Raw genomic sequence first — 72,089 nt, forward strand, 5'->3', positions numbered from 1 at the left:
GAGAGAGAGAGAGAGAGAGAGAGAGAGAAGTTGCACTATATACCTGCCAATTTGGACTTCCGAGCATCTTCAAACTTTCCATAATATATAAGTTCTCTTTTTGATAACTTGAAAGCGAAGATTGCCTGGCCTGTGCTTTCATGTGGTTTAGATAAACCTACAAGAAAAGCTTGAAGGAAATCTTTACCATTCGGATGGGTGGTTGCGCTGTCCGCTTCAAGTTTTGAGTCAGATGCAAACATAAATTAAGTTCTAGAATTAATTTACTTTAGCTCATAGACTTAAACCCTTCCTTCATAGAATTTAATTATAATTCTATTAATTCAGGAGGGGTTTAAGCCTACACTAATTAAAAGAGTTCAATTTTGTAACATTCAAACTGCTCTTACATGGATAAGGATCCTCTCCATTTTAAATTGTCAAAATTTGAAGTTGGTGTGTCTAATGGCCGGTGTACATACATGATTTCATATTATTTAAATTTTTTAAACGACATGTCAACATTGGCTTTATATACAACGTTAGATGCACCAACTTTAAATCATGTTCATAAAATAGATACTACCCATTTTGTTTGAAATGGAGAGGATCCACAATTCCCTCTTATATGTATGCATTCCTGCATCAACATTGCTTTCGCACCAAAGCCTATATAGAAGATTAAGCCTAGCTAGTAATCAACAATTAAAGTCTTTTCTCAAATTTTAATTCTTCAAAAAAGTCCTCGACATAGATTATGAAGTTCACAAAGCTCTTCTAAACCCTTCCTCAATTTTACTCATCCATTCCAAACAGATTGCTTTTGCACCACTTTTTGTAACGACCCACCCCCAATGACACAATATTGTTCGCTTTTGACTTCCCAAACCAGACTTTCCAAGATGTCACCCATCCTGGGATTGCTCTCGTAGAAGCACGCTTAACTGCGGAGGTCTGATAGGTTCATGACCATCTGTTACGTACCTAGAATATGTGATAAGGGCATTATTGAAATTATGTTTATGCCCTCTTTAATAGAATAATTAGGTTAGGTTTTTAAATAAGGTAAAAGTCGTAGATTATTATTATTATTAAGTAAATAAGGAGTATTGCTCATAAAGCAATATCTCCAATAGGAAAATAAGGGATTTGTCTCCCTTTATAATTAATATTTATTATTTAGGATTTGTAATATTTATTTAATTATCGTCCTGTAATTCTAGCTTTGTAACCCTATTAATAAGGGTATTGAAGAATGAATAAAACAAGCAGAAAAATATTATTCAACTCTTGTGGTTGTTTAAGAGTTTTTAGAGTTTCTCGAATAACCCTAACCTTAGGAGGCCCAGGGTACCTCGAATACCCTACTATCCCAGGCACTTCCCCATCCAAATCACCATCTTCCATCCCTGTTACGGAAGACTGTAACACCATCACGGCTTTAAAACGCGTTGTGTCATAAATGATGCATTTATACATATAAGCATATCTCCATTTCCAGGCGATGTGGGATGTCACACTCTTCGAGAAGTCAACTCAACACAAATCCTTTATTTAAAATTTTTGAATCCTATGACACAATTGTAACCGTTTAAAATGTTGGATTCTGTGACTGTGAACTTGTGGGAGAATCTTCAGGCTACCTCACAGGTGAATGCAAGATAGGCTTTGGTGGAAATTATAAGGATTAGGCTACCTTCTAACATCTCGATCACCTTATCCATTGATGGACGATCTAAAGGACTAGTTTGAGTGCACCATAAACTGACCATTATCATCTTTTTTACTTTGTATTCTTCATCCTCTATTATATCCGCCAAAGTTACAAAAGTCCCACTCGATCTGTTCAAGTTCGTTATAAATTCCATGTGGAAAATATGTCTTGTTGGTTTGAGAGAGTTCACCATCAAATTCTTTTCTTGCTCCAACCATTTCCAAAGCCAACATTCCGTAGCTGTAAACATCAGACTTGTGGGAGACCCCACTAAAGTACCGACTAAAGACTTCTGGTACAATATATCCAGCAGTCCTTCTCATACTCGTCATTGACACTACTCTCTTTTGTTTTGCATAGTTTAGGAAGGCCAACATCAAATATTTTTGGGTGCAAATCCTCATCCAAAAGTATGTGGTTTTATGTCAAAATGTAGGATCCTTGTGTTACATCCACGGTGCAAGTATTCTAGTCCTCGAGCAATGCCAACTACAATTTGGAACATAGTGTTGTTGTCCAAGTGATGATTTGTAATTGGAGATCCTTTATCATATATGAACTTATTAAGAGATCCATAAGACATGAATTCATAGATTATAGCTCTTTCAGTCCTCTCGTAGCATAAGCCTAGAAGAGTGACTATATTAACATGGGATGTTCTACTAATGCTAGCCACTTCATTGATAAATTCTTCTTCATTACCTTTGGACGCGCTCATGATTTTCATTGCCACCATACGCCCTTCAGGTAGCTTCCCTTTGTATACAACACCATATCCTCCTTGTCCACCTTTTTCTTTGAATGAGTCGGTCAATTTCTTCACATCTGAATAAGTATATCGCTTTGGTGATATTGATATGTACTTCTGTTCGAATTCCTCATCAATGGTTTGAAAGTTTTTTGCACCACTTTTACTGCAGACCATTGCGTTACTTGAGAAGTACCTTCTCTTAACGCTGTAGATAATCACAAAAGAGATTACAAACAATCCCAGCCACAGCTCTAAAAATGCCTGCTTGCAAAGAATGGTCTTAATTAGTCATGTATTTCAATATTATAGCACAGGAAGAAGAATAGAAATAAAATAATGTATTGCAGAAATGGTACACGATCTCTTATGAAACATACAGAAAGATATATAATGCCTTTTCATTATCTGCATGTTAGAGCAAGAAAGAAAGAAAGAAGCTAGAATAACTTTTGTACAATATTGATCCTCATACCAAATGCAATTTTCAGCAACGGATTGCCATTCGATTCTGCAACAAGAACACAAAGTTAGAGAGTTCTTTTTTTTTTTTTTTTTTTTTTTTTTTTTTTTTCTGTAACTTGCATGATGATCACATTGTTACGACTAAAAATGAGTGTGGGAAGAGAAGTCAGGGAGGTATAAAAGAAAAAAAAATAGAAAAAAGTACACTTACCCTACAAACTACTATTCTATTATCAATGTGCCCCCAAAGTCCTAAACTACCAATGGTGTCAATGCCCTCCTCCCCCTCCCCCCCTCTCTTCCAAACTACTAAAAAATGTCAATTCCCCTTAGAGTCAACAAAAAGATAAAAGTAATCCTATAAAAGTTTCAATAAGACAAATATATCCTTATAAATTCGAGAAAAAAAAAAAAACACTAAAACTAAAAAATATATATCTATTTTTTTAATTTTTTTTTAATTTTTTTTTAAAAGATTGAAAGGTGCCCAAACTAAAATTATATAAAACAAAATCTAAAAAATAATTTTTTGGTTTTTTTTTTAATTTTAATTTTTTTTTAAAAAAGAATTATTTTTATATTTTTGTTTTGTTTTTAAAATTTTTTATAATTTTATGAAGACTATTTTTGTTATTGTAGGGCGCATTGACATTGTTTGGTAATTTAAGGGGCTACATTGATACAATTGGCAGTTTGAGAGACATATTGACAATTAGGTGATAGTTTAAGAGGAGTATGTGTACTTTTTCTCAAAAAATTATTTAGATTTTAGAATCCTCTAGAAGGATGTGCATGTAAACCTTTCTTATAGAATAGGAGTTTGAGTTCACCATTTTTTTATATATTTAAACTCTTTTTTGTTTGTTTGTTTTTGTTTTAGATGAATCAAAACTTTTATAAGCAAGAACACAAGATAACTACCCTTCAGTAAAAACTAGAACTAGTCCAAGAAACTAGGACACCACTTCTGCATCAACAAAGCAGAACACAAAAATACCTATAAAGTAGCAAATAGCAGCTACAAAACACAGAAACTAAAAAACTGCAGCAAACAATGAAGCAAGCTGCTACACAGAAACTACAATACAAAGTAGCTGCAAAAAACCCCCAGCCACCAAACACAACAAACACTTCAAACAACTGCAACAAGCAAAAATTACAACAAGAAATGCAAATTCCATCCATACACAAGACTTAAGTCTTTGGACAAGTTCTTAAATTTAAACTTTTGATATAAATAATGATTTAAAATGGTCAAAAAAAAAAAAAAAAAACTTTCAGTATAATTTATAATGTTTCTGGTTTGTATTTGTTATGGTAATATCTCATCTAAAAAAAACAAGACGACAACAAGAATTGCAACCCTGACCAACAAGTACAAACATTGATTCTTATATCCTGTTGAACAAACACTGTCTTTGCTGGGTATCTTCTGCTTGTTGTAGCTTATAATAGTATCAGGTGTAATATTAAGGTCAGATTGCAAAACCTCAGCTATGATTGTGAGATTTGAGCCCTGCCACACGTAGTATGAAGCTAAAGCTAAACCACATCCTTTGCTACATTTGAATTCGGCTATGGAATAGAAAACTGAGACCAATACCAGTATCCTGAAACCCCAACTTGGGTTTCATTGGATTGGGAAATTGGAAACTATTTTCTGATTTGTTAGCAAAATCAAGAACTGGGTATTTGGTGATTGGGGAATACAGAGAGGAATTAGATTGACTATACTCGATGGTACTGACCGTTGACTGGGTGAGTTTTGGGTTTGAAAACGCACATATACGGGTTGGCTAGAGATGAAGAGGAGGACTGTTGCTTCTGATAGCAGTCATGGTTAAGGTTAAACAGAGTTTATCCATGTGTTTATGTTTGATTGTCGTTTTCAGTGTCTGAGCCGACCAGAGAGAGTAATGCATGCACTTATTTCTCATTTTCATCAATATCCAAATGATTTGTCAAATTATTGTAAAAAAAAAAAGTTTCCATGCAAGGGATCGAATTAGTTGAGACACTTTATTTCAAAATAGAAAGAAATGGACATGAATCTTATAACATAACATAATGCACAAGTATCTTAATGTTATGAAGAATTTATTCATAACATGATAGATTGAGTAGGAGTGACAATTCGTGTTCGCATGACATCCTGTGTTAAGTTCAAGTTGTGTCAAAGTATGCGTATAAAACTATATACCTCAACTCTAACTCGACCCATTTAATTAAATGGGTAAGACTCTTCAGCCATAACTCTTTAATTTCGTGTGAGTTCATGGGTTGTATAAAAAATTGACAGCATTAAGATTGGATTGATTCTTAGAAAAAGTTTAGACATCTTTCAAACTCACATTTGAAAATAAATTTTTCTGGTTATTTTATTAACTTTCCAGTAACTTTAAATAGACACTTATAATAAGATAAAATAGAAAATACAATCTAATAAAACTAATCACATCCTAATTGATAACTAAAAATCCTTATTAACTAAAATTAAATTTTACTTCATTACAAATTCTAATCCCCTCCTAATTCATGTAACATTTCACCCCACTTTGAATAAACCTTGTCTCCAAGGTCCTAGAAAGACTCTTCATTCCTCGTGGCAGCTGAGGGTTGCTGCCTTCACAATTTTGATGAGTCACCGCTGAGACATGAAGAAATGATAAAATAAAAATGAACTAAACAAATCCCAACAATCTTATTCATGTACCCCAGTAGCTTTGGGTCTTGATAGGGTTGAAATTTGAAATAATATGCTTTTATGGGTGTTTTCATATGATTGTTGGTGTTTTAGATGATTGTTTTTCTGGAGGTGATTGGTGTGGGAATATGATTGTTTGTGGAAATGGTGCGTCAACTTGGTGGAATGAGTCGTGGGTGATTTTGATTGTGATGTGTGTAAGGGTCGTACCATCATATCTTGCTGTCTGGACCCTATTTTTATAGATGTACATCCGGATGCGAATACAGATGCAGTTATTTATAATATTTATATTCATATCACTTTAGAAATATTTACATTTGCATTGATGTCATTTTTTAAATCCAACATAACATATATATATGGGATTGGTCTGACCTTTCTTACCTTTATCTCTTTTTACAGCCTTGTGGAAGGACGAAAGAAGGGAAGTTACAGAACGGGGCAATGAAGGCTCGCGAGGTAGACAGCAAGCAACAGCTTCTCAGCCCCCTAACCTTTCTATTATATTATTAAAGCTAACGCTCGTCCCTATCTCTAAAGAGGCGTAAGCACTTCACTCGCTAAGGGATGGGATTCATTCACTTGCATTCCTGCTAGCACTACAAAAAGCTCTGGTCGTAACGCCCCTACTACTGCTGTGCAGCCTTTCCTCGGGTTCGTAGAGTCGAGTTTCTTGTTTACCCACAACGGAAGAGCCGCCCCCACTAGGAAAGCAGCCACAAGTCATAACGCGCTCTTCGCACAACAAATTCACTTTAAAGTTGACTTATTCGCTCGGCCAATCATCGGAATGTGTAGAAGATACTATAAGGGCCTAATATCTCAATAGCACATTTGTCTAAAGCTTCGAATGAGACTTCATATTTGAGTGCCGGAACGATCTGACTAGAAAGCCATTCAAAACTTGATTGAAGAACCATCATTTATTGAAGAAGCTATAGAGTTGATTACAAAAAGTACTAGTTTGAAAGGCTCGTTGGAATTGATCCGCTACGGGATTTGCATTATACGTACGTAATAGAAGCACTGAAAGTACTAAATAGAATATGTATTAGTTTGATAAGAGCATTCCTAGCACCTTTCCTTCCATTCCCATCTATTTTCCCTAAATATAGGGAACAAAACTACTTTTTACTTTTCTATAAAAAAAAAACACCACACAACAGCTTCCTTTCATTTTTTCCTATATTATTAAAATATTATTTTTTATTTTTCCTTTTTTTATTCATCTCTTTTCTTCTCTCTCTCCCTGTCTCGTCTTCTCTGTCCTCACACCCAAACTCCGTCACACCAAAACCACTACCAACCCACTCGCATCTCTGCCTTCCACGTAGCTGAGCCATCCACCAAGCCGTCCGCTGCGGGTATGGGTTTTGTACTTTCAGGTTTGGGTTTTTTGGCACCCAAAGCGTTGGGCTTCTCGTTTGCTCCTTTTCCGGCGTGCTTTTCTGCTTCGTCCAGTACGGCCGCTGTGGTTGATTCCAGGGGTTCCGCAGGTCAGGTGTTCAAGGCTGGTTTGATTTCGCAGGGTGTGGGATGGTTTTGGTGGAGGCTTCTCGTTCAGCTTCTTCTTCGGCTTTTTTCGGTGTCCTTCTAGGGGTGGCAGCGCTAGCTATGACCGGATGTCCCTACCTTGGTGAGAATAGCTCCGGGTGGGGATCCTCCTCTGTCTGAGGCTAGCTCCAGCTTGCTGAAGTTGGAGGCGGCCGAGCCGTGTTCAATGAAGGGAGAGCTTCTCGACGGAGATAAATCGAGAGCATTTCGCCGGAAGATCTCTAGCCTACGGTGAAGATCTATGTGGACAGGCTCTAATCTACATTTATCTGTGGCAGGGTTGAACAATTTTCATGGAAGAAGATGAAGCAAGTTAGCAGCCCTTGTTGAGGACTGTGGGAGGAGAGAGAATACTTTTTTATGAATATAATAAACCATGGGAATGCTACAGTGTTTCCCAATGCATTGGGAAGCACTGTAGCATTCCCAGGGAACAAAAAATTGTTGGGAAGCTGCTATGGATGGCTTTTATGATTTTCTTAAAATTTAGGGAACAGACCCCCTATAGAAAAGCTGTTGTGAATGCTTTAATGGTTGAGCATCAAGCCCTTTTTCCCTTCTTTCTTGTGTTTGGGTTGGTGTTAATCTTCTAATAGGTATGCTGGGCCTTTTGTTGAAATTTGTAAGATACGTGGGGTTGGTGTTTCGGTTTTCAGGGGGTATGTCTGGGGCAGTGATTCGAGGGGTATTAAGTGATGGGGCTAGCTTGGTATAACTTTGGAAATTGATTAGCCAAGACTGATACTTGTGACCTCTATTCCTCCGGTTAACTTCTTTCTCTTGCGACCTTACCAGCCCAAAAGTTGTTAGTGCATTTGGTTTCAACATGGTTACTGTGATCCTTACTTCTTCTTTCAACCCACTTAGAAATGTACTAACCTTAAACTCTTCACTCATGCCTTGGATCCTATTGGAAAGGATTTCAAACTGTGTTTGATATTCCTCCATAGTTGATGTCTGTTTGAGCTTAGTGAATGCCCCTACAAGATCATCAAAAGTTGAGGGAGCAAACCTTACCTTGAGGGCAATTACAAATTCCTCCCATTCCCCAATGTGACCTGAATCCATCAGCCAATAATACCAAGTAAGTGATCTTCCCTCCATGTGGAAGACAACTATTGGCACCTTTTGATTTCATGATGTTTGGCTATAAGAAAAAAAACTACTGGGCTATGAATCCCATGTGGAAAATATGTTTCACTTCTTTGAGAGAGTTCACTATCAAATTCTTTTCTTGCTCCAACCATCTCCAAAACCAACATTCCGTAGCTGTAGTCATCAGACATATGGGAGACCCCACCAAAGTACCGATCGATTAAAGACTTCTGGTGCAATATATCATGCAGTCCCTCTCATGCCCGTCATTGACACAATACTCTCTTTTGTTTTGCATAGTTTAGCAAGGCCAAAATTAGAGATTTTTGGGCGCAAATCCTCATCCAAAAGTATATTGTGTGGTTATATATCAAAATGTAGGATCCTTGTTGATGAGAATGTAAAATGTTATATTTTTTCCTTTTATATTTAATCTCTTATACTTATTTAATGCCTAAATGTACTCATTATTCTTATATTTTGATTTAGGATGCAAATTGAGGCATTAAATGCAAAACAAGCTAATTGGGCGATTTTGGACAGTTTCGACATCAGTTTGTAATCTGGGCATAACTATCTCATAAAAGCTCCGATTGAGATGATTCAAGATGCTGTGGAACACCAAGAAAACGATCTACAACTTTCTTGTTTGGAGTTTTGAGAGATACTGAATTTATCAAGGTCGAAATCGAGCTTGAAGTTGACGTTTTGATGTGGATCTGATGCGGTTTAATTGCGGAAGTTTTCAGATATGGAAATTTCTTTACTTTGAGACTTTTCATAATCATCCAATCAATTCCAGCCAAGCCAAGCAATAAATACAAAGTCAAGCAAAAGGAAGAAAAGGAAGGAAAAGATGTGTAGAGGATCAAGAAAATAAAGAAGAGATTTGTGGAGACTTAAACAAGGAAAGAATCGATAGAGCATGTGGCAACAAAAGTCCCCATTGAAAACATCACCTTCCTAGTTATCCTAGCCTTTATTTTATGTTTAATACTTTCCTTAATAAATTAGATTTGTGTATTGTTAATTTAGGATAGTATTTACAATATCTTTCTTTAGGAGATTTCCTAGGCTTCTAGCATATGGGATGAAACGTGTATAAAAGGGGGGAACCATGACACAGAAGACATCATCTATCTTCCATCTTCTCCCCTCTTCTCTAACTTCCTTGAGTTATTAGTCATGGCCTTGCGTGGCTAAACTTTCATAATTGGTCGAAGGAAACGGAAGCCTCGGAATCAATAAAACTGTGAGATCTAATTTGTTGTTCGATTTATGCTTTGAGTATCAGATGTTTTTCTATATTTATTTTTATGATTGTCTCGTTTGATTACTAGGAGGCCTACTAGTGTATTACTCGTTGCAATCTATTGCTAGGTTGGATATCAAATCCGTAATTGTTTGATCCCTCCAATCTATGAAGCAACTAAGATTTAATGATTTGCTACTTCTCAGCGATTATTAAATCTTAGGAAGAACATCCGACGAAATTAAATGCAACCGCTTGTGCTTGTGTTGTTTCGCTTCATCGATCTCTCTAATTTTTAAGGCTGCTACTAGATTAAACCTATAGCGCTTGTCTTAGGTTGTTTAGTAGTTAGGGTTAATTAGAGCGCTTGTCTTCTAATTAACTACGACTAAGGAGAGATAGGAAAACAGTTCCAACGGTGAATATTCAAAGCATGAATTGATATATATTTGCATCGATGATCAGTTGCCAGATTCCGATGGTGGAAGTTGACTTAGACCAATGTTTCTTTACTTGATTAATATTTTAATTTGAATTGTTTCTTAGCTATTTTTCTTTAAATTATTTTTATACTCAAAACCCCCCCCATCCTTGTTCACGTAGCATAAAACTCGGCTAATTACTCTCCGTGGGATCGACCCTTACTTTCACTACTACATATAATTTTAGAAGTAAGGTTTTATTTTTGGGTGCAGACGACAGCACACCACTTGTGTTACATCCACGGTGCAAGTATTCTAGTCCTCAAGCAACGCCAACCACAATTTGGAACATAGTGTTGCTGTCCAAGTGATGATTTGTAATTGGAGGTCCTTTATCATATATGAACTTATCAAGAGATCCATATGGCATGAATTCATAGATTATAGCACTTTTAGTCCTCTTGCAGTAGAAACCTAGAAGAGTGACTATATTAACATGGGATGTTCTACTAATGCTAGCCACTTCGTTGATAAATTCTTCTCCATTACCTTTGGACGCACTCAGGATTTCACCGTACTATTGCGAGTGGTTTAACTTATAAATTTAAAATCCACTTACGGAGTCGTCTAGACTCGATGTACCATAAATAATAATAAAAAACAAAGGTTGCTAACTTACTCTCCCGTACCCCACCGAAAACATGTATGTGCATTGTGCACCCAACACCAGCTTAAGATCAAGAAAATAAAAACATCTAATTAAATTAATAATGCTTTTCACCTATATGTCCGTCGTCATCGAGTGGCAACCAATATTAGTGTATTGTCCAAGGCCATTATTAATTTATTAGAAGGAAGGTGAAGTCTTTTACGGCCCTAGGTCAAGATTATTTATGGGATATTATTGGGTATTTTCAAAAGAAATCACCTACAATTGCCATATACAACCGATTGTTGCTTAATTTCAATGCTCAGTTAATTTGCTATGACTCAGAATTATATTGTGTAGCTTTGTGGGTCAACATTGATGAGTTAGGTCATTTTCTTTACTAAGGGACAAACGTCACAAACCAATACAAATCCTACGTACATATACAACGTCGGATTTTATTTTTAAAAAAGGTTAAATACATAAATGCTACATGTGTGATCTAATTTCCTCTCTAGCAAAAACAAATCTAGCCTTTAAAAAGTGACAAAATTAATGTGTATGTTACAAGTTTATCAATTTGATATTTCTAAGTACTCATCTACCGTCTAATATAAAAACTTAACGAAATTTTTGTCACATGTATAAAAAGTATTGTAAGACTAATAAAATGTTGTCACATGTACAAAATGATATCTCGACTTGATATTATAAAAAATAAATAAATGAAGCTGTGAAAGGGTGTGGCTCTCTCCTATCTAGGAGTAGCTGGACAAACTCTTCATCTGGGAGTGGGGTTGAGGCGGGGGAAGAGAGGTCACCCCTAAAGGACGTTACAAGAGTGACTAGACCATTCTTAGCATGGGGAAATGGCTTGCCCACCCCCTTATAAAGTTTTTAGGTTACCTAGGCGTGGTAACCTAAGAACTTTATAAGGGGGTGGATTCCTCTGGGTTCACATATGCTACTGACAATGAGGACCTTACCCTCTTCTACGGTTGCTCAATTGTACTATATATAGTAAGGGTTATCGAACTACAAGGATTATGGGGTTGTTTTGAGTAATGGGATATTCAAGGGAATGTATTTAACTTAACAATAAAAACAAAAGTAAAGTTGTAGAATTGAAGCTACAACGAATCAAGTGATAAAAACAAAGAAAATGGAAAATAACTTGAAAGAAACTTAAGGTAATGATCACATCTAATCCTAAACCAATGAAATGCTTAAAGTCTATATGGAACTTCTTAATATGCATGATATGAGCGTGTAATGGGTGTCAACCATTACGACGACCTCGACATGAAAACACTTTCGTTAAGACGTAATAATAAAGCACCTAGTTTCACATTAAACAACCCCACGTAAAGATTAATCTATAATTGAAAAACGGTTACACTACGAAAGGTGTGGGGTGATTAATGCTCCTTAGCTTACTACTCTATAAAACACCCTAATAAGCATACATAATACATGAAAACCCTAATTATGCCACAATGATACGGTATCTAGTTTCACACCGATCACATCACGTAAAAGTTACACTATAATTGAAAAACGGTTTAGACTACCAAAGGTGTGAAACGACCAGTGCTCCCTAGCATACCTTATAAGGTAATTCTAATAAGTGAACATGCATTATGTCAAATAGAACCATTGCACAAGACATCGTTCTCTTTCAAGAACGTTGGTTTTATTCAAGAAATCAAAAAAACTCATAGACAAGTGAATCCATTTTTCATGAGTAATTAGATTGAAATATTGATAACACAACCTTTTAGCATGAGTTTTGATATCCTCTAGTCTTACACAATCATCACACATAACAAGAAAATCTCAAGAACATCTAGAACACTTCATGGCTTTCGGAAAAGATTTAATCAAACCCTAAGAAAGGGTTTAGCTACACATGATTAAACTAATCTAAGGAAAATAGTAAAGGAAACAAGATTAAAATGAACTAAAAACAAATATATTAATCTATGAAATTCGGATTACACAAAAGAAATGAAAGGAAAAAGAAATTAAGTTAGAACATGAAGAACAAAGAAGAAAAAGTTGCTATTTGGATTTTGGCCCAGAAAATGTGCATCAAAGGAAATGAAAAGCACTAAAATTAACTAAGATACACCTAAGAAAATCAAAACCCCCAAAAGATGCATAAACTAAACCTAAATCCTAATTCCATATATATAGGAATTTGGATTTACAAAAGAAATCATCAAGAATCAATTTGGGCCACACAAACAGAGCTGGTCGGCATCCAAATTTGTCCATAAAACTCAACTTTTGATTTGGATCACACAAAGAATTGGAAACATCTGGACCTTCTGAGAATCGATCGATCGCATTTTAATTGATCGAAGTTGGGTCGACTGAACGTCGATCGATCGAATTATTGACTGTACAAATAATCGATCGATCGAAATGCCTTGGACAATTTTCATCATTTCAAGGTTAACCTTGAACTCTAGAATTGACCAAATTGCCCTTGATGTATTTTCAGGTCTAATTCAAGTGTTTTGAACTAGATTTCAACTAAGACCTGAAAATAAGACACAACACAAAACTACAACAAAACGTTATATATACAATACAAACTAGGTATAAAAACGTAAATTAAGGGGTCTTGAATCGAATAATTCAAAACTTATCAATTTACTTGTTGAAAAGATGTAATATCCTATTTATTATAACTAAAAGGGAAAATATTTTTGTACAACAACATTGCACAACTTGTGCACAACACAAGACACATAGGTAGGACCCATATGAGTGGGATCTACCACATCACATTTGTCTTGTGTTGTGCACAAGTTGTGCAATATTGTTGTACATCAATCACTTCTCTGACCGAGTGCTTAATTAAATACTAAAGTGATCAAAACACCCACAATTTCGTTCTCTAATTAAACATAAGGGAATCATTGATGGAAATAAACAATACGCAGATACAACCTATTCTAGAATTACGCTCACGCACGTGTATGGGCTTAAACTCTTCCTTAATATTGAGAGGAGAATACTGAAATTTAAACAAAGAATTAACCATGTAAGAGTATATCAGAAGTTCAAGAATCCAAGTTATAGTTGAAAACTATCACCTAGTTACAGTTGAAGGCTGTGACCTAACTACTGTTGAAGACTATCATCTAGTCACAGTTAAAAATAGTTGAAGTCTATCACTTAGTCACAGTTAAACAGGGGCGGAGCCACTAAGGAGCTTGGCGGGTCTAGCCCCCCCAAGCCTCAAGGTTCTCCCAAAAAAAAAAAAAAATCTAAAAAAAAAAATTAAAATTTTATCCCTAATTTTTTTATTTTTCTAATTTTGGCCCCCCAAATTCTTCTTCTTCTTTTTTTACTTTTCTTTATTTTTTTTTTCAATTTGGCCCCCCCAAGTTGCAGATGTTGGCTCCGTCCTTGTAGTTAAAGACTGTGACCTAACTATAATTGAAGTCTATCACCTAGTCAAAGTTGAAGATTATCATCTAACTGTAGTTGAAGTCATAGGAGCCTGTTATATTGTAAACAATATTACTCAAAGAAATAAGAGCAAAATCTATCCCTTTAAGTACATCTTGTGGACATAGGTCATAGACCGAATCACGTAAAACTCTTGTCTCTATTTTATTGTTCAACACTTTATCTTCAATTTCTTTTAGGTTTATGTTTTTCTTTCAAACCCCTCTTCCTAATCTTAAGCAGTGATTCTCTCAAGAGAAAGTATAGTTGTGCTTTAACATTGCCTTACGGCCCATTACGGGTAAGGGTCTGCAAAGTATTGAATCCATATATATAGAGAAGTTGCAATATTATATACCTGCCAACTAGGACTTCCGATCGAGCATCTTCAAACTTTCCATAATATATGTATATATATGCATGTTCTCTTTTTGATAACTTGAAAGCTAAGACTGCTTGCGCTTTCATGTGGTTTAGATAAATCTACAAGAAAAGCTTGAAGGAAATCTTTACCATTCGGATGGGAGGTTGCGCTGTCCGCATCAAGTTTTGAGTGACGATGCAAACATAAATTAAGTTCTAGAATTTACTTTAGCTCATGGACTTAAACCCTTCCTTCATAGAGTTTAATTATAATTTTATATATTAATTAAGGAGGGGTTTAAGCCTAGCTACACTTAAGACAGAGTTCAATTTTATAACATTCAACCTGTTCTTAGATGGATAAGGATCCTCTCCATTTGAAATGGTCAGGATTTAAAGTTGATGTATTTTCATGATGTATGTACATGATTTTATATTATTTAAATTTTTTAAAAGACGCACTAACAGTGACTTCATATACACGGTTACATGCACTAATTTTAAATTCTAACTATAAAATAAATATCACTACAAAAATATATATATATATATATATATATATATATATATATATATATATATATATATTTAGTCACATGCAGTTAGGGCTGAATAGGACCCACCCCAACCCAAGAAAACCACCTTGCCCCGCCCCATTTTTCTTACAAACTACGTTCAACACGCGGGTCACGGGCGTGTTTCTCGTTTCCCCGCACAGTGTGGTGCGGGGTGCAGGTGGAACGTTTGAAAATTAAAGGGTCCTCGCCCCACCCCGTGTGTGTGTATATATATATATGTTAAAAACTTAAAACTTAAAACTTAAAAACATGAAATCCGAAAATCCCTAACCCTAGCCCTGCACGCCCGCACCCCCCTCCCCCTGAGCCCCTCTTCATTTTTTCCTTTCTTTTCTTCCTACTTCCTTCCTTGCGCCGCACCCTACACCCCTTCGCCTCTTCTTCTTCTTCACGATTTCCTGCATTTGCTCCAATGGTGCTCCAGATTTGGTTGGTGTTTCATGTTGCTCTCCTAAAATCTCGCCCTTTTTATTTTTCCAAGGTTGAAATCCGAACCCAAAACTCTAAGTCTCTAACCCTAAAGGCCTCGTCGTCATCGATTCACAGCGCCCGCGTTGAATGCATAAGGAGATCAAAATGATGAAGTGATGAACCCCGCCGTTAAAAGGTTCAAAGAGTGGAAATCTTCCCGCACGCGCACACACACACACACACACACACACACACACACACACATATATATATATATATATATATATATATATATATATATATATATATGTATATATGTTCCATTGTTGGGTTTTTTTTATTTTTTATTTTTTATTTTATCTCTGTTTAGATAGTTCCATTGTTTCGGTTTCTCATGCTTCTACACTTCTAGGTATTGAATGAATCTGGCATTGGTTTGATTCGTTTAATGGTTTCTCAAGTTTTGGCCTGAATCAGGGATAACCCGCACAATCTGCCCCGCACCACCCCCGCACCGCATAGGTCTCATTGAGCTTTAGCGGGGCACAGGTGTGATTTTGTGAACCCGCAGGGGTGCAGGGTGGGGCCAAAAAAGGGGGAAAACCGCCCCCCCCCATGCTCACCCCTACATGCAGTTATCCATGTGGGTCCCGCGTTCCTAATTAGATTGTCGCTAAATGACAATTAGCGATGTGGCATTTTAAGTATGTGATTATTTAGCGACGTGGCACTTTTAGCCATGTGCCATGAACATGTGGCTAAATGCAATTATTATTTTTTTTATTTAAAAAAAAAAAAGAGAGAGAGAGGAAAATAGGCAGTTTTAGCCACCAACCCCTAACCCACGTTGCTAAAATCATATATATATATATATATATATATATATATATATATATATATATATATATATATATATATATATATATATTCCCAATATCATATATCTCTCTGGATCTCCGGCGAGATCCGTGCCAAATCTTTGTCCATCTTGTCGTAAAGATCCGGCAAGGGCTGACAAGATTTGGACTGAACCTTCGTCCACCTCCTCATTGACGACATCGTCGAGAACCGGCGAGGGCAGTCGAGCTCAAGGCCTGGATTTTCCTTCCCCGGCGACATTAAAAAAAAGCACTGGCCACTTTTCCTCATCATCAACGGCCACTTTTCCTTCCCCTTCCTCCCCCATGAAATCCAACCCAAAAAAGCACCAGCTCCCCGGCGAGACGACGACAACGAGTTTCTTCGTCACCAACGATGAAAACGAGCTTCTCCGGGTGGTGGCGATTGAGTCGTGCTGTCGGGTGGGGGTGAGTCGTCGTCTTCTGTATAAATAAAAAATATATATATAAAAAAAAAAAACCGAAAGATTAGCCAGCTTAAACACAGGAAAAAAGAACAAAGAATGAGAGAACTGTACAGTATTTGAACAAAAAAAGAAAAGAACAGAAAAGAAAGAGAGCACGTGTTCTGACAAAGAGAGAGAGAGAGAGAGAGAGAGAGAGAGAGAGAGAGAGAGAGAGAGAGAGATAAAGAGGAGGGAAATTAGAAACGGGTGGGAGGGAAAATTCCCTCCAACGTGTTTCAGCAATTAATGGTAATTAGTCACTTGGTTTATTTGCCACGTGGCTAATTGGCGACGCGGCCAATAAAGCACGTGGCTAAAATTTCAAATCCTAAAAAAAAATTGATTATTATTATTTTTTAAATAAATTAGCCACGTGGTTTATTTGCCATGTGGCTAATAAAGCACGTGGCTATAATTTCAAATCCTCAAAATAATTGATTTTTTTTATTTTTTAAATAGCCACGTGGTTTATTTGCCATGTGGCTAATTGGCGACATGGAAAATAAAGCACATGGCTAAAACTTCAAATCCTTAATTTTATTTTATTTTATTATTATTATTATTTAAAAAAAAAATAGCCACATGGTTTATTTGCCACGTCACTAATTGGTGACGTGGCAAATAAAGCATGAGGCTATATTTTCAAATCCTCAAAAAATTTGGATTTTTTTTTTATTTTTTAAATAAAATAAATTAGCCACGTGGCAAATTGGCGACGTGGCAAATTACCCACGCGGTACATTTCGCGACGTGGTAAATTACTCACGTGGTGAAATCATGACGTGGCTACAGTTTCAGTTACTGTAGCCACGTGGCGAAATGTCAAATTTTTTGTAGTGTATTATCTATTTCATTTGAAATTGATAGAATTATATCCCCTCTCACATGCATGCATGTATTCCTGCAACAACTTTTGCTTTTGCACCAAAGCATATATATGTTAGAAATAAAGAGAAGGAGAAGACAAAGAGGGGAAGAAGAGGAGAACACAAGGTAAACCAAAACGACTACATTTTGTTTGATTTTCATTACATGTTTTGGTTACAAGATAAGCTAATATATAGACTTAATAAAGGTTAAAGACCAGTGTACAAAGAGAGAAACTAAATGGCGATTACATGTAGGTATGGGTTGAAGATATGGTTCCTAATCATAAGAGATCAGAGGAGGAATGGCTTTGATCAGAGGGATGGCTTTGTTGTGACTTGTGGTGTTCTGCAATGGTGACTTGCGGCAGAGGAAATAACTTCTTGAAGTGGTGCTCATCTGATGGTGCTGGTCTAGCGTGGATGTAGTACAGATGTTTATCCTCTAATACCCCCTGCAAGGCCCGAGTTTGTAAACTATACTTCAAAAGCCAGAATTAGAGCCAACTATGAGCCAAGAAAAGAGCCATTAAAGGGCTTAAAATGGGCTTGGGTTTTTAAACATTAATTACCACAAGCAAGAGATTGGGCTAGCAATGGGCCAAGAGAAAAGAGCCAACAAATGGATTAAATGGGCTTGGGTTTTTAAACATTACCACAAGTAAGAGATTGGGTCAGCAATGGGCCAAGAGAAAAGAGGGCCAACTATGGGCAAAAGAGATTTTTTTTTTCTTTTCTTCTTCTTTCTTTATTTTCTTTTTCTTTCAACCGATTTTTTTTTTTTTTTTGAAATCTCAAAAGCATGGGCTGGAATTTTCAGCAAGTACTACACTAAGAGCATCCCTAGTGAGCTCTCCATTTCAAAATTTTCATCAAAATTTGGTGAAAAACTCAAAAAAGTCCGCTTCAACAAACTCCCTATAATTTTTCTATTTTGGCTTTTGTTATAATTTCACTTCAAATTTGGCTCACAAATTTCATGAGCTATTGAATATTTAATCATTTCTCTCTCATTTTACTTCACTTTTCACTTTTCACTTTTCACTTTTCTTCTCTCCTCATTTGTTAGGAGTGGTTGCTTAAAACCAATAAAAAATTTATATATAGTTGAAATAGAGAAATATTTGATGTAGGAAGTTTGTTAAAAGTAGTAGTTAAAATAATAAAAATAAATTTTTTAGCTAAAATTTAGAGAAAATTTGAAAAGCTAGTTAGGGATGCTCTAAACGTGATTCTTCCAACAACCAGCTTACTTACTTACTGACAGCACAACAACACATTGACAGCAATCACAGCATCACGTGGGAGACACTTTGTTCGAGGGGAGATCGTTGGTGGGAAGGATCGGAGCTTATGGGCGTCAGCCGCAAGCCGAACACGCTTTAGGCCAAGGAAGTGTCGTCGGAATTTTGCCAGAGTGAGATCGAAAAACTTGGTGACGCCGTGGACGATACTGGAGTCCAGCTTCTGGTGAAGCTTGGCTCAGTGCAGGTTGGCCTTGAAAGATCAGTGTACAAAGAGAGAAACTAAATGACGATTACATGTAGGTATGGGTTAAAGATATGGTTCCTGATCACAAAAGATCAGAGGAGGAATGGCTTTGATTAGAGGGATGACTTTGTTGTGACTTGTGGTGTTCTGCAATGGTGATTTGCAGCAGAGGAGATAACTTCTTGAAGTGGTGCTCATTTGACGGTGCTGATTTGGCGTGGATGTAGTGTAGAGGTTTATCCTCTAATATATATGTGAATGCATGACAAGCTTTGGTGGAAATTATAAGGATTGAAGGCTACCTTCTAACATCTCTATCACCTTACCCATTGATGGCCGATCTGAATTGAAGGACTGGTTTGAGTGCACCATAAACTCATCATTACCATCTTTTTTTACTGTGTCTTCTTCCTTGATAAGCGTTGAATGTTACACATTCAAGCCCCTTAACTTATATATGTTAATTCCTTAGCATTGTTATTTGTTTGATTTTGTGTTGTTTTATTGTTTTCAGGTTTTAAATAAAGACACAATTAATTCCATTAATTTTGGGGTTAAAGCACACTTTGAGAAGACCTAGAAGATATTGGTAAGCTTAACCAATCATAATAAAATACCTATATGATGTGGTTAAGTTTAATCAAATCAGGTGAAGGATTAAATCGGAATTTCTCCAACAAGAGTCAAAATCGGATTGGATTCAAATTTGGATTCTGCATATGTCTCAGTGTTTGAATCATAAATTTTGCGTTAGATATCGGATTGCAATGAAATTGGTGGCTTTGGAAAGCTAATAAAATATTAAACAAATATGTCAGAAATAGTTTTTCTCTAATTCGAACGTTTACTATGATAAAATTTCCTCGCAATAAAAGACCGTAATTCTAGCCGAATTTGGAATCCTTTTCCTACTTGGATTAAAGTTTCAATCTCCTACTTGGACAAGAAGACTCAAGAGCGATTTTTATGGAATTCCAGGGGCTTCTAGGACTTGTGTGCTCCCTATAAATAGACCCCTAAGCTTCAAGAGAAGGGTGCTTGGTGCTTGGTGCTTGGGCTTGTGCTTAGCTTTAAACAAAAATTCTTCTTGGAGGCCTAACAAGTTGAAGAGGAGAATATAATGGCAGGAGGCCATCCCAGCACCACGATGAGCGGTTAAATTCCTAATAGGGTGTTGATGTAGCTCTTTCCAAGTAACAATGGTTTAATTGTATTTTAGTTTGGGATTTTCTCTATGCATGATGGTTGTATAATTGTGAGAATTGATTTTGATGTTTATATTTAATCATTATGAATTTCTTATCTTGTCTTAGAAAGTCTTTTATATTGATAGAACTCAATCCTTCATATTTTCTGTGATTATGTGAATGATTGTTATACAACGGTTTTAATTGATATATGATCAAGAGGATTAGATAGACCATGCCTAGGAAAGACGGATTGTACTACACCCTAGTTTAGTGTAATTTAGGTAGATAGTCCGTGCCAACCGAAGATGGGTTATACTATTCCATTGATTGTGTGTATATCCTATTAAAGACGTAGCTAGTCCATGCCTAGGGAAGACGGGTCGTACCGCATCTTAGTGGTTAGGTGGACGGTCCATGCCAACCGAAGATGGATTATACTTATTCTTTAGAGGTAATTTCTTGACTACTCGAGTGAGACGAGCCCTTTATCATGCATAGTATGAATTTTCCTTATTAATTTATGATTGACCATTGTTATGCGGTGAGTGGTGAAATCAATCCCCTATTCTTTATCTCATCCATATTATCTTTAAATTTATGTCTTTTACTTTTATGTATTTATTTTAAGAAAACAAAAATCAATTATCTTTTAAATTAAGTTATTTTTAATCTTGAAAAACTTGATAGCAATTCCTACGCAGTCCTTGAGGTTCGACACCCTCTCTATAGCCTTATCCTACAAGGATTCGTCCTATTGCGAGTGGTTATTTATTATTGATATATTTTGGTAAACAAAAGACCACATCATTCCTCCTCTATTATATCTCCCAAAGTTACAAAATTCTTACCTTGTTCAAGTTTGCTATAACCTAGAAGAGTGACTATATTAACATGAGATGTTCTACTAATGCTAGCAACTTCGTTGATAAATTCTTCTCCATTACCTTTGGATACGCTCAGGATTTTCACTGCTGCCATACGCCCAATCAGGTACCTTCCCTTTGTATATAGCACTATATCCTCCTTGTCCTACTTTTTCTTTGAAAGAGTTGGTTAGTTTCTTCAAATTTGAATAAGTATATCGCTTTGGGGCTATCAATCCATATCTCTTTATGATTTATGGGTTAAAGGCGAGTGAAATTCATCATAGCCAAAGGCAGTGACAGAAAATAAAAATAAAAATGGTGTCACATTTTTTGTATAGGTCAACGATCCCACGCAAGAAAAAGAACAATTGCAATCAAGAGGAATGTTAGAGCTCATTTTAGTATTATTTTGTGGTCTTTCTATGCTGACATGGCACCTGGTATTTTTTAATAAAAATAGGAGAGAGAAATCAAGCTGTAGTTTTTCTTTATTAAAAACAATGTGTCATGTCAGTATAGAATGACTCCAAATAGACATTAGAAAGAGCTCTAACATTTTTCTTACAATCAATCTCTAAATATCCATGAGTTAGACTGCGGAATACAATAGTCTAACCCTATGCATGTAAGCCTAGAGAAATGTCTTTCACCGCATCGTATAGGATATGGTGTACATAACATTTTCATGGAAAGTTTGTCTCCGTTATTAAATTCATCTTTTTGTCTAATTCCATAAAAATCTATCTTTCTTTCTTTCTTTCTTTCTTTTTTTTTTTTTAAAAAAAAATTATGGAATTTATATGTAATTATAATTATATCGTTTTTAAAAATGAAAAAACAAAATAAAAAACAAAGAGTGACTTGGCCACTCCTTAACATAGGGTGGAGCCATCCCCAACTGCAGCCACCCCCACAAACAAAGGGGGCAGAGCCAACCTTGCTAATGCTGGCCACTCTCCCTTGCGCGCCTTTCATAACTGAACACAAAATTGAAATCTTCCCTCTACGTTCTGACCGATTTGTCTCAATGTTAAATTGTATGAGAAATACTCTACTTCCCAATTTTTTTTTTCTCCAAAATTTGTTCCCAAGTGATGTGTCATTATCTCATGAGATGGTAACAAATTTTTCAAAATAGTAAATCTTATCCATGATTGACACATCATTTAGAAATTAACTTTTGGAAAAATAAAAAAATAAATTGGTAAGTGTAACACTTCTCAAATTGTTTATATAAAATATTGTGTAAGCAAGCAAAACATGCACAACATTAAGATCATCTATTCTTCTTTGAATTTGAGATACAATTGAACCTATTTTAAATGATGGATTTTTATGACTATGAAGTCATGGTAGAATCTTGAGGTGACCTGATAGGTGAATCCCAGAAAGGCTTTGGTGGAAATGGTAAGGATTGAAGGGTTCTGTAACGACCCACCCCCAATGACACAATATTATCCGCTTTTGGCTCCCAAAACCAGACTTCTCAGGAGGTCACCCATCCTAGGATTATTCTCGCAGAAGCACGCTTAACTGCGGAGTTCTGATAGGTTCATGGCCATCACGGCTTTAAAACGCGTTGTGTCATAAATGGTGCATTTATGCTTTTGGCTCCCAAAACCAGACTTCCCAAGAGGTCACCCATCCTGGGATTACTCTCACAAAAGCACGCTTAACTGCGAAGTTCTGATAGGTTCATGGCCATCACGGCTTTAAAACGTGTTGTGTCATAAATGGTGCATTTATGCATATAAGCACATCCTCATTCCCAGGCGATGTGGAACGTCACAATCACTCCCTCTTTGGACCTAGCATCCCCGCTGGAGTCCCTCATTGGGCTTGTGCACGCTCCCACCATCTCAAGCTGGACAATGGCTCTAATACCATTTGTAACGACCCACCCCCAATGACACAATATTGTCCACTTTTGTAATGACCAAGAAAATATTTTATAGGTTTATTGGGATCAAATAAAAAAATAAGTTTATTTAGTGTGATAAAATAAAATAAAGTGTTTTATTTTTATCCTATGGACTTGTAAATAGAAGTCATGAAAAGAAAATATAAGTGATATGTTTAGGTCCAAAGAAAATATAAAAGAAAAGAAATAGAAATAATAGAAAATAAAAGAAAATGAAAAAGAAGAATCATTAAAAAGGAAAGTCAATATATATATATATATAAAACAAACCTGCGCCACACATGCAGCAAAATGAAGGGCCACACCTGGCCCTTCACAAATCAAAAAGAAAAAAAATATAAACGAAGGCCATTCGGCCTTTGTTCCAAAAAGAGTACAGCCTTTCAAAAAAAAAAAGGGGACCGGTGTGTTATTTTTAAGAGGCCCCCGAGAGCCTCTTTTTGTTATTTTTTCCAAAAGCAGGGAAGAGAGTTTTCCAAAAGTCCCTTTGATTTTTCACCTTGAAACGCCGATCTACAAAGATCCAACCGTCGAAACTCAAATTCGACTTCGAAAATGTGATCCACGCGTAAGGAGCTACGTTCCTACCGTTTGTTTTGAGGTTTTGTGCTATTTGGAGCTTGAAAAAAATCTCCCAATCTCCAGTGGCACATTGTGAGAGGTTGTCTAGTAATCTATAGTTGAGCTTGTTATCCGCACAGTCAAGGTGAGTATTCTACTCACTGAGAAACTATTATTTTCATATATTAATGAATTGCAAAATGTATATGATGTTTTATAAATTTGAACCGACTATTGTTGATAATATGTCTTGGATGTATTAAGTAATTTCAATTATGTTAAAATATATTATTGATGTTTATGAGAAATGATGTGTGATAGAAAAGTGTGATTTGAACTGATTTGAAGGATTTGATTGTGGGCTGTTGTTAGGATTTAAATTACGGAAATATTGATTGATGAAGTGATGTGTTAAATTGTTTATGGATTTATAAAGAAAGCATGTGTTAAAAGGCGTAGTTCTTGAAAAGTAAAGGTATATGGTTTTGAGCATAAAGCATTGGGCTGGGATTAAAGATCAATGGGCTAGCATCCCCTATGGCATATGATTAAAGACCAATGGGCTTGCATCCCCTATGGCATAGGATTGAAGACCAATAGGCTAGCATCCCCTATGTCATATGATTAAAGACCAATGGGCTTGCATCCCCTATGGCATAGGATTGAAGACCAATGGGCTAGCATCCCCTATGGCATATGATTAAAGACCAATGGGCTAGCATCCCCTATGGCATAGGATTAAAGACCAAATGGCTTGTATCCCCTATGGCTAGGTTAAAGACTAATGGGCTTGCATCCCCTATATCACAGCTTTAAAGACTAATGGGCTCGTATCCTCTATGGTATAGGATTAAATACCATATGGCCGGTATCCCCTTTGGAACTACATTGTTTTGTATTGGACTGGGTTGGTAATTGAGCATGCATAATGTTGTTTATGATATGTCGATATAGTTTGAATTGTTAATTGAGATATAATTAAGAATTGATGATTGAGATATAGTATGAATTTGTATGTGAGCATATTGGAATAAGAACAATATTGTTATGTTGTGTTTGCGTTTACTCCATCTGCTATGATGTGATTTTAAGAGACAAGTTTTCATAACCAAAACAATAATTGTGATTGTAAACAAGAGATTAAGTAAAATGTCGTTTTACGCGAAAACTTAGTGAGTCTTATACCACTAAGACCTCAGTAATTTATTACTGAGGTGGTGAACTCATACTTTCACCTGTACGGATGTGGTTAACCCCACAACTGTACAGATACTGATGTTTTGGCTGCAGGATCAGCGGATCTAGAGGATGATCCCGTAGCACGGTACTTGGGGTACTGCGACTGAGGCATATCGCTGGTGTCGTAGCTATGTGGACTTGGGCGTCCCATTTTGGTTGTCTTTTGTTGTTGGCTTGTGTCCTACGTGACACTTGTATTTTGTAGAGCCAGTCTTTTGGTATGTAATTAATGTTAAGTTTAAGCCTTAAACATATAGACTTATGTATGGCTCTTTATAATTAACAGCTATGTTATAGAAGTGTTTTACCGCTATTCTGACTATGTATAATTGAATGGTTCGCTGCTTAGATGTAACTCTGAATATCAGGAACATATTATGGGACGAGTATCGTATATTGGTTAAGTGACAAGTAGTCGTGCCACTGTGATGATCCATTCATGTATGTTTATAGAAAGAAAAAAAAAATGGGTCGTCACAGCTAATGATATCAAAGTAGTTAGATCTAGGGTTGATGAGGAAAAACGGAAGTTTAGGACTGTGTTAGAGTCTAAGGATAATAAAAGAGCCGTAGGATTCTAAAAACCTCCAACAAATATAGGAAAAGCTTAGATGAAATTATTGTGTGCATGGTACAGCTCATGTAATACATTTGATACAATCGGTGTTTGCTTAAGTGACATTTCTTTCACTTGCACATTGTAGAATAACTTCAATGTGATTGCGCAGAGTCATGCCGCCTAGACGACGTAGAGCTCCTCGACATAATGAGGAAGAGGGATACGAGAATGGATGTGGTGGTGATGCACCTCCACCGCCTCCGCCTCCTCCTCTTCCACCCATGCCTGATTTGGGGCAACTAGTGGCAGCCTTGCCTAGATAGGGCGAACCACCTGCTACTGTTGGTTGCTCATCGGTCGACTTCTTCAATCACAACTCACCAATGTTCGACGGAAGTGAGGGACCTATAGCAGCTGAAGATTGGATAACCTCCTTTGATGACCTCGCCGATGCACTAAGTTGCACCGATGAACAAAAGGTCAATTACGCAGGGTTGAAATTAGTAGGTGAAGCCAAATATTGTTGGAAGTCTGCAAAAGCCCTCATAGCTGAAGTGTTGGGTCCCAATGTTCCTATCACTTGGGAACGTTTCAAAAGGGAATTCGACGACCGATTCTTCCCTCGAGCATAACGACAACAATGTGCCCGAGACTTTCAAGAACTGAAACAGGGGAACATGTCAGTTGAAAAATATTCGACTGAGTTCCTTAAACTTTCGAGGTATGCTCCACGTCTCATCCCCGATGAAGAGACCAAGATTGAGAGGTTCCGTGATGGATTGTCACCACGAATCCTTGAGAAGATTATTTTCCTCAAAGTCACCGACTATGTCGATATGGTGCACACTGCCACCATGGCTGAGGAGGGAATTCGTGAAGCAACTGCTTACTATAACAATAGGAAGCGGTCACTTTCGTTGGGAGCCCCTTCATCTCCTTCGCCCCCTCCACCAAAGAAGCAGTCTTTTGGTAGCAGTTCGGGATCTATTGGGGGACAAAGTGCTCCTGCAAGTCAGGGCAGCGTCGATGTCACATCATGTGGTAGATGTGGGAAGACGCACCCAGGTGTGTGTCGATGGGGAACTTCTAGAACATGCTTCAAGTGTGGCCGAGTGGGCCATTGTGCCAAGGATTGTCAGCAAGTCACTGCTAGGATCCAAGCGTCTGAGGAGAGCAATAATCGGCCTATGCCAACGGCGCCAGCAAGGGTGTACAACATGCTTACACAGGAAAATGCCAAAGCCAATGGGAACGCAGCCAATGTCGCCAATGTTACTACAGGTACAATACCTTTTTTTCATAGCATTGCGTGCATTTGGCTTGATTTAATTGTTGTCTATCATTATCTCATTTACATTTGTATGATTATGAATGATGAGCGCTGAATCCTTAGAACCAATACGCGTGCGTGACCATTTCTATTTATTGACGCGTTTGCCCATAGCGAACATGTAGGTCGTTACTTTAGCGTTGTAAGGAAAGGACATTGTTAGCTCTAGTGTTTGACACGATAAGCTTCAGTGTTTAATATTTGGGGTTTGATGTCAATTCGAAATGGATTGACGATCAAAGTGTAGACTGAACATAGGTAAGCACGGTGGGAAGTTATATTCCTATTCCACGGTATGGAGAGTTTGAAACTCTACGGGTCTCGTTTGCGAGATTACTCCACTATTTTCTCTCTAACGTTCAATAGTAATGAATGTTTAATAGTTTACATTAGCTTGTTTGGTTTATTCCCAAGCCAAGCTCCAAGTCGAGTCTAAGCTGAAAACATTTCGGTGGTGTTCCGCTATCCGAATGTTTTCGCTATATTCACGAGTTTGTGTGGATGTGCATGGACCATCATGTACTAAACCAAGTGGTGATCTAGAATGAGAACTCCTTATTGAGAACTGGCTATGTTTTCAGTCAACTCTAAGGAGCTTCGGTATTCTCGGAGATGGCCTTCTCTAGAGATGCCATTGACTCTTGGTGCGTAAGAAAGTGTGCCAAAGTCTGCGATCCATATATGGTATGGCCAATATGAGTTTTGGTGATATCATTCGGATTGACAAATACACCGTTAGTATTTATGGACTTGTTAAATCAAGTATTTGATGAGTACTTAGATTTCGGTGTAGTAGCGTTTACCGATTACCGATTACCTGTTAGTTTATCCGACTAATCGTGTCGAGCATGAAATACACTTGATGAAAGTGTTGGGAGAGCTCGAGAAAATGAATTCTTTGCCAAGCTGATGAGATGTGAGTTTTGGTTTGAAGAAGTGTCATTCTTGGTTCATTTAATGAGCAAGAACGGACTTGTAACCAACTCGTTAAAGGTAGAACTTGCAAATGCGCCTGTGCTTAAACTACCCGTTGAGATTATTGGGTATGTGGCTTGTACAGATGAATTGTGATAGGGTGGGGATGCACCCTTGTGTAACAGCAAGGATGTAACCTAGGCTACTTGTCAACTGTGGATCATGAGTAGTGCCGTTCTCCTCATGGTTCGGAGTTGGTAGCTATTATCTATGCTCTGCCATTTTGTGGGCAATGCCTCTATGGTGAAGTGCGTGTGGAATACACACTTAATGTCCTAGTCTTGATGCACTCCGGTGTTAAGAGACAGAGACATGAGGTAACGTTGATGGCTTGTTGTACTAGGAGATCTTGATGGCAAGATGTCCTGTCGTCCGACTTAAGCCACTGTCACGACTAATGCACTGTGTATGAAATCTCGTGCTGGCGAGATTGACTCAAGTGTTTTTGGAGTATTAGCTCGACGTACCTTCGCAAGCGGACGACTGATCCGAGAGATCTATTTAGAAACTTGAGGATATGCCTAAGTTATGCGTGTGGGAATCCATGGAATTGGTTATGATACCCGCCATTGATTGTGACTATTAGATATGGTAGTTTACAACCACTGACGTTGTATCGCACGTAATGTTGTATGGACGCGAACGATGAACACCACTTCATTTGGTATGAAGTTGGTGTGAAACGATCGGCGAGTTTTGAAGTGGTGCATGATTCTATGGAAGTTTGCACTCGTTCAAGTGGACGTTCAAAGTGTAGTGATGACGGAAGCTATGCAAATAAATATCGCCGCAAACCTATGTTCAAATTGGTAATTTTGTATCACAAGTTGTCATCAATGCTAAACATGTAATGTTTTGGCAATTTGGACGTGCTCAATTTAGGATATATTGGGTTGTCTTTAGTGCTAAACAAAAATTCGTTGTGTAATTGGTCATGATGTCTTCTAATTTTAGCGGGCATCCATGACATTTTCTGTATTTCTCCTTTGCGAATGTGTTTGTGATCATTTACTTGTGATGCGCTTCTTCACACTCAATGGGAAATTGTCCTATGAAGGGGTGCAAAATGAGTGATGATTTGTAAGAAAACACTAAAATCATTCCGTTAGTGAAAATTCTGTGGTGAAATCACGATGTTGAGGAAGCGACATGAGTGCACGATCATAAATGCGGGAGCGATCCCCCATTTTAGTGAATAAATTCGGGTATGCTTGTTGTATCATACCACTTTCGCGTAAATATCCCATGTAAAATGCATACTTGCATAAGTGTCTCTAGTATAGAATGCATACTCGTATGTGCGTAAAATGATTTAATGTCCAAATTTCGAGGACGAAATTTTTATAAGGTAGGAGGGATGTAATGACCAAGAAAATATTTATAGGTTTACTAGGATCAAATAAATAAAAAAAAGTTTATTTAGTGTGATAAAATAAAATAAAGTGTTTTATTTTTATCCTATGGACTTGTAAATAGAAGTCATGAAAAGAAAATATAAGTGATATTTTTAGTTCCAAAGAAAATATAAAAGAAAAGAAATAGAAAAGAAAAAGAAAATAGAAAATAGAAACAATAGAAAATAAAAGAAAAAAGAAAAAGAAGAATCATTAAAAAGGAAAGTCATATATATATATATATAAAACAAAAAAAAAAAATGGTGTGGGGCGCAGGTGTGCGCCCCACATGTAGCAAAATGAAGGGCCACACCTGGCCCTTCACAAATCAAAAAGAAAAAAAATATAAACAAAGGCCATTCGGCCTTTGTTCCAAAAAGAGTACAGCCTTTTTTAAAAAAAAAAAAAAAAAGGGGGACCGGTGTGTTATTTTTAAGAGGCCCCCGAGAGCCTCTTTTTGTTATTTTTTCCGAAGCAGGGAAGAGAGTTTTCCAAAAGTCCCTTTGATTTTTCACCTTGAAACGCCGATCTACAAAGATCCAACCGTCGAAACTCAAATTCGACTTCGAAAATGTGATCCACGCGTAAGGAGCTACGTTCCTACTGTTTGTTTTGAGGTTTTGTGCTTTTTGGAGCTTGAAAAAAATCTCCCAATCTCCAGTGGCACATTGTGAGAGGTTGTCTAGTAATTTATAGTTGAGCTTGTTATCCGCACAGCCAAGGTGAGTATTCTACTCACAGAGAAACTATTATTTTCATATATTAATGAATTGCAAAATGTATATGATGTTTTATAAATTTGAACCGACTATTGTTGATAATATGTCTTGGATGTATTAAGTAATTTCAATTATGTTGAAATATATTAATGATGTTTATGAGAAATGATGTGTGATAGAAAAGTGTGATTTGAAGGATTTGATTGTGGCTGTTGTTAGGATTTAAATTACGGAAATATTGATTGATGAAGTGATGTGTCAAATTGTTTATGGATTTATAAAGAAAGCATGTGTTAAAAGGCGCAGTTCTTGAAAAGCAAAGGTATATGGTTTTGAGCATAAAGCATTGGGCTGGAAAAGACCTTAGGGCCGGTATCCTCTTTGGCATAGTGTGTAAAGACTAATGGGCTTGCATCCCCTATGGCATAAGATTGAAGACCAATGGGCTAGCATCCCCTATGGCATATGATTAAAGACCAATGGGCTTGCATCCCCTATGGCATAGGATTGAAGACCAATGGGCTAGCATCCCCTATGGCATATGATTAAAGACCAATGGGCTTGCATCCCCTATGGCATAGGATTGAAGACCAATGGGCTAGCATCCCCTATGGCATATGATTAAAGACCAATGGGCTAGCATCCCCTATGGCATAGGATTAAAGACCAAATGGCTTGTATCCCCTATGGCTAGGTTAAAGACTAATGGGCTTGCATCCCCTATATCACAGCTTTAAAGACTAATGGGCTCGTATCCTCTATGGTATAGGATTAAATACCATATGGCCGGTATCCCCTTTGGAACTACATTGTTTTGTATTGCACTGGGTTGGTAATTGAGCATGCATAATGTTGTTTATGATATGTCGATATAGTATGAATTGTTAATTGAGATATAATTAAGAATCGATGATTGAGATATAGTATGAATTTGTATGTGAGCATGTTGGAATAAGAACAATATTGTTATGTTGTGTTTGCGTTTACTCCATCTGCTATGATGTGATTTTAAGAGACAAGTTTTCATAACCAAAACAATAACTGTTATTGTAAACAAGAGATTAAGTAAAATGTCGATTTACGCGAAAACTTAGTGAGTCTTATACCACCGAGACCTCAGTAATTTATTACTGAGGTGGTGAACTCATACTTTCATCTGTACGGATGTGGTTAACCCCACAACTGTACAGATACTGATGTTTTGGCTGCAGGATCAGCGGATCTAGAGGATGATCCCGTAGCACGGTACTTGGGGTACTACGACTGAGGTATATCGCTGGTGTCGTAGCTATGTGGACTTGGGCGTCCCATTTTGGTTGTCTTTTGTTGTTGGCTTGTGTCCTACGTGACACTTGTATTTTGTAGAGCCAGCCTTTTGGTATGTAATTAATGTTAAGTTTAAGCCTTAAACATATAGACTTATGTATGGCTCTTTATAATTAACAGCTATGTTATAGAAGTGTTTTACCGCTATTCTGACTATGTATAATTGAATGTTTCGGTGCTTAGATGTAACTCTGAATATCAGGAACATATTATGGGACGAGTATCGTATATTGGCTGAGCGACAAGTAGTCGTGCCACTGTGATGATCCATTTATGTATGTTTATAAAAAGAAAAAAAAAATGGGTCGTCACACTTTTGGCTCCCCAAACCAGACTTCCCAGGAGGTCACCCATCCTGGGATTGCTCTCGCAGAAGTACGCTTAACTTCAGAGTTCTGATAGGTTCATGGCTATCACGGCTTTAAAACGCGTTGTGTCATAAAGGGTGCATTTATACATATAAGCACATCCTCATTCCCAGGCGATGTGGGACATCACAATGAAATGGTATCAGAGCCATTGCCCAGCCTGAGATGGTGGGAGTGTGCACAAGCCCATGAGGGTTGCTAGCGGGCAATTGCTGGGACGCCAAGAATGGGGTGATCCCATGAGGGTCGCCAGCGGGGACGGTAGGTCGCAAGAGGGGGTGATTGTGACGTCCTACATCGCCTGAGAATCGAGATGTGCTTATATGTATAAATGCACCATTTATGACACAACGCATTTTAAAGCCGTGTTGGTCTTGAACCTATCAAAACTCCGCAGTTAAGCGTGCTTCTGCGAGAGCAATCTCAGGATGGGTGACCTCCTGAGAAGTCTGGTTTGGGGAGCCAAAAGCGGACAATACTTCCCAGGAGGTCACCCATCCTGGGATTGCTCTCGCAGAAGCAAGCTTAACTGCAGAGTTCTGATAGGTTCATGGCCATCACGGCTTTAAAACACATTGTGTCATAAATGGTGTATTTATACATATAAGCACATTCTCATTCCCAGGCGATGTGGGACGTCACAATCACCCCCTCTTTGGACCCAGCGTCCCCGCTGGCATCCCTCATTGGGCTTGTGCACGCTCCCACCATCTCAGGCTGGGCAATGGCTTTGATATCATTTGTAACGACCCACCCCCAATGACACAATATTGTCCGCTTTTGGCTCCCCAAACCAGACTTCCCAGGAGGTCACCCATCCTGGGATTGCTCTCGCAGAAACACGCTTAACTGTGGAGTTCTGATAGGTTCATGGCCATCACGGCTTTAAAACGCGTTGTGTCATAAAGGGTGCATTTATACATATAAGCACATCCTCATTCCCAGGCGATGTAGGACGTCACAGGTTCCTTCTAACATCTCTATCACCTTACCCATTGATGGCCGATCTGAAGGACTGGTCTGAATACACCACAAACTAACTATAATCATCTTTTTTATTCTCTCTTCTTCTGCCTCTTCTGTTATTTCCTCAAAAGTGGTAGAATTTTTGCCCTGTTCAAGTTTCGTCTAAATCCAGTGTGGAAAATGTCTCACTGGTATAAGACAATCCACCATCAAAATTTTTCCTTCCTCCAAACATTTCAAGAACCAACATTTCGTAGCTGTAAACGTCAGACTTGTGAGAGACTCCACCAAAGTTCCGACTAAATACTTCGGGTGCAATGAAACCTACAATTCCTCTGATGCCTGTCATTGACACAATACTCTCTTTTGTTTTGCATAGTTTAGCAAGGCCAAAATCAGAGATTTTTGGGCGTAAATCCTCATCTAAAAGTATATTGTGTGGTTTTATCTCAAAATGTAGGATCCGTGTGTTACATCCACGATGCAAATATTCTAGTCCTTGAGCAATGCCAACCACAATTTGGAACATAGTGTTGCTGTCCAAGTGATGATTTGTAATTGAAGGTCCTTTATCATATATGAACTTATCAAGAGATCTATAAGGCATGGATTCATAGATTAGAGCTCTTTTAGTCCTCTCGTATTAGAAACCTAAAAGAGTGACTATATTAACATGGGATGTTCTACTAATGCTAGCCACTTCCTTGATAAATTCTTCTCCATTACCTTTGGATGCGCTCAGGATTTTCACTGCCACCATACGCCCATCAGGTAGCTTCCTTTTGTAGACAACACCATATCCTCATTGTCCTACTTTTTCTTTAAATGAGTTGGTCAATTTCTTCACATCTAAGTATATCGCTTTGGGGCTATTGATCCATACTTCTTTACGAATTCCTCATCAGTGGTTTGAAAGTTATTTGCACCTATTTTGTTTGAAAGTTATTTGCACCACAAATAGCCACGTTCTCATGTATACACGTGGCTATTTTGATGCGTGGCTACAGTGACCCCTACTATAGACACGTGGCAAATCGCAGTTATTTTTGTAGTGTTACATGATGATCACATTGTTATGACTAAAAATGAATTGCAACCTTGACCAACAAGTTCAAAAGTCAATATTACCAAGCTTACTTATAATTAACCCCTTACGGGGACATGCTCGCATATATACACCAACTATATATATCATTGGAAAGTTGAGTTCATTACGAGAAAATCAACAACAATACAAACAATTCAAGCACTAAAAAAATAACAAAAGAAATATTAGAAATTATAAAGCTAGAACAAAAGACCCAAACCTCGGAAATAATTACCATATGGCCCAAATTCTATGGGAAATGGTGCTGGCGCAATGAACTGAGTTGGAGACGGCGCTCAGGGCGCATTTGAAGGAGAGGGCGGAAAAGCTGAGACACAAATAACCAAAAAAAAAATCAATAAAAAAGAAAGATAAATAAATTGTATAATCTAGTTTTGAAAATAACAATTAAGATAACTGCTTGAAAGACTTGAAAGGCCCATAGTTGAAGGTCGGGGCGCATTTGAAAGAGAGGGCGGTGATGTCATTGGAAGGGAACGACGTCGTTGCATGTGACAGCGACGGAGAAGAGGAGAACAGAGACGAAGATCGCCAGATGGAAGGCAATTGGGGGCATCAGATAGGAGTGGAAGTGAGGGGTTGTAGGAGTGAGATGGCATGGATGAGGTAATACCGTAACAGTATTCCCAACGGGTTTTTTTATAGCTGTTAGAAATAAGGAGGGGCTGCTGTAGAGATGTTAAGGGAACTATATCCCATAAACATGGAATGAAATATGCTGGAAACATGGAGTGCGTGAATCAAGAGAGTTGGGCTGCTGTCAGGCGTGAAGCATGGAGCTGTTGCCTTGTGTCAGCTTGGAACATGGGTTAGAGCTGCTTAGCTTGAGACGGTCTAGGCTGCGTGTAGAGTGGAGTGAATCTTGGATTGAGGGGCTGCTGTAGGCTTATTTTCATGCCTGTCTTGGGAGTCCTTTGCAGAGGATATCTTATCCTCTAACACTCCTCCGCAAACTGATGAGAGGAACTTTCATGAGTTTGTCTTCTTCGGATTATAATCATCAACTTTTTTTTATTTTTTTTGTTTTTTATTTTTTATGTTTTTTATTTTACTCAAGTCTGCAAATTAGACCTCAAAAGCCAAAATTAAGGCCAGCTATGGGCCATGAAAAAGAGCCTACAAAGGGCTTTAGATGAGCTTGGGTCTTAAACATTGCCTCAAGCAAGAAATTGGGCCAACAATAGGCCAAGAGAAAGCCTAATGGCTATTTAAAAAGGCTTGGGACTTTGAACATTTTTTACAAGAAATTGGGCCAACAATAGGCCAAGAGAAAGCCTAATGGCTATTTAAAAAGGCTTGGGACTTTGAACATTTTTTACAAGCAATTTGGGTCATCAATGGGCCAAGAAAAAAGCCATTAAAGGGCTTAAATGGGCTTGGGTTTTAGACATTTTCTCGAGCAAGAAGTTGGGGCCAACAATGGGCCAAGAAAAGAGCCATCAAATGGCTAAAATAAGCTTGGGTTTTGGTTATTACCTCAAGCAAGAAATTTGGGCCAACAATGGGCCATTGAGAGATTTTCCTCTTAAATGAGTTTGGGCATTAAAACATTTGCCCCCAAGCTAGAAAGTGGGCCAACAATGGTCCAAAATGATACCTCGAGATGATTTTTATTTTATTTTTTTCTCAACTGAACATAAGAATTAAAGCTTACAAATAAGAAAAAAAAAGGTGAAACGTAAGCTTTCACATGAAGGAAACAAACAATAGAAACCAAAAGATAAGTGAAAGAGAAAGTGGAAGTCAGAAGGCTTCTCGAGCCTTCCGCTCACTTGGGAGTTGGGATATGCAGCAATTGTCATATCTTCTCACAGCACTGTCACGTTTGTTGTACAAGTTGTGGAGATGTGTTTCTGGGAGACATGTAGGTGCTTGAACGACTGGGAGACGTGGCAGAGGTGAGACCCAAAAAGGGAACTGTAGCTACTGATAAAGAAGAAAACAAGGGCAATTGAGACGGTCTAAGATTGGTAAGACTTGCACACCAAAAGAGATGGGTTTATTTTTGGCTCTGGGGGTGGAAGAGTGACTGTAGTGAGCAGAGCATCTCGTTGAAGAGAAGGGAGATTTTTGGAGAACTGGCTCTGTGGATATCATGTGAAGTTGAGGTGTTTGATAAAAGTTCTGAGAGAGAGCAAAGAGAAAGGGAAACAGAGGTGAAGATGAGGTGTTTGATAAAAGGTGCAGAGAAGCTTCAAGAAGAAAAGGAACTGACGTTTATGGAAGATTGAGATGAGTCGGACTGGGCATCATTTTTGCTATAGAAACTGGGAGATAGAGTTTAGGATGAAGACATAAGAGTTCGTGGGTGGATTTTTCTGGTTCTGGTTGTTGAAGTGTGGGTGTTTTTGGTGAAGATGAGGTGCTTGATAATAGTGCTGAAAGAGAGTAAAGAGTAAGGAAAACTCTTGTGGAGCTTCCTCAAGGCACTGCCCGTGTGAGCTGTGTGAGCTATGCTCACACGGGCTGTGCTGCAGCCAAAGGAAGAAGAGAAACAAGATCGTAAGGCGTTAGCCAACAAGCTCTGATATACCATTTTAGAAATAAGGAGGGGCTGTTGTAGGCTTATTTTCATGCCTGTCTTGAGAGTCTTTTGCAGAGGATATCTTATCCTCTAACAATAGCCAATTTCCTTCTTTACATATAGTGAAAATGTAAAAAAAACAAAAAACCACCCATAGGTATTAATCTATCGGTCGGGAGAAATGCTAGACATCCCAACACTTTTTTCCAGAATTTGGTTCCAAACTGATGTGTCACTATCCTATGAAATTGTGGCACACTTTCCAAAATGATAGATCTCATATGATTGTGACACATCAGTTTAGAACCAAATTCTGAAAAAAAGTGTTTGGATGTCTAGCATTCCTCTCAAAAGAAAACTATTATTGTGAATGTTCTAATAACGGTCGCGATAGTGAGTGAGGACTGCGTAGGCTGCTTCGAACAAGGCTGGCTTTGGTTCACTCTTGGACGGGAAATGCTAAAGATGAGTCTCTCATCCTCCCTTCATCACCCTCTTTTCTTTAAAAAAAATTGATTTTAAGGAAAAAGTTGTCTTTGATGTCACATCAGAGACAGTTTTTTAATAAAAATCAATTTTTTTATTATCAAAGGAGGATGAAGGGAGGATGAGAGACTCATGTGTAGAAGGACTCCTCTTGGACAGTTGGACTGTGTGAACCAGCTTTTGATATTGGAGGCCGTCTAGAAAGTAGAAAGTAGAATTGTAGAAACCTATAGTGGATTTTTCTTTCATTTTTTTTTAATCTCCATAAATCTTTCTCAAAATTTTAGGATATATATATATATATATATTAACTAGTATTTTTTAATTAAAAATAATTAATACTTTTTATATTAATATTTATCATTTCAAATGACATGTTAATGATATAGATTATAGATATACATATGTGGCCTGCAAAAAAAAAGGGGGGGGGGGGGGGGGGGGGGGGGGTAAATTTGTATGATAAATCTCTGCATAAATTATTTTTTAAATGCCTATATTTAAGGGTGTATATGTGAATATCCGCGTGGTTATTTGCGATATATGCACCTGCATCCGCAAAATGTGGATATCGCATTTTTATTATCCGTATCTGCGCGTCTATTGTGGTTATTAAGTGCAGTTATTATCCGCTATCTGCAAATAGATAATGAGCTTATTTTAAACGCTTTTAAAAATAATTTTGACCAATTTTTAGTCTTTTGGGCTTGTTTTGAAAATATATGCAACACAAAAACTATGTAAAACTGAGAAAAAAATGGGATGATGGATACAACTTCAAAATATTCATGGTAATTAATGCTCACAAGAAACCCCCTATGTTTTATTATTCATGATTCAATAAGCATAACAATAAAGCCTGCAAACATAAAAGAACATAAATTATCTAAATATTACATCTTTATATATATATATATATATATATATATATATATATATATAAAGGGTATTCGGATGCGGTTATTATCCGCATTCACATACCCTAAAACTATTATTTGCATCCGTACTTGCGGATAGTGATTTTTGCTATCCGCATTCACATGTGTGGATGCGGACGGTTAATATTCACCCACATGTACATGTATACCCTTGCGGCTATATCTCCTCAGGTTGGCAAAAGGAGATAAAGGTATCTCCAAAAATATAAAGTTATCTTTGTACAATATTAGACCACAACAAGAATTCTACAGAAAATAAAAATAGAAAATGCCTCTATCAAGAGTGAGAACATTCTAACAAAGTAGTGTAATATTGAAACAGAACAAGAGTTTTGCATAAAATAGAAAGTACAACCAAAGGATAACAATGCTTTATTGAATAAAAACAACAATTCTCTTTGTCCAACATTCGAGCGCATGGTCTTGCGTTTTTTCACTCTTTCGAACACCGTTGAAGAATTTATTCTTCATGTCATCCAAAAACTTAAAGAAAGCCCATCTCCAAGCCTTGTTGAATGCTAATGGACCAAATACACCCCAAAACCCCACTACAAATCCAAATGGCATGCTCATATAAAACCACTTCAAGTCGATCCAGCCACTGTCCTCTCTGCCTTCATCGTCAACATTTGGTGTTGTCTCAAGGGATGGGCCATCTCCAACGCAGCTAGAAGTAAGTGGAGGTCCACAAAGATCATGGTCGTTCCCAATGAAACAGAGTGCACTAAAGCTCTGAAGCTGTGTGCTGGAGGGAATTCTACCAGAGAAGTTGTTGTATGATAAGTTTAGATGATTCAAGCATGTTAAACTTGCCATACTTTGAGGTATTGCACCTGTGAGTTGATTCATCGAGACATCGAGAGACTCCAATGATATCATGGCATTGATCTTCTCAGGAATCTTTCCATGAAGTTGATTATTGGACAAGTTCAAAAATCGTAGGCCGGAAAGACTTGTGAGTTCATCGGGGATTTCTCCAATCAAATTGTTTCTCGAGAGGTCCATGCTTGTGACGAGAGCAAGTGTCTCTCTATACTCATACTCTATTCCCTTTGTTACCAACAATACTGGTTCTCCATATAGTGCCTCTTTTAAGGAAAAATTGCCCTTATCGATAATATCAGGGTTTTGTCCCACCATGGCGCTCAAATTACCAAAGCATCGCGGAATGGGTCCTGTGAATTTGTTTTGTGCCAGATCCATGATTTGAAGCGATTTAAGGTGACAGAACTCATGAGGGATACTGCCATAAAACTTGTTTGAGCGAAGCACGAGAACCCTCAGATTGGCTGAACTATTTCCCGACCAAATGGACAAGCTACCAGACAAATGATTCTCTCTTAGATCTACAATCTTTAGGAGTGTGCAATTTTGTAGGGACAATGGCAAATGTCCAAACAGATTGTTTTTGTTCAAGGTTAGAAACTCAAGCATAGAGAGAGAACCCAAGGAACTCGGTATATTTCCTGTTAGATTATTGCTCCCCAAGTTTAACACCATTAATAGAGAATAGTTCATCCAACAGTCAGGAACTTCTCCAGACAAAAGATTTTTTGAAAGATCAAGAAAATACAGATCTCTCATTATATCATTCTGTTCACAAACGAAGGGAGAAAGAGATCCACGAAATGAGTTATTGGAAAGATCTAAACCAAGAAAGATCCACGAAATGAGTTTACCAAAGCATCGCGGAATGGGTCCTGTGAACCAAGAAAGATTGATCCTCTACAAGATAAACTTGGAATACTGCCACGAATTTGGTTATGAGAAAGATCCAGAACAAGAAATTGGGAACAGAGGCTCCAAAACCAAGAAGGGATAACACCTGAAATGCTTGTATTAGACAAATTTAAAACTTGAAGATCTTTTTGTGATTGAAGCCATGCAGGAAATCGTGACCCTAGTGTCCATGATTCCATCTCTAAAATTTGAAGTTGAAAAGGAGGAACCCAATTAAAACTTACTTGCAAAGTCAACAAGTTTGAAGAGGCTTCAAGTATTTTCAAATTTGTTAGGTTGGAAAAATGCACGTCAGAAACAAAACTCTCTAAAAAATTGTCAGAGATGTATAACTCTTCAAGATTTGAAAGATGTCCAAGACTTACAGGAATTGTTCCATTTAATTTATTGTGAGAGACAGAAAGTATCCTCAATGAAGATAGATTTTCTATAGACACGGGAATCGGACCAGAAAGCATGCTGGAGTCAAGAAAAAGAAGAGACAGTTTTTTATTCTTTCCCAATTGATTAGGGAAAGTATCTAAAAGTCGATTCCAAGACAAATCTAAAAACTCCATATTTTTTACTGTGCATGCAGAAGAATTTCCCAAGAGTTCATACACACCTCCCCCAAGTTTGTTGTGAGATAAATCCAAATGTTGCAGATTACACAAATTTCCCAAGGATCTTGGCAATTTTCCTTCAAGGCCATTGTTTGACAGGTCAAGATATATCAGTTGGGAAAGGGAAGAATTTCCCAAGAGTTCATACACGCCTCCCCCAAGTTTGTTGTGAGATAAATCCAAATTTTGCAGATTACACAAATTTCCCAAGGATCTTGGTAATTTTCCTTCAAGGCCATTGTTTGACAGGTCAAGAGATATCAGTTGGGAAAGGGATCCAATGGCACTAGGAAGTACACCTTGAATGTTATTATATGCAAACTCAAGTCTTTCAAGAGTACTTATATTGCATAACAAGTTAAGTATTGTGGAAGAGAGGTTGTAATTGACTGAAAGATCAAGCACAGAGAGAGATGAAAAATTAACATAAGGAATAGGATCATACTTATCAAGTTCACAACTAGACAAGAGTAATTGTGATAGAGAAGGGAGCAAGTTCATCACCTGTAACCAGTTAGATGCTTTACTAAGATTGACGAAACTCATGTCGAGGAATTCCAACAAAGAAAGATGAGATAACCATTCAAGGTTATCAACGTGCAGGAGGGAACCTTGAATGCCAAGATAATGCAAGTTGGAGAGATTTGCCAGCTGATGAGGAATTGTACCCACGAAACCCGCACAAGATAAACTTAGATATCTTAAATTCCCAAGGTAACCAAAGAAGCTTGGAATATGGGAATCTGCAAAATGATTCTCACTTAGGTCCAGATAGCGAAGATGCTTTAATTCCAAGAGAGAATCACTTATCACCCCACCCAACTGTGACTGGCTAAAAGCTTCAGGTGCAGTACCACTATCATATGGATTTCTAAGATTTAGATGGATGACATGCCCAGTTATGTTGTCACAACCAATTCCTTTCCACACACAACACTCGTGGCCAATCCAAGATGAGAGCTGGTTCGAACGGTCTATGATACCTTGTTTGAAGGTGAGGAGGGCTTCTCTTTCTCTTTCTCTGCAAAGCACATTTGTATTTCCACGAGCATATGTAAACATGCATATGATAGTAGCGAAGGAAAGATAGCAATGCACAAGGACCACCACAAAATTGGTCTTCCTGTCCATAACTGTTGCCATTGTACAACGAAAAGAAAATATTGCGAAAATGAGTTGTTATCTTCAAAAGGTGAGAGCACCGTACATATATGAGACCCTTTTAAGTAATTGAGGTGAGGAATATTCCTCCTGACGTAGAAGACAGAAAAGTTTCTTCAAGTACGTCGATGTCTTGATGCTAAATAGAAAGACAAAAATACGAGACTCTGCAGTACTAAATGGTTCACCAATGAATCTGATATGACAAATTCCACGTGCCTTTGAATGCATGACTTGAACAAGTGAAGTCAATGCATAAAGGTCGAGTCGATAATAAATAGGAAGACAAGACAAATACGAGAGACTCTGCAGTCCATGCTTCAACCAATAATATATATCAAGGTATACAAGAGGTAGCCGCCTCTGTTGAAGTCTTTGGACTTGGAGGTCTCAATTTCCAAACAGACTGAACCAATCAATATCCATCATTAAACTTGGTGGGCTTGCCACTAGGAATCTCCACTGATTTAAGCAATGACGTACATGATGTTCATTGCATAAATGTTAAAAATAATAATAATAATAATAAAGAAGGGAAAATTGGAGAGGGGGTTAAGTGGATTTGAGGTCAATAAATGATGCTTCGATGAAGAAAGTGAAGTAGGTCCATCTAACACTACTTTTTTTTTATTATTTGCAGAAGAAACATTAAAAAAAAAAAAAAAAAAAAAAAAAAAAAAAAAAAAAAAAAAAAAAATTCAATAATGAGCAAATATTGATAAAATAAGAGTTAATTTGTATTCCTCGACCGGAGGAATAATTAAGAAAATTAGTTTAGGGGTTCCTAATTTAGCTTGTAAATAAAGAGTAGTTATATTCTATTGCTATGTACCTGAAAAACAATTTGAAAAGATACCTCTAATCTGAAGGCCCGAAGGGTACGTAGTACATGCTTCACCAATCATAATAACTTGGCCAGCTGTCCGCCACATGCATTCGTGTAACCGTAGCTTTGTAGAGTAATGATTCACCACCACCTAAAGATATCACTTTTCACCACATTGTATATGTGGCAATGTGGTCTTCTACTACCTTTTGAGTTTTATTTATTTATTTTTTAAGTAGAGAACCACCATGCCACATAAATAACATGATAAAAAGTGGTATCTTTGGATAATGATGAATCATTACTCGGCTTTGTAAGCATGACTTGGAAAAGTGAAGTCCAATGCAGTCGACTCGATGGTAAATAGTAAGACAACTTCAAGACTCTGCATTCTGCAGTCTTCAAGTGGTAGTCGCCTCTGTGTTGAATGGATCAGATTCAAAGTTGTCGATTTAACTTGTGCGTTCTGCGGCTTGAACACATCCCAATGTTTTCTTTAAATTTGCTGCTCTTAAATCTGGTCCCTTCATTTTTAACAGCATATATGCTGTGATTTTTTTAACAGCATACAAGCTGGATCCTTGTTTGAAAGCAGGTTCGACTCTACCAATTAAAAAGTTAAACGATTGGCCTTCAATTAAATAAGGCCCTAATTAATGAATATTAATAAGGATTTTTTTTTTTATAAAAAAAAATATTTGAAGGCTTAATTATAGTCATTATTTTTTAATTAAGGCCCCTAATTATATTAATAATCAATTAAAAATACATTAATATCATTTAATTCTCCAACATTCCATTATTGAAATAAGTCTTAAAAAATTGATAATATTAAATAAGAGAATCAAATAATATTAAAGACGTTCTTAAATAAAACCAATTTTCCAACTATAAATGTTCTATTATTGAAAATAATGGACAAAATGAAAATAGTAATAATATTCAATATGTTGTGGGTAGAGTTTTTTGGGAAATGTGATGAGCATTGAAAAACCAAAATTCCAATAAGAATTTAAATGACAACAATAAATTCTGATCTCAACTGTCAATTAGATCATTTGCAAAAGACATGAATTGCTTTACCATTTAATGCTAATAATATATAATTTATTCCAAACGTTAAAAAGATAGAAATTATGCTACACAAGTACTCCAACGTTCAAAATGAAATGAGGAAAAAAAAATGTTAAGAAAATGTAAAGTTTTCAAAATATTTTATTCAATTCAATTATAAACTCCTATCATCTTGAGAAATGCTACATGTACTTAAACTTTTATAAATGAAGCCTTCCTAATTGATGTATAGTTTATTCATTGGAGATGATCTAAACAATTAATATAAATAAATGCTACGGGTACCAATGAATAAGTTCCGCATCATCTTATTAAGGCTTTATTTGTAAAAATTTAAGTACATGTAGCATTTCTCATATTTATAAGTTTCCAGTGTTTTCTCTTTATTTACCTATTCAAGTCTTATTCAAATTTGAATTATTATATTCTTATACACTTTCATTATTTTCTAACCACTCACTATTCAAGGCATTAAAATCATTCATCTCACACGCATTTCAAGTGACTTTATGCATGAGAAATGCTATAGCATCTACTAGGTCCTCCAAACATCCTTATGTGCTGACATGACATTTTTAAAGCCAACTACACTTTAAACATTTAAAGTAAAGCTTGGATGTATGCACTTATGTCTATAATTTAGTACGATACGAAGCACCAGACGCCCACATGCGCGTGGTAGTAGGCTGTAAGGCCCTAGTGGCGCCTTAATTAGTGGCGCACTGGACATGAAGCATTGAAACTCGGAGCGATCTAATCATGAACATTAAATTTTAGACGGTTAGGATCATTCGATCTGGTGATTTGATCTAGACTGTAGGATGCTTCTTAGGTAGATTCAATAGTTGGATATACTGGACTATCACTAAAGTAAATTGTAAGGTCATATCAACTTTGATCTAATGGTTGAGATTAAATAATTATGATCTAATGATTATTATTAAATAATCATTGATAGTTATTTGATCTAATGGTCAGAATTAAGTATCAGTTAAAATAGCGATTTATGACTGTTAAATTAACAGTTTATGATGGTTGAATTAGAAGTTATTAAATAACTAATATTCAACACAATATAGAAGTAACTACAGTCCAGCTATTAAATATATAGAACAATTTTCTCTCATCTTCTATTATCGTTTCTGATATCATCTACACTTTAAATTTTGAGTCTTTGTCCATTGCTATAATAAAAAAATCTAAGGTTATTCGGGTTTAGTTTTCATTTGTGTAAAGCACAACTAAACAATAAAAGTTTTTTGGGTTCCATTGTATTTTGGAGAAATATTTACTGAAATTTTTTGCATACTATTTCTGGTAAAGACAAATAATTTATTAAAAAAAGCAAATTTGTCAAGCACCGTACGAAGATGAATCGTTATTCAGTTTTCTTTCTACTTCTATCTAACAGACTTTGTTATGCTTGACTTGGAAAAGTGAAGTCAATGGGTGTAAAGGTCTCGATGCATAAAAGCATGTCTTTAAGTGACCCTTGCCCCACTAACATCCGTTACCCAATAATATTGGTGTAAACCGTGACTTTCTTATGCATGACTTGGAAAAGTGAAGTCAATAAAATATTTGTTTTGAATTCCATGGGAGAAATAAGCACAAACGGCCAAGACTTGACCTCTTCTAAGTTCCCTTAATCAGTAGCCGCCTCTGTTGAAAGTGTTCGGAGTTGAGGCAAGAATCCTCTCCACCTCACATGGAGTTGCATGTATGTATGACTTGGAAAATGATTATCTTTTGAAACCATTTAAACTTAGGTCCAACTATTTAAGACGTTACAATTCCAGTAAATAACCACTTATTAGTTCACCCAATTTTGACCCTTCAAATTAAAATTTTCATGGATCTGGATAACATTTCACAGCCAATTTCATACCACATACAACACTCTTCAGTACCAGTCCAATAGGAGAGTTGATTTTATCTATGATGCCGTACGTGTTTGAAGGTCATGAGGGCTTCATCTCTTTTTCTTTTTCTGCGGATAAGGGTTTTTCGATTTCCATGAGAATGAGTGAACACTAATGGTAGTTGCTATGGATAAACAATATGTTCATGACCTGCAAAAATGAAGTCAATGCATAAATGGAAAAGTGGGGAGGGGGGTCAAGAAATTATGCTTCGATGAAGAAACTGAAGGCGGTCCAGCTAACACTACTTGTTTTTAGTTGAAGAAGAAACCTTTTTTTCTTCTTCTTCTAATTCGATGAGTAAAAACGATTCAGGACAGGAATAGGTCTACATCCATTAAAGTTGTGGCTGAAGAAGATATAGTAAAACATAAGACTAATCTATTAACACGTGTCAAAAGAGTAGGTCTCACATATATGTTTCACAAATAGCACAGTTTTGAATTTCTCACCAGCTGGTCTTCCTATCCATAACCGTTGCCATTTTACAACGAAAAGAAAATATTGCGAAAATGAGTTGTTAACTTCAAAAGGTGAGAGCACAGTCCATATATGAGACCCTTTTAAGTAATTGAGGTGAGGAATATTCCTCCTGACGTAGAAGACAGAAAAGTTTCTTCAAGTCGATGTCTCGATGCTAAATAGAAAGACAAAAATACGAGACTCTGCAGTACTAAATGGTTCACCAATGAATTTGATATGACAAATTCCACGTGCCTTTGAATGCATGACTTGAACTAGTAAAGTCAATGCATAAAGGTCGAGTCGATGATAAATAGGAAGACAAGACAAATACGAGAGACTCTGCAGTCCATGCTTCAACCAATAATATCAAGAGGTAGGCGTTGCCGCCTCTGTTGATCAAGTCGTTGGACTTGGACGTCCCAATTTCCAAACAGAGTGAACCAATCAATATCCATCATTAAAATTTGGCCGGCTTGCCACTAGGAATCTCTACTGATGTAAGCAATGTCTTGATGTTCATGACCTGCAAAAATGAAGTCAAAGCATAAAGGTCTTAAGAAAAAATGCGATAAAATCTCTTTCTTTTTTTTCTTCTTTTTTTTTAAAAAAAAAAACTAGGCAAATTCAATAAGAGAATAAGAACGAACAAGAAAAGAAATAAGGAAAAGTGGAGATCGAAGGGGGTTAACTGGATTTGAGGGCAAGAAATGATGCTTCGACGAAGAAAGTGAGGGTGGTCCATCTGGCACTACTTGTTTTCATTTGAAAAGAAGAAACCTTTTTTTTTTGTAAAAAAATAATAATAATAATCAATAATGAGCAAATATGAGTAAAATTAGAGTTGATTTTTATTCCTTGACGGGAAGAATAGTTAGAAAATTAGTTGAGACTTCCTGATTTAGCCAGCAAATAAAGAGAATTTATATTCTATTAATATGTACCTGGAAAACAATTAGGCGTAAGTTATAAGATACCTCTAATAAGGATGCTTCACCAATCCTAATAACGTGGCCAGTTATCTGCCACGTGTATTCGTGCAACTGTGGCTTTGTATGCACGACTTGAAAAAGTGAAGTTCATGCAGTCGACTCGATGAAAAATAGGAAGACAAATTGAATACTATGCAGTCTTCAAGTGGTAGCCGCCTCTGCTTGAAGTCTTTGGAGTTGAAGGTCTCAATTCCAAATTTAATTGGGTAATATCCATTACCCAATATGCACGGCAGTATCATTGCCAAATCCCTTACGGAATCATGTACTGCCCCCATGCAATTTGTACAGGAAAAAGGGTTCAGTCCTGAAGGACACCTACAGCCCCTTATATCATCGAATCTCCGGAACACTTTACACCAGCATCAGTACCAGATTCAATGCATACAAGTCTAAAGAAAATTTTCTTTCTCAATTTTCTACTTCGAAAATGAAGCAAAAAGATAAACACAAACACAAAAACAGTTTTCACCTTTATGTAATGCCATAATAATTTTTCAAACCGAAAACAAAAAATATTAGAGTACGCAGCAAGTTATCAGCAAAGCCCACACCATCCTCTGCAGCACAACAAGCACCTCTGCAACAAGTCATCAGCCACTCCACTGCAGCAACCATTCCTCTCCATGCTGCCCAGATCAGATCAGAAGACCACACCATACTCAACCCATAACTCCACTTGTTTAACCTTTAATTTATCTCTTTGTACTGTGGTCTTTACCCTTTTGTTAAGTCTATATATTAGACTATCTTGTAATCAGAAGATGTGTGAAATCAGTAAAACAATGTAGTCCTTTGTTTACCTTCGTGTTCTCTCCCTCTTCCATTACAGACATCCATCTCCTTCTCTTTATTTTCTAATAAAAAATACCCACCAAAACACTGATTACAAATCATGTTTTAATCTCCCTAACAGACATCCTAACATCGATTCTTTTTTGTTTTTATCTTTCACTTTCATTTAGTGAACAGCCAAACAGAGTCCTTTGTCATTTAGTGAACAGCCATGTATAATGAAAGAAAACTCTAAAAAAAGAAAAGAAAAAATCATATAAATACTATCATAGAAGACTGAATTTTGTCTAAATTAAATATTTATAAAAACTAAATAATATCATATTCTAGAAATTTCTCAAAATTATAAAATTAAATATAGAAGTCTTCCAAATTCCAATAAACAACTATGACATCCTAGCCTAGCTAGTCACCCTTGGATAAAATATAAAAGATTACATCTTCTAAAATCAAGAATGCTAGTATTAATTAATTCCCTTAATTAAAAATGACGTCCTTATTTATTATTTCCCTTGCTTGAAGATGATCGATAAGTATTCTTTGGTTGTGATTATATTTCGCAAACACATTGCTATTATATGTAATTACGAGGAAGGCACACATATATATACAGAACTGGCCGCCGGTGCCTTTGCAATGAAATTTCCTCTGTTTTTCAGCATCAAGGTGGGGTTTTGGCATATGATTTTTCTGTGTTCCTTTTCAATCATTTTGGCTTTTTCTCTGCTGACTGACTGACCCGACTCTATCGATCTTTTAACATGCATGTATAATGAAATGGTCAAATTAGAATCTCTAATTCCTCTCACGCTCGCATAAACAACACTGCTTGCGCGTGGACACGCCCCAAAATCGACTATAAATAAGCGCAGATGACAGAAGGTAAAGCTCACACATTTGCTGATCTATCTATCTCCAAATTATGAGGGCCTTCTTTGTAGTATGCCTTCTTTTGGCTTCCATGATTCTTCTTCCTTCCCCGACAAAAGCTCGAGAATTATCTGAAACTTCGGCAGGTCTACCCCCTGTTCGCAACTGTGGCAGCTATTCAAAACCTCCTAGGGCTTGCGTGCCTGTTAGTAAGCCAGGGCCGTCACCGGAAATCCCTGGTTATCCAGCTGCTCCTTTTAAGCCACCGCCGTTTCCATAATGAAGGTGTACGTACGTTGCTATCAGATGATATATTAATTAAGTTTCTTATGTGAAGAGGCCGTAATGGTGAAGAATAATGGCTTCGGGAATATCCTAGTGATGGCTTTTGCTGTTAATGTTGTGTGTTTTTCCTTTCCTAATTAAGTTTCCTTGCTGTGAAACTATCTACTTTGATGTCATATATTTGTAGAATAAGTGAGCCGACGAAAAGTCAGTCTACTCTTGCTTCATGTTCTGCATGTACTGATGCTTGGACAATAGTCATTATTCATTAAAGTATCAAACAATACAAATAAATTCTCTTTCAATATTGGTTAAGACAATCTTTCTCTTTCTTCAGCATTTTAATATTTTTCATATTCTATTTTATCGTACATCTTCCATCTAGCTAACTCAATTCATCTTCTTTTTTTTCTTTTTTTTTTAAATTACAAATTTAATGGTTGATTTGAACAAAAATAAAAAATAAAAAATGAATGAATGAGAGATGTACCGTAAAATATGAAAACTGATTTCTCTTTTTTATTACTTCTGAGTCGTTCTTTCCACAATCTAAACTTTTCCTAAGCATCTCTCCTTTCATCTCTGAGTGAAAAACAACTTTTAGATCCCAAACAATCACATGGAAGAGATGACTAGGTCGTGTGTAGCAATAATTAATAGCAAATTCCAAATATGCACCACAATATATCAAAATAACAAACCATAACAAATATAAAGATAAACATTCACTACATGCGCATCAACTCATAGATTTTGATGACAAAGTAGAAACTCTTTGAATAACACATCAAATGTAAAACTATTATGGGACAGTCAAACCCAAGAAACTAATAATAAGAAGAATTCGTAATACAGGGAGAACACATGCACTTACAACCAGCCTTGTAACGGTTTAGACATTTGTAGTTGACAAGCACTCCCACTTGCCTCCTACCACAGCAACTTTAGATGTTTTTTGGACAATTCTTCTCCTTGGTCACCTTATCGACCCATCGGTAGACTTCAAGTTGTTGTTGATGGCGAACTATGTGGTTTAAATGAAACAATTCAAGAGAATAGGCAATCAAAGCTCTTAAGATATAAATTTCTTTTGGCACATAGAGGAGAGGGTTAGACACTATTTAGGCTCAAAAACATAGAAAAAACTCTCCAAAACAAATATGAAATAGCCTCTCTAACTCCCTGAAGGTCATAGGTTATGATCCTTACATAGGCTATGGAAAGACAAAGCTATTTGTTTTAAGTCGACTAGAGTTAATTTGCACTACCGCAAAATTTGTTCAATTAAATTTAAATTCAATCAAATTAATTTCATTCGATCCAATACGACTTTGCTTTGTCTGAACACCTTTGCGAACGAAACATTATGCCTTGACAAAACGTCCGGACATGTAACTCCCCTGAAATTGATTAACTTGGTAATCGATCAATTCAAAGTATCACAGTAACTTTCCCAACCTTATTTATTAAGAAATAAGTTGAAAAGTTACAAGGACCCCTTGATCAAAGGGCAATGCAGCAGAATAAAGTGTCGTCAGTTACTAGTTCTCAACAATAAGTAAGATAGCCGGCCACACCTCTACAAAAGCTAAACACATGTTTTGTCAAAATATTCTTAAAACAATAATACTGATTTATAAAAAGAGTTGTGTATGAGAAGTGTTTTGAATTTTGAGTTGTTTATTAATGTATTTGCCTTAAGAGTTGAAAACAAAAGATAAAAAACGAAGGCATTAACCGACATGATCACGATTGTCGTAATTGAAAACCTATTAAAATCACGTGAAAATCTAGGAACTAAATATAATTTATTTCTAATATATATATATACATATAGCTTCTATTTTGTTCGTGAATTTTAATTTTTTTGGTTAATGATCTCAATTAGTTGGGCACGCATGCTCGAATCCAATAAAACGCAAGATTTCCAAAAGAGTAAATGCAATAAATGTTATATTAAAAAGAAAAAGAAGATAATAATATAAGAAGACTATAACAATTGACTTGGCGGGTCTTCGGACTTTTCCTTTGTCAATTAATGTTGTCTTTGACGTCATCATGATCATGTGTGCCCCCTTCCTTGATTTCTTCGTAAGAGCACTCTTAATGGATTATCTATTTGTAACTTTAAGTTAGAATAGATAACAAAAGTATTAAAAAGAGACTCAATCAGCTTATGTATTCCAACTCTAGAATAGATTTTTTTTAATTCCATAAATAGTGAAACTCTACGAGTAGAGTTATACTATTCACATATCTATTTTTTTTTATTCTTCATCTCCACTTTTTTAGCTTTGCTTTTTTCCTTTTTCCCTCCACCACTCCACGTTTTTCCTTTTTTTTTTTTTTTTTTTTTTTTTTCTTCCTTTATATATAGTGGAGATCTAAGAGAAAGTGTGTAAAATAGTGGAGTTATGAAGCGGGACCCACGCGGAAAAAAAATACTATAATGAAATAAATAAATTAAAAATAATAAAAAAATAATATAGAGTTAAGAATAGATAATCGGATGTATAGTGCATTTAAAATTCATTAGCTAAACTAGATAAAATAGATTTTGATTAACTATTCTAAATTGAAAAATACATAAGCCATTGAGAATGCTCTAAAAACAGTACTTTTGAGGACCCTAAACACGTACAACCTATTGCTTGACTTAGAACACATTGGCATGTACGAGTCAATGCTCAATGTCATTGACTTGAGAGTCAAATATCATCACTTTAATTAAAATTCACTTGGGCCCGTTTAGTAACTTCCCTTCCCTCCCCTTTTCTTATGGGCGATTTTTTTTTTTTTTTTTGAGTGTAAATAAAAAGTGATTGATGTGATATAAAATAAAAAGAATTTCTATAGAAAAGTAAAAAAAAAAATTGTATTGTAGTAGGTTTTTTTATTTAAATAATAATAAAAAATTGTTGATGTGATATAAAAAGTAAAAAAATAAAAAAGGTTAAGAATGTTTTGAGTTGATGTTTTTTTGGAAAAGGTAAAAATAAGAGGAAGAAGGAGGGGAGGGGGTATTAAACAGGGCCTTGATGTCCGATCCCACCGTTGTCAAATCATTCTATTTTTTTTAAAAAAAAAAAAATCACATTAAAAACATTTTTATTTTTTTATATAACATAAATCACATTTTAATATCATTTAAACAAAAATTCTACTAAAATTTTTTTTTTGTTATTTTTTTTTTTACTTTATATCACATCAATCACCTTTTATTATTCTTGAAATAAAAATTCAACTACAAAATTGTTTACCAAACATACCTAATGTCATATAAACGTTCAGCCCCCCAACTAACAAATTAAGGGGAGCTCTTCAAATTTGCAAGCCGGCCACCATATATAAGCATTCCTAGTAGCCTCATCAGAATAGCTTTTTAGCTGTTTTGGTGAGCTAATTTGATGAAAACACTAAAAAATACTCCCAGCAGCCATATCACTTTAACCAAAATGTTTTGATGAGTGGAATTACTCACAAACTTAGATGAGGCATTTTCACTCACTAACTCACTCACCAATTTTATTTCTCCTTTCTCTCTCACATGATCAGCACACTTTTTTTCTTTTTGCTCTCATTTTCTTTTCCCATCTCCCATCTCTCACATACGATGATGTCCTTATTTTATGGAATAATGATAGTGAATAGTTAAAATGGTGAGGCTGCTGGGAGAATTCTAAAAAAATGACTCACTAGAATAGAGAAAAGTAATTTTTAGCTACTTTGGTGAGTAAAATTTGATGAGGCTACTAGGAATGCTAACTCTTTAAAAAAAAAAAAAAAAAAAAAAATCATATAAGTAGTATCATAAAAGACTGAATTTTGCCTAAATTAAATATTTATAAAAACTAATTAAATAATATTATATTCTAGAAAATTTCTCATAATTATAAAAATTAAATGTAGAAGTCTTCCAAATTCCAATAAACAACCATGACATCCTAGCCTAGCTAGTCACACTTGGATAAAATATAAAAGATTACTTCTTCTAAAATCAAGAATGCTAGCCTTATAGCCTATAGGGAAACAAAAATGACGTCCTTAATTAATTCCCTTGCTTGAAGATGAGAAGATAAGTATTTTTTGGTGGTCAAAAAATTTGTTCATTTATCTATTTAAAAAAAAAAACATCTAACTTCTATAAATCGGGAAATGATTTTTACCGTCCTTCAATCGGTATTTTTAATAAAAAAAATGATTTTTTTTAAAAAAAATAATTTTTGATGTGATTGATAAAAAAAAATATTATCTTTTAATGAAAAGGGATGATAACGTGTCCTTGCCGATTACTGCTCCTATAAATCAGACGGAAGACTTTACAGTTGACTTGGCGGGAGAGACGCGTTCTTATCTTCGGACCTTTCCTTTGTCATTGTCCTTCCTAAAAGCTGTCACGTAGCTTTTTGAGTTTTTGGCATTGAGTTGAGTCAATACGCATGGACAAGCGTCAATGTCATGTACCTTAATTTTTGGCATTGAAATGGCCCCAACTAAATAAAACTAGGAGGGCAATTAGTGTTTTCTGTTTGCTTCGATTCGTGTTGAAGAAAGGATGTAGGATTATATAAATCAACTTTAATTTTATTAATTTAATTAAATATGTCAAATTTTTTTTCTCTTTTAAATAACAAGTTAGCTCTTAGGTGGTGGCAGAGTCAAAAATTTAATTTAGTATTGTAGGGGCCAATTAAAAATATGATAAACGTAATTTTTTAGTAAAAAAATAATGTTAATCAACTTTAACCATTGAGATTCCACAATTAGAGTTTTAAAATGATGTTCTTCAGCTTCAATCCTTAGAGATTTAAGTGGACGCTCTTTGAAATTTGAAGTTTCGTCATTAATATCCAACAATGTATTACTGGAAATAGTAATTTCCAGACAGTTTGTTTAAAACCGTCTATATATTTATAGACGGTTGTAAACAAACTGTCTGAAATTTTCTAATTCCAACCATCTGTATATTTATAGACGATTTTAAACAAATTGTCTGAAATTTTCTATATAGATGGTTTTAAACAAACCGTCTGAAATTTTCTAATTTCGGATGGTTTGCTTCAAACCATCTATATATTTATAGACGATTTTAAACAAATTGTCTAAAATTTTCTAATCCCGGACGGTTTACTTCAAACCGTTTGGTTTTTTAAGGATGGTTATAGTAAATTGTCCATATTTATTTCTTTATGGACAATTTTAAAAAAACTGTTCGTACAAGTTTAATTCTAGACAGTTTCTAAAACTGTCTATAATTAGTAGTTTTTTTGTAGTGGTTAGAGTATATGAGGAGTTCAAGAATCCAACTTACAGTTGAAGACTATCACTTAGTCACAGTTAAAGATTGTGACCGTACCTAAGTACAGTTGAAATCTATCACCTAATCATAATTTAAGACTGTGACTTAACTACAGTTGAAGTCGATCTATCACCTAGTCAGAGTTGAAGACTATCACCTAGTTGTAGTTGAAGTCTATTTATATTATATAATTGATCTGTTATTTATATTGTAAACATTACTCAAAGAAATAAAAGTAAAATGAAGTCCTTTGAGTTTTATCATGTGGCCAGGGGCGGAGCCAAGGGGGTCGAAAGGGGGCAAGTGTCACGCCCCCATTTTGGAATATAAGACAAACGCGAACTTGAGTGCTAAAAACATTTAAGTGGAAGCGTACATTTAAAACATATAGATTGTAACTTCCTATTTTATTATTTGTGCCTATTAATCAGTCTTTACAAAACCATGAATCCCAAACAGATACATACTTTACAACATAAAGGTTAGGTCGATCCTCAACGATCTATTGTTCTAAGCAAGGTCTACGCCATTACAAAGAAATGACTCCGTCTTATTGTTTTATTTGAAAAGATTTTAGGGAAAAAGATGTGAGTTTGACAACTCAGTAAAGTAAACACAACAAACAAGAGTATGATATTTTTTAGAAATTCTAAATAAAATTCAAATAAATTTAGCAGGTTGAATGGATTTCAAAAATTTTGGCTGGTACAGAAATGGATGGAAGTCCAAGAGATGTAATGCTTTTGTTTTGATGGCTGCCACTAGAAAAGTATAGGGTTGAGTTGTTGAACTTTGTTTCTGATTGCCAAAGTTGCATGTTTGCTGGCCGGCTATTGTTGGTATTCTCTTTATATTTAGCTCAAACTAAGAAACACATCTGGAAGAAGCATTGATGTTGGAACTTTAATAACATGCAAATAAATCAAATAAAGTATGGTGCTTGAATCATTTATACAGCGTGTCAGTTTTACCCTCCACCGGCCCACCTCCGCTATTTAACCGTGAGCGGCGCACATTACTTTTGGCACGTCCACGGGGACCGGTCCCGAAGGACCAAATCGCTCGTCCTGTCGTCACAGGGGAGAGCCAACGGATTAGGAACTTCCCTAGGTGAAGCCCTCCCGACCGATAACCTACACTTTTGGTGTGGTTGCCATGCTACCCATATGGATCCGGATCAAAACAAGATGCAGCCATGGGGTAAAACTATGTGTAAAATATGCACATATAATTATGATAATATCATCATTATCTGCTCACATGGAGCATATGCAACATATACGATATGATGCACAAATACAACTATACAGAATCTTATGAAATCATCATATAACACATATACATTTTGAGAACCATAGTTTCATTATCTTAATTCACAATTCATACTTTGAAAGCTATAATCATATAATCACATGATTTCTCAATCACATTTGATAATGAGAGTAATATCATGACAGAATTTAAAGTGACAATCAATATAGAGAAATGAGGGAGTTTTAGGAAAACCTCCGACTTTTTCTTTTGAAAAGTTTTATTAAAATTTCGCCGGGATTTTTAGGTTATGTTCCCTTACTTGGATTAGCCATTAGCGTCAGAGTCGACCTTCTACGGTGTGAGAGAGAGAGCAAGAGGTTTGATTTTCCTTTGAAGATTTTTCTGCAGCTTTAAGAAGGAAGGAGTTGTTGCTCTGTTTTGGGTGTAGACCGACTGAGAGAAAAGGAGAGAGGCTTCTATGGCTACTGGCCGTGGCAGAGAGAAGGGATCTTCTTCCCCTTTTCTGTTCTGTTTTTCTGTAGAAGAAGAAGAGACTGTGAGGAATAGGAAAGTTGTACTGCAGTTTTGCTGCTGTCCGAATGGGAAAGAAATGGTTTGAGTAATATCTTCTTCTTGCCTTTGCTGTTAGCCGAAAAAGAAAGAGGAAGAGGACTTCTATTTTTGTGGGTATTTTCAGTAGAGAAGATGATGCATGAAAGGATGGGAGTGCTCGCCTCCTTTTATACTGATTTGGACGATTGTTATAGCTTGGTGTTGATTTGATCCAACGGCTGGGAGAGGTTCTTGGGCAGCAAGTTTGCTAGAGGGGATGAATCATGTGGGTGGAAGAAGGTTCTCAGCTTTAACAAACTAATACTTAGTTTCTAACTTTATAGCTAACTTGACTGAACTGGCTGAGTTTTATCCTCATTATTTTTGAACATGTGGCTGGGCTAGGCTTATGTGTGAGAGCTGGGCTGCCACGTGGATTGGGTTTGTGGACAAAATAACAAATGGGCTGGGTTGAATTCAAAATGGGCCCATTAATTTTTCATGCTAAATTTTCGTCCAAAACAAAGGTAGTATTTTTCGTAGGTGTTTTCGCACCTCAAATAGAGTCCAAAAATTATGAAATTCGGAGGGTAGCTAAAGGACTTCGAGACAAACATTTTTGTTTTTCAATTGATCAAAACGGAGTTCGTTTGACCCTATTTTCGTTATTCCAAAGTTTAAGGTCCGTTTGAACTTTTATTAAACTAAAACTATAAACACTTAATAAATGATTATTTATATTCATATTTATTCTTTTGCCTTATTATTAGGTCTTATATCATATTTTAAGATATTTTATTTAATATCTTAAAATACGGGGTGTTACAGCAAGTGCCCCTCCTCACTTTCCAAAATTTTTCTTTACTCCCTATGATTTATTTTTAATATCCTTGTTCCCAACCCCCCCCCCCCCCCCCCCCCCCCCCCCCCCCCCCCCCCCCTCAACCATTCACTAAGGGGCAAATTATTTTTCAAAAGTATTAAAATTTTTGACTCAAGCCATTAAAGCCAATGATTTGTCGTGTTTTGTTAAATTAGGTCACTATGTACACGCGTTTTGAATCTTAAGAAGAAAGAACCAAGCTTGAAGATGAACAGTACATTTGTAAAACGCAGTGTTTCATGTGGAAAAATATGCAAAACAAAAGTTTTGATTCAAAACACAACATTTCATTTATTTGGAGTTACATTTCGTCAAACGCACCGTTTGACTTAATGACTTTTGTGTTTTTATCTTGAATCGGTGAGACTCATGAGAGGGGACGGGCCTGTGAAGGGTCGGAGTAAAAAAAAAAAAAAAATGAAGGGGGAGTGAGACGTGAGTCTCTTTAAATGTGAGAGGCCAATTTTTTCAAAAAAAATCTGAACATCAATTCTTAGTCCACGCAAGTAAACAGAATTTTTCCCTTAAAAAAAAAAAGGTACACGGACTATTTAAAACTTAATTATTTATAAATACATATGTTACATATTTTGAATAAATGAAATATATAATTGTAGTTACTTGCGATTATGGAGAACAATAATAATTTTATTAAACTCCAATCAAATTTTAAAGGAGGTCGTGTCGAGGTAAATATAGCAAATTTGCCAGCAAATCCTTGCTTAAAAAAAAAAAAAATGATTACTATCCTAGTGATAGAGATCAAATTTGAAGAACATATCTACAAAAAAGACCTTGTCGACCAATTAATCATGATTTTTCAAAAACACAATATGTAAAAACAATACGTCATTTTAATCTAATATGGTTCACAGAATATGCTGATTGGTTGGAATACAGGATTTTAGATGTTGTGTGTATTGTCTATATTGTTATCTTTTTAGACTAGACATTGAAAATTAAGTAGAAGGATACTCATTTGTTACAAAAGGGTTTAAAAATTGAAAAAAGAAAAGAAGTTATAGAACCATGTAGAGGCTCACAATATTGCGTTAGCTATATTTTTTTTTAATAATTTTTTATTAACTTTAATTTTTTTTTTCATTAAAAAAAAAAAATCTTGCTCCCCCTAAACCGAAATCCTGGCTCTGCCACTGCATGTGACCATAGGTCATAGACTGAACTACGTAAAACTCTTATCTCTATTTTATTATTCTGCACTTTATCTTTAATTTCTTTTAGGTTTATGTTTTCTTTCAAACCTCCTCTTCCTAATCTTGAGCAGTGATTCTCTCAAGAGAAAGTATATTTGTGCTTTAACGTTCCTTTACGGGTAAGGGTCTGCAAAGTATCAAATCCATATATATATATATATATAGAGAGAGAGAGAGAGAGAGAGAGAGAGAGAGAGAGAAGTTGCAATATATACCTGCCAACTTGGACTTCCGAGCATCTTCAAACTTTCCATAAGATATAAGCTCTCTTTTTGATAACTTGAAAGCTAAGACTGCCTGGCCTGTGCTTTCATGTGGTTTAGATAAACCAACAAGAAAAGCTTGAAGGAAATCTTTACCATTCGGATGGGTGGTTGCGCTGTCCGCTTCAAGTTTTGAGTCAGATGCAAACATAAATTAAGTTCTAGAATTAATTTACTTTAGCTCATAGACTTAAACCCTTCCTTCATAGAATTTAATTATCATTCTATTAATTCAGGAGGGGTTTAAGCCTACACTAATTAAGAGGGGGTTCAATTTTATAACATTCAACCTGCTCTTACATGGATAAGGATCCTCTACATTTTAAATTGTTAGGATTTGAAGTTGGTGTGTCTAATGGCCGGTGTACATACATGATTTCATATTATTTAAGTTTTTTAACCGACATGTCAACATTGACTTCATATACAACGTTAGATGCACCAACTTTAAATCATGTCCATAAAATAGATATTACCCATTTCGTTTGAAATGGAGAGGATCCACAATTCCCTCTTATATGTATGTATTCCTGCATCAACATTGCTTTTGCACCAAAGCCTATATAGAAGATTAAGTCTAGATAGCAATCAACAATTAAAGTCTTTTCTCAAATTTTAATTCTTCAAAAAAGTCCTCGACATAGATTATGAAGTTCACAAAGCTCTTCTAACCCTTTCTCAATTTTACTCATCCATTCCAAACAGATTGCTTTTGCACCACTCTTCGAGAAGTCAACTCAGCACAAATCCTTTATTTAAAATTTTTGAATCCTATGACACAATTGTAACGTTTAAAATGTTGGATTATGTGATTGTGAACTTGTGGGAGAATCTTCAGGCGCCCTCACAGGTGAATGCATGACAGGCTCTGGTGGAAATTGTAAGGATTGAAAGGCTACCTTCTAACATCTCGATCACCTTACCCATTGATGGCCGATCTAAAGGACTAGTTTGAGTGCACCATAAACTGACCATTATCATCTTTTTTACTTTGTATTTTTCCTCCTCTATTATATCTGCCAAAGTTACAAAAGTCCCACCCTGTTCAAGTTTGTTATAAATTCCATGTGGAAAACATGTCTCGCTGGTTTGAGATAGTTCACCATCAAATTCTTTTCTTGCTCCAACCGTTTCCAAAACCAACATTCTGTAGCTGTAAACATCAGACTTGTGGGAGACCCCACCAAAGTACCGACTAAAGACTTCTGGTGCTATATATTCAGCAGTCCCTCTCATACTCGTCATTGACACAATACTCTCTTTTGTTTTACATAGTTTAGCAAGGCCAAAATCAGATATTTTTGGGCGCAAATCCTCATCCAAAAGTATATTGTGTGGTTTTATGTCAAAATGTAGGATCCTTGAGTTACATCCACGGTGCAAGTATTCTAGTCCTCGAGCAATGCCAACTACAATTTGGAACATAGTGTTGCTGTCCAAGTGATGATTTGTAATTGGAGATCCTTTATCATATATGAACTTATCAAGAGATCCATAAGGCATGAATTCATAGATATACCTCTTTTAGTCCTCTCGTAGCTGAAACCTAGAAGAGTGACTACATTAACATGGGATGTTCTACTAATGCTAGCCACTTCGTTGATAAATTCTTCTCCATTACCTTTGGACGCGCTCAAGACTTTCACTGCCACTATACGCCCGTCAAGTAGCTTCCCTTTGTATACAATACCATATCCTCCTTGTCCTACTTTTTCTTTGAATGAGTTCGTCAATTTCTTCACATCTGAATAAGTATATCGCTTTGGTGATATTGGTCCGTACTTCTGTACGAATTCCTCATAAGTGGTTTGAAAAGTTTTTTGCACCACTTTTACTGCAGACCATTGCGTTACTTGAGAAGTGCCTTCTCTTAATGCTGTAGATAATCACAAAAGAGATTACTACAATCCCAGCCACAGCTCCAGAAATGCCTTCTTGCAAAAAATGGTCTTAATTAGTCATGTATTTCAATATTAGAGCACATAAAGAAGAATAGAAATAAAATAATGTATTGCAAAAATGGTACTCGATCTCTTTTAAAACATACAGAAAGATATATAATGCCTTTTCATTATATGCATGTTAGAGCAAGAAAGAAAGAAAAGAAGCTAGAATAACTTTTGTACAACATTGATCCTCATACCAAATGCAATTTTCAGCAACAGATTGCCCTTCGATTCTGCAACAAGAACACAAAGTTAGAGAGTGGTTTTTTTTTTTTTTTTTTTTTTTTTTTTTTTTGTACTTGCATGATGATCACATTGTTACGACTAAAAATGGGTGTGGGAAGAGAAGTCAGGGAGGTATAAAAGAAAGAAAAAGAAAAAAAGAAAAAGAAAAAGAAAAAGAAAAAGAAAAAAGTACACTTACCCTACAAACTACCAATCTATTATCAATGTGCGCGCCCCCAAAGTCCTAAACTAGTAAACTACAAATGGTGTCAATGTCCCCTCCTCCTCAACTACCAAAAAATGTCAATGCCTCCTAGAGTCAATAAAAAGATAAAAATAACCCCTATAAAAGTTTCAATAAGACAAATATATCCTTATAAATTCAAGAAAAAAAAACTAAAACTAAAAAATATATATCTATTTTTTTATTTTTTATTTTTTTTTTAAAAACGATTTTTTTTTTTTTTGAAAGATTGAAAGGTGGCCCAAACTGAAATTATATAAAACAAAATCTAAAATATAATTTTTCAGTTTTTTTTTTTTTTTAAAAAAAAAATTATTTTTGTATTTTTGTTTTGTTTTAAAGAATTTTTATAATTTTATGAAGACTATTTTTGTCATTGTAGGGCACATTGACATTGTTTGGTAGTTTAATGGGCTACATTGACACAATTAATAGTTTAAGAGACATATTAACAATTAGGTAATAGTTTAAGAGGAATATGTGTACTTTTCTCAAAAATTTATGTAGAAATTAGAATCCTTTATGAGGATGTGCATGTAAACCTTTCTAATAGAATAGGAGTTTGAGTTCACCCTTTTTTTTATATATTTAAACTCCCTTTTCTTTTTCTTTTTTCTTTCTTCTTCTTCTTCTTCTTCTTCTTCTTCCTTTTTTTTTTTTTTTTTTTTTTTTTTCTTTTTTTTTTGTGTGTGTGTGTGTTTTAGATGAATCAAAACGTTTATAAGCAAGAACACAACATAACTACCCTTCAGTAAAAACTAGAACTAGTCCAAGAAACTAGAACACCACTTCTGCATCAACAAAGCAGAACACAGAAACACCTAAAAAGTAGCAAATAGCAGCTACAAAACACAGAAACTAAAAAACTGCAGCAAACAATGAAGCAAGCTGCTACAGAGCAACTACAATACAAAGTAGCTGCAAAAAACCCCCAGCCACCAAACACAACAAACACTTCAAACAACTGCAACAAGCAAAAATTACAACAAGAAATGCAAATTCCATCTATACACAAAGACTTAAGTCTTTGGACAAGTTCTTAAATTTAAACTTTTGATATAAATAATGATTTAAAATGGTCAAAAAAAAAAAAAAACTTTCGGTATAATTTATAATGTTTCTGGTTTGTATTTGTTATGGTAATATCTCATCTAAAAAAAACAAGACGACAACAAGAATTGCAACCCTGACCAACAAGTACAAACATTGATTCTTATATCCTGTTGAACAAACACTGTCTTTGCTGGGTATCTTCTGCTTGTTGTAGCTTACAATAGTATCAGGTGTAATATTAAGGTCAGATTGCAAAACCTCAGCTATGATTGTGAGATTTGAGCCCTGCCACACGTAGTATGAAGCTAAAGCTAAACCACATCCTTTGCTACATTTGAATTCGGCTATGGAACAGAAAACTGAGACCAATACCAGAAACCTGAAACCCCAACTTGGGTTTCATTGGATTGGGAAATTGGAAACTGGTTTCTGATTTGTTAGCAAAATCAAGAACTGGGTATTTGGTGATTGGGGGAATACAGAGAGGAATTAGATTGACTATACTCGATGATGCTGACCGTTGACTGGGTGAGTTTTGTGTTTGAAAACGCACATATACGGGTTGGCTGGAGATGAAGTGGAGGACTGTTGCTTCTGATAGCAGACGTGGTTAAGGTTAAACAGAGTTTATCCATGTGTTTATGTTTGATTGTCGTTTACAGTGTCTGAGCCGACCAGAGAGAGTAATGCATGCACTTATTTCTCATTTTCATCAATATCCAAATGATTTGTCAAATTATTGTAAAAAAAAAAAGTTTCCATGCAAGGGATCGAATTAGTTGAGACACTTTATTTCAAAATAGAAAGAAAGGGACATGAATCTTGTAACATAACATAATATATACACAAGTATCTTAATGTTACGAAAATTTATCGAGAATTTATTCATAACATGATAGATTGGGTAGGAGTGACAATTCATGTTCGCATGACGTCGCGTGTCAAGTTCAAGTTGTGTCAAAATATGCGTATAAAACTATATAGCTCAACTCTAACCCAACCCATTTAATTAAATAGGTCAGACTCCTTAGCCATAAGCCTTTAATTTCGTGTGAGTTCATGGGTTGTATAAAAAATTGACAGAGTTAAGATTGGATTGATTCTTAGAAAAAGTTTAGACATCTTTCAAACTCACAATTGAAAATAAAATTTTCTGGTTATTTTATTAACTTTCCAGTAACTTTAAATAGACACTTATAATAAGATAAAATAGAAAATACAATCTAATAAAACTAATCACATCCTAATTGATAACTAAAAATCCTTATTAACTAAAATTTTACTTCATTACAAATTCTAATCCCCTCCTAATTCATGTAACATTTCACCCCACTTTGAATAAACCTTGTCTCCAAGGTCCTAGAAAGACTCTTCATTTCGAGAGCTTCTACACATGCGCCTTTTGTCCGTCCCTCTTCAGTCTTTTTTCCACGTGTCATTTTGTTTTCGTTTTTTTTTTTTTTTTAACAAAAAAAAAAGGGTTGAAAATGCAGGGGTTGACATTTGAGTTTTCAAAATTTCCCCCATTTCCCAAATCCTCCCCTCTCCACCGTCGCCTCCCCCACCGACCGGAAATCCGACGCCTTTGCCGACTCTGGCGCCGTTAAATCCGATGCAGACACCGACGACGCTCTCTCTCCCTCGGAGTACCTCGAAACCAGTAGGTCCGACGTCCAGCTCGACCGGCCGTCCCAGCTCTCTCTCTCTCTCTCTCTCTCTCTCTCTCTCACCCAGCACAGACCGGCTACCCAGATCCGACGCCGACGTCGCTCTCTCTGTCGAACCCAGCAGACCGGCCCACCGACCGACGCCTAGATCGACGCCCAGCTCTCTCACAGACGGGCACCGGATCTCCGACTCCGCCCAGATCGACTGGGTTTCTCTACGACCCACCCGCTCAGCTCTCTTGATCTCTCGAACCCAGCACAGACCAGCCAGAAAAGATGGAGATCGCCGAAAAATGGGGAAGGAGATTTGAGGGAAAGAGAAAGGGGAGAAAATTTGTAATGGCGATTCAGTATCCCGAGTGTTTCCAAATTATTTCATGTTTTTAATAAATTTGTCAGTGCTATGCTGGAAAGAGATGGACATGAGACGGACAAAAGGCTCACGTTTAGCATTTCTCCTTCATTCCTCGTGGCAGCTGAGGGTTGCAGCCTTCACAATTTTGATGAGTCACCGCTGAGACATGAAGAAATGATAAAATAAAAATGAACTAAACAAATCCCAACAATCTTATTCATGTACCCCAGTAGCTTTGGGTCTTGATAGGGTTGAAATTTGAAATAATATGCTTTTGTGGGTGTTTTCATATGATTATAGGTGTTTTAGATGATTGTTTTTCTTTGGATCTTGATAGGGTTGAAATTTGAAATAATATGCTTTTGTGGGTGTTTTCATATGATTATAGGTGTTTTAGATGATTGTTTTTCTGGTGGTGATTGGTGTGGGAATATGATTGCTTGTGGAAATGGTGCTTCAACGTGGTGGAATGAGTCGTGGGTAATTTTGATTGTGATGTGTGTAAGGGTCGTACCATCATATCTTGCTGTCTGAACTCTATTTTTATAGATGTACATCCGGATGCGAATACAGATGCAGTTATTTATAATATTTATATTCATATCACTTTTAGATATTTACATCCGCATTGACGTCATTTTTTAAATCCAACATAACATATATATATATGGGATTGGTCTGACCTTTCTTACCTTTATCTCTTTTTACAGCCTTGTGGAAGGACGAAAGAAGGGAAGTTACAGAACGGGGCAGTGAAGGCTCGTGAGGTAGACAACAAGCAATAGCTTCTCAGCCCCCTAACCTTTCTATTATTTTATTAAAGCTAACGCTCGCCCCTATGTCTAAAGAGGCGTAAGCACTTCATTCGCTAGGGGATGGGATTCATTCACTTGCATTCCTGCTAGCACTACAAAAAGCTCTGGTCTTAACGCCCCTACCACTGTTGTGCAGCCTTTCCTCGGGTTCGTAGAGTCAGGCTTCCTGTTTACCCACAACGGAAGAGCCGCCCCCACTAGGCAGGCGGCCACAAGTCATAACGCGCTCTTCGCACAACAAATCCACTTTAAAGTTGACTTATTCGCTCGGCCAATCGTCGGAATGTGTACAAGATACTATAAGGGCCCAATATCTCAATAGCACCTTTGTCTAAAGCTTTGAATGAGACTTCATATTCGAAGTGCAGGAACGATCTGACTAGAAAGTCATTCAAAACTTGATCGAAGAACCAGTATTTATTGAAGAAGCTATAGAGTCGATTACAAAAAGTACTAGTTTGAAAGGCTCGTTGGAATTGATTCGCTACGGGATTTACATTATACGTATGTAATAGAAGTACTGGAAGTACTAAATAGAATATGTATTAGTTTGGTAAGAGCATTCCTAGCAGCTTCCCTTTCATTCCCTTCCCATCTATTTTTCCTAAATATAGGGAACAAAACTACTTTTTACTTTCCTATAAAAAAAACACCACACAACAGCTTCCTTTCATTTTTCCCTATATCATTAAATTATTATTTTTTTTCCTTTTTTTTTTTTTTTTTTTTTATTCATCTCTTTTCTTCTCTCTCTCTCTCCCTGTCTTGTCTTCTCCTTCCTCACACCCAAACTCTGTCACACCAAAACCACCACCAACCCACTCGCATCTCTGCCTTCCACGTAACTGAGCCATCCACCAAGCCGTCCGCTGCAGGTATGGTTTTGTACTTTCAGGTTTGGGTTTTTCGATGCTGGAAGCATTGGGCTTCTCGTCTACTCCTTTTCTAGCATGCTTTTCTGCTCCGTCCAGTACGGCTGCTGCGGTTGATTCCGGGGGTTCCGCAGGTCAGGCGTTCAAGGCTGGTTTGATTTCTGCAGGGTGTGGGATGGTTTCGGTGGAGGCTTCTCGTTCAGCTTCTTCTTCGACTTTTTCTGGTGTCCTTCTAGGGGCGGCAGTGCTGGCTATGACCGGATGTCCCTGCCTTGGTGAGAAGTGAGAACAACTCCGAGTAGGGATCCTCCTCTATCTGAGGCTAGCTTTGGGTTGCTGGAGCTGGAGGCGGCCGAGCCGTGTTTGACGGAAGGAGTGCTTCTTGACGGAGATAAATCGAGAGCATTTCATTGGAAGATCTCCAACCTACGGTGAAGATCTGTGTGGACAGGCTCCAATCTACGCTTATGTGTGGCAGGGTTGAACAATTTTCATGGAAGAAGATGAAGGCGGAAGAAGATGAAGCAAGTCAGTAGCCCTTGTCGAGGACTATGGGAGGAGAGATAATATTTTTTTATGAATATAATAAACCATGGGAATGCTGCAGTGCTTCCCAATGCAGGAATAAAAAATTGTAGGGAAGTTGCTGTAGATGGCTTTTTATGACTTTCTTAAAATTTTTCCTAAAATTTAGGGAATAGACCCCTATAGAAAAGCTGCTGTGAATGCTCTAATATTTAGAGCATCAAGCCCTTTTTCCCTTCTTTCTTGCGTTTGGGTTGGTGTTAATCTTCTAATAGGTATGCTGGGCATTTTGTTGAAATTTGTAGGATATGTGGGGTTGGTGTTTCGGTTTTCAGGGGTATGTCTGGGTGTATCGGTTTTCAGGGGGTATGTCTGGGGCAGTAATTCGAGGGGTATTAAGTGATGGGGCTAGCTTGGTATAACTCTGGAAATTGATTAGCCAAGACTGATACTTGTGACCTCTATTCCTCCGGTTAACTTCTTTCTCTTGTGACCTTACCAGCCCAAAAGTTGTTAGTGCATTTGGTTTCAACATGGTTACTGTGATCTTTACTTCTTCCTTCAACCCAGTTAGAAATGTGTTAACCTTAAACTCTTCACTCATACCTTGGATCCTATTGGAAAGGATTTCAAACTGTGTTTGATATTCCTCCATAGTTGATTTCTGTTTGAGCTTAGTAAATGCCCCTACAGGATCATCAAAAGTTGAGGGAGCAAACCTTACCTTGAGGGCAATTACAAATTCCCCCCATCCCCCAATGTGACCTGAATCCATCATACCAAGTAAGTGATCTTTCCTCCCTGTGGAAGGCAGCTATTGGCACCTTTTGATTTCATGTTGTTTGGCTATAAGAAAAAAAACTACTGGGCTTACAAGATCCAATTGATTGGGTTAGTCCCATCAAGCTTGGGAAAGTCCAATTTAATGGTTCTTGTATGGTAGTAAGAACGCTGCTCAGATACCATTTGTTATGAGCCTACTTCTTAGAGATTGTATTTTGTGATTGAAAGTTCTGTTTTGACACTTCAAATGGTCAATTCCTCCTGATTTAAGATCCTGAGTAATTGGATACTCTGTTCAGCAATGTAACCTGGTTTAAATACAACTCTTACAAATAACTGCTTAACCCCAACAGCCCCCCATCTCCCCCCGCCTCCTCAGTCCACTACACATTCCACTACCTTAGCCCATGATAGGCTAGGCACGTACTGACCCATTACATTAGCCGGTATCCAGCCCACATTGCCTCTTCTTAGAAGAATCTGGAATTGGTACATGACGATGCATGCCGTTTTTGAAGGAATTGAAATAACTTGAAAATAACATAGATTCCAGCTGTGTCGAACAATTTAGATTGTCTCGGCCAACTGTGCGCATAACAAAATTGGTTGCTCACTTGCTCCTGTAGTCCTGTGTGAAAGCTTGATGAGTAGTCTCAAAACTTCTTACTGCAAAGAATTTCTAATTGCATTGAGTCTTTGACGAAAATGGATTGTTTGTGGGGCCCTAACTGGCTTCTGTCCCATGTGCATGTTTTTTTGTTTTATTTATTTTTTTAATAGGAAATGCTTTTCTGACTGTTAACGTATCCGATAGTAAAGACACAAACGGCGTTTGTCATTTGAGCAAAACTAGTCAAACTAAATCTTGGCTGCTCATTTTTTAACAGCATATCTGCTGTTAAAAAACATAACAGTATATAAGCGGAATCCTACTGATTTTGGATGGCCCAGATTTATCGAGAGGGTTTTAACCCAAAACCAAACCGCGTACTCCGAACAGTAAGACCAAAAAAACATTTTCGTCTATTTTCTTCCGTGAAAACATCCAGAAAGGACCAAAATAGACCTCTCTTTTTCCTCCTTTTTTTTTTTTTTTTTTTTTATCCTCCACTTTTTCAACTCTCCCAACTTTTCTTCCCCACGCCACCTCTCCCTACCCATCGCACCAACAATGGCCTTCTCCGACTGCGGGATGTAGGTCAACGACTTCGTCCCGGTGCTCCTGCACGCCGAGACGAGGATCTCGTAGGTGGTCTCTCGAAGCTCCGAGTCCGTGAGGCTCGAACCCAGGTCACCGAACTGGGAGGGCAGGTCTTCGACCGGGTGCACGAGCTGTTAGGGGTGCTGCATGGGTCTCTGGGACTCTTCGTGCTTGAGTTGGGTGGTGGGTAGGGAGAGGTGGCGTGGGGAAGAAAAGCAGGGAGAGAGTTGAAAAATTGGAGATAAAAAAAGAAAATAGACGGAAAATGTTTTTTCGTCTTTCTGTTTGGCGTGCGCCGTTTGGTACTTTTGGGTTAAAACCCTCTCGGTAAATCTGGGCCATCAAGCAAACTGCCGGATAGATGCCAAATCCAAAGTTAACGACAGTTTCAAGTCGCTGGTTATTTCGTGGCCGTGAAAACGATATTTCCCTAATGCTCAAAAAAAAAAAAAAAAAATCCCAAAATTTTTTAGTGCTTTGATGGTTTCCGCTGTGAAGATAAGGTGTGACGTTGTGAGGATGCACACAATACGTACCTGGTTTAGATGGGGAGAAATAGCATGTCGGTCGATTCAACTTGAGGTTATAACCACAGTCTGTCGTGCAGTCCCTACACGCTGCAGCATCCACCTTCCGTTATATTCCACATCGAATCCTTCTCTAATGACTCGCTCTAATTCCGACAAAAACAACAGATCTGTCAATGGATTACTGAGAAGAACTGGGACAACCACGCTTACATTACATTCCTCATGAGGCCCATGAGCTCCCACCTCCACCTGCACATCCCCACTTATGGTGCAACTGAATTGTCCAGGGAGAGGTAACGAAGAAGAAGCACAACCGTAGGCTAATGTAATATTCTGGTAACCTTGGGTGCCATAATCAAAAAGTGTGGGGTCGAGAGTGGTATTCACCAATTCTGGCGAACAAATTCCGGTCAAGTAGTCTTCTCTTGAAATTTTGAGTATTTGGGTTTTGGGATTGACATCTAGCACGCGGTATGTCGCGTTCATAATCTTTATGGTAGTAACACTTTCCTCGCAGTTGAGCTTCAGTCCAGGATGCCCACAACCACTGGGTCGGGTTTCTCCCCAGAAAGGAAACCCGATGTTGATCTCTCCGCAGTTGAACAAATTGCTACTGCTTGACAAGTGGGAATCGCCATGGCATAGAGATATAGGAATCTCGACGAAAGTCACCGACAACAAGAAATAAAAAGAAAGAATAAAAAGAAAAAAGAAAAGGAGACGGTGAGAGAAGCCAGGAATCCATTTCTGTAGAACTGATGGGTAATCGATGTATTAATTAAGGAAAATACAGAAAATGGATGAGTGGCCATCGAGCACTAGCAGAAAATGATCGATGACAATAAGGAAAGGGATAGACTTTGGTCTTTGGACGTCTAATTATATATTATAACGCCCAATTATTAAGGATAATATGTTGGTAGTCCCGCATTGCTAAGATAGAAGGCACATTCTTATTCTTCTCTCTATAAATAAGAAAGTACTCTTTGAAGCTGTTTGGTAAGTTGTGGAAAATGGAATATTTATTTGAATAGTAGTAATAAATGATTGATATGATATAGAATTTGAGAATGTTTTATAGAAAAGTAAAAAAGTTTTGTTTTGTAGTGAGTTTTTTTTATTTGAATAGTAATAAAAATTATTGATGTGATGTAAAAAGTATAAAAAAGTTAGAATGTTTTTGATTTGATTTTTTTGGAAGAAGTGAAATGGAAATTGAAATTGTTTGGTTTGGTTACCAAACGGGTCCTTTGTATTCAATCATTCAATAAAAACAATATGTAGCCTATAGGGCTTTCGTGTGTGGATGTAAGCATACTGTCGAATCACCTTAAGTTTGTGTCTTTTATTATTTTCGCAAGTCTCTATTTTCTATTATTTTGCTTTATTTTATTTTAGCTTTATGTTTTCTTTCATGGTATCAGAGCTAATAGGCTAACGCCAATTGTTAGATTTTGGGCTAAGTCTCTTTTTTTTTATATATATATATTGTAATATCCCAATTTTTATAATAATATATATATATATATATATATAATTTATTAATAATATATAAAAAAGTAAACAACTTGCAAGCAAGTTGATTACCTTTTTATTATTTTATTATTTTCTTTCTTTTCTTGTCTTCTTCCTTCTTTATTTTTGCATCTTCTTCCTTCTTCGATTACTTTTTCTTTCTTTCTTCTTACTTTCACCCAAGCATTTCCTTGACTCTCTCACTCTCTCAGTTGAGAACCACTGCAAGTAAGCTCCTTATACCTTCCTCCTCACTTTTCTTTCAATAATCTTGACTAGTTGTACATTTCCAGCATGTGATTTTAGTACTACTCACTGACTTGTCTTCTTGTTTCTACCTGTACCGGTACTCTTGTACTTTAATGGAGTTTTCTTATATTTTTACTTCTTGTACCTGTTATGGGCTGCTGTGTCCTTTGGTAGCTCTTCATTATTTTATCTGTTGTTGATGATGTTCTTCCTTCAAGAATCTGATCTCCAACCTGCTTTTTCCTTATTCTTCTTATCTATTATTTATGGGATTTTCTTGTCAGGTCATTCCCCTATTTGCATGTTGTGTATTCATTTCTTTTGTTTTTCCCCTTTCTTTCCTTCTGGTTCCAGCCGTTCACACTATCTCCATGGGTTTTATTTTCTTCAATTATTTCCCCATTTCCATGTCCAACATGGGACCCTTGGTCTTTTGTTGCTTGTTGATTTTTCTCTTCTCTTCTTGTTATACGAGAAAGGCTCACCCACCACCTTGACTTTTGCTTTTCATATGTTTTGTCTCCTTATTACCTCTCTCTTCACATGAGTACTTAATACCTTTATTGCACAAATTTTTCCCTTGTCTTCTATCTGAACCGGAATTTGCTCAGAATTTGTTGCTTGTGTTCTAGCCATTCTATCTCCTGCTTTGACTGTTCAGCTTTCCTCCCTAAAGCTTCTAAAGTCTTACCGGTGGACCCCACTTTCTTTCTTTATTTGATTTCTTTTCTCTCTCCCATGTGAAGTTGTCTCACGTGATTTCAGGACTCTAATATATATATATATATATATATATATATATATATATATATATATATATATATGTATATATATATATATATATACATATATATATATACATATATATATATATATATATATGTATATATATATATGTATATATATATATATATATATATATATATATATATATATATATATGTGTGTTACCTACTCAATGATATAAATATTATTTCGTTAAGGTTGTTATACATATATTTGGAAACCAATCCCAATATGCTAGCAAACCAAGCTGTGGATATGTTAGTACGTTGTCTAGTAGCGAGCTTATGCAAATTGATCGTTTGAACCTGTGCTCAGGAGATTAGCTAGCAGCCAGATAATTTTAGTAGCTGCGTTCAGAGAGGTAAGGGATCCTCTACCCCTTCTAAATTAATTCATGTCTTATTATTTTATCTTTTTATTTGCATAATTGCAATTAATGGTTCTCATTCTATATTTCAAAGTTATATTGATGCATGAAGGACTATTTTAAAAATAGTTTTGACATGAAAGTTGTCGTTATAAATGATTTTCTAGTTATTCGTAAATTGTGTAGTTGGTTCCCGAGACGGGAAGTTATAGCTTTTTGAAATGAATGAGAAAATAAGAGCAAAACTCTCCCCACACGTGGCCTCCAGAGTTATCAAAGGAATAAGAATAATTTGTGAGAATGAGATTTCTATAAATGAGGCACGTGTGTGGAGGAGATTATTATTTTGGCCCCAGATATATTCACAGAGATTCGCAGAGATTAAGCTCGGTACCGTTGCTTGAGATGGAAGCGCACCCGCTGAAGAACGTTGAGAAAGCGGTAATCCGTCTCTATGTCATGCTAAGTGCACTTCAATTAATTAGCTGACAGGGGCAGGGCCTGTGGCCACAGGTAAACAGCATTACCTGCTCGAGGTCACAGCAAAGACCGCGCAACCCTATTTACACAGGGCGTAATGGTGTACAGGGGCCCTATTATGAGAAATGATTGGTTTCAAGCATATATTATATCTTGTGTATAAAATAATGGGTTTTAACCCGGTGATTGAGAGTTAAATTTCAAATTTGATAAATGATATGACACAAGAAGTTTGGACAGTTTGTTTGGATTCAATGTTTGAGAGAGAATTCTTTTAAAGAAGATTTTCTTTTGTAAACAGTGATAAGTGATATTTATGCTTTGAACCGCATTGGATAATTAAATTGTTTTGGAGATTTTAAAGAAAAGAATTTAACTCAACTGTTTTATGGTTGAAGATTTCCTTACTGAGCATTTTTTTTGCTCACCCCTTATTTGTTTTTGTTTTCAGGTTATGAGCAGAGCAACCTAGGCGGCCGGGATGGGATCTAGGAATGCATTAGAACATTGCATTATGTTATCTTAATAAGTGCTCTTGCACAACAAATTTGGCTTTTCTTTAAATTCTCAGTTATTGAATCTCTAAAAATTAAATTTTCTAAATTATCGTTTCCGCATTTATTGAAGCCTTGAGTTTTAAAATTGTAATTTATTTGAATCAGCATACTAGTTAAGTTATTTGGCGGACCTTATGAATCTTTGGAGTTTTAA

At 36.5% G+C, this 72,089-nt stretch overlaps 2 protein-coding genes and 3 pseudogenes across 2 annotated transcripts; 1 reads left to right on the forward strand and 4 right to left on the reverse strand.

Annotated features, from left to right (window-relative positions):
- Positions 1-1,618: 1,618 nt before the first annotated feature.
- On the reverse strand, positions 1,619-2,618 carry LOC133860440 (LEAF RUST 10 DISEASE-RESISTANCE LOCUS RECEPTOR-LIKE PROTEIN KINASE-like 2.3; annotated as a pseudogene).
- Positions 2,619-26,114: 23,496 nt separating this feature from the next.
- On the forward strand, positions 26,115-31,122 carry LOC133860441 (uncharacterized). The gene is made up of 2 exons (XM_062296051.1): positions 26,115-26,718; positions 31,067-31,122. The coding sequence occupies exons 1-2, from the start codon at positions 26,115-26,117 to the stop codon at positions 31,120-31,122; spliced, it is 660 nt and encodes a 219-aa protein (XP_062152035.1).
- A 625-nt stretch (positions 31,123-31,747) lies between these two features.
- On the reverse strand, positions 31,748-33,678 carry LOC133860442 (PR5-like receptor kinase; annotated as a pseudogene).
- A 3,785-nt stretch (positions 33,679-37,463) lies between these two features.
- On the reverse strand, positions 37,464-41,056 carry LOC133860444 (receptor-like protein EIX1). Its single transcript, XM_062296052.1, has 4 exons — positions 39,916-41,056; positions 39,251-39,396; positions 37,979-39,164; positions 37,464-37,492 (listed from the first exon to the last, which is right to left on the reverse strand). Exons 1-4 carry the CDS (start codon positions 41,054-41,056, stop codon positions 37,464-37,466), a joined length of 2,502 nt encoding a protein of 833 aa, XP_062152036.1.
- Positions 41,057-58,556: 17,500 nt separating this feature from the next.
- LOC133860445 (PR5-like receptor kinase) lies at positions 58,557-61,636 on the reverse strand (annotated as a pseudogene).
- Positions 61,637-72,089: the final 10,453 nt, after the last annotated feature.

Source organism: Alnus glutinosa, chromosome 2, assembly GCF_958979055.1.
Source record: "Alnus glutinosa chromosome 2, dhAlnGlut1.1, whole genome shotgun sequence".
Classification (NCBI taxonomy): Eukaryota; Viridiplantae; Streptophyta; class Magnoliopsida; order Fagales; family Betulaceae; genus Alnus; species Alnus glutinosa.

Bases quoted from the DNA above. Each gene is read 5' to 3' on its own strand.
- LOC133860441 (XM_062296051.1), top strand. From the start codon at position 26,115: ATGTCAGTTGAAAAATATTCGACTGAGTTCCTTAAACTTTCGAGGTAT. The intron at 26,719-31,066 runs GTACAATACCTT...TTTTGGCTGCAG, and splicing joins TGTCGCCAATGTTACTACAG to GATCAGCGGATCTAGAGGAT.
- LOC133860444 (XM_062296052.1), bottom strand. From the start codon at position 41,056: ATGGCAACAGTTATGGACAGGAAGACCAATTTTGTGGTGGTCCTTGTG. The intron at 39,397-39,915 runs GTGTGTATGAAC...CAAGCATTTCAG, and splicing joins TCACAACAAACTTGGGGGAG to GTGTTATCCCTTCTTGGTTT. The intron at 39,165-39,250 runs GTAAACTCATTT...GTTTGTGAACAG, and splicing joins ACCCATTCCGCGATGCTTTG to AATGATATAATGAGAGATCT.